Consider the following 55,000-nt stretch of genomic DNA (forward strand, 5'->3'; position numbering starts at 1 on the left):
TGAATAACAGATGGAAACGTTACAGGGCAGGAACGAGTCCATCAAACAGCTCCAACTACAGACGCTAACCTTTGAACGCTAGCCCACGTACGCTCTGTGATGGATTGGCACTAAACTGCTAACATTAGCTCTTCTTGTTTGGATGCTGACACACTAACACAGCACAAGTGCATTGTTCACTTCCTTATCCTAATTTCACCTGAATAACGTTTCTCTCACGCTGCGTTTAAACTGAGCTAATGATTTGGAAAGTCTGAAACTTGAAGTCACAACACTAGACACTCTCAACCATCAAGTGGTTGCTAGGCAACTGTACCCTATAGGCACTTCACTGTTATTTCATTTCACTGGCTGATTTACACGCACAGCTAGCGCGTACCGTATGCGCTAATACACATGACAAAAAGGTGCAGTGATGGGAAAAACCTGACAGAACGATCGAGAACATCAACATTTACCTCAGATATGTTAGATTACTGAAGAAAAAAAACCCCCCTTATAACTAAAATGACAACGTTAAGACACTTAGCATCGGGCACAAACCAAAGTTCTGAGGATTCGGCCATATTGAGACAAGTCATTGAGTAGAGTCTGAACTTGAAGCTGTTGGAAAATTTGGACGGTGAATAGAATAAGAGTGGGCCATTCATGTAAATCCTTATTTTATTTTATTTTATTTTATTTTATTTTATTTTATTTTATTCATGTGCATGTTTGAACGTTGTGCCACAATCTTGGGAGATAAATTGGGAAATCGTATCGAGATGAATTGTAACATGAAGTTTAATGCTTGATCATTAAATGGAGTGCCCGTCTAATGTAATGATGAAAAAGAAAATTAAAAGATAAATAATTAAATAAACAACACAGAAATAAACACAAACTGGGTTTTAATCTTCAGTGTTTTCATTCCTTATTAATGCACAAAACATTCCAGAGTCTCTTTCTGTTCTTCAACTTCAAATGTATGAGTGATGTATTTTCTGTAGTGTGTGTGTATGTGTGTGTGTGTGTGTGTGTGTGTGTGTGTGTGTGTGTGTGTTCACAGTAGCAGCAAAATATGTGTGTGAGATTTTTTCCGTCTCTCTAGGCAGTGGATTTTTTTCTCCCACAGTACCGCAGCCTCTGGTTTGGCTATGTTCCTGCACGGACTTCCTCTAACATAGGAACACTATGTACAGCCAAGCAGGGGTGTGTGTGTGTGTGTGTATGTGGTGTCCCTTGAACACAGATCTGAATTTAGCAGACAACCTTTCGCTGACGGTTCTGCTAATGAGCCATCGAGTTACAGTCTGGCCGTGTGTGTGTGTGTGTGTGTGTGTGTGTGTGTGTGTGTGTGTCTCTCTCTGTCTCTTTCACAAACACACACATGCACACAGATGAGCGTACACCAGATCATTGAGATCACAGCAAAGTTCCCTTAATCTTACTCTCAGCCTGTCTCACTCTCAGCCTGTTTCACTCTCAGCCTGTCTCACTCTCAGCCTGTCTCACTCTGTCTCCCTCCAGTTGCTGAATAATACAAAGCGAACACTGACCTACTTTTGCACGCAGGGAACAAGCTAGACAGAAAATCTGGAATGGAGCGAGGGAGAGGAGCATGGTGGGGGGGGGGGGGGGGATGACAGAGAGAGAGCATAAACAATAAAAAGAACAAAAAGGACAGATCGAGTGAGAAAGTACAAATGACAGAGGACAGATATCGAGCTTTTTCACGGGTCCCTTTATTTTAACCCTTTATGAGCTGCTGTGCCCCTTCCCCATCTCGTAACTGCTACCTGTGAAAGTAGGAGGAGTCTGTTTGAAAGGTGTGAGGTGGACTGGAGACCAGAAATAAAATACTACTACTGCTGCCTCAGTAACTTTGTCATGTCTGTATCACGTGTGTGCCAATACTTTAATCTGAGTGAAAGTGGAGACACTATTGAAGAAACACTCATACAGGTAAATACACAGACTATACCCCACGTGTTGAAGAACCACAGTCAGCATGAAGCAGACGAAGAGGGCGGAGTTTCTCCTGGGTAAATAAATCAAAACATTCAACTGTACAATAAAACGCTGATGTTTCTGATCAAAACTGTCTGAAGAGAATGCTTGGAAAGTGAGAGTAGCTTCATCAGACATTCACTACACTACTGAACATCAGCATGATCCTACAACCAATCTGTGAGCAGCACTATTTCTAACTCCACCCACACGTCCCTGTTCTGATCACATGACATCCGGTGAGAACTCAGCACCTGCAAAGAATTAGAGAGAGACAGAGAGAGAAAGAGAGAAAGAGAAGCGCACAGCGTGCAATGAGGTAAGATCTCTGATATCATGGTCAGTATGCAAATTATTTCGGCATGAGGTTAGAAAGAAAGGGAGGAAGACAATTCAGATTCCTGTGGTGTTCCTGCTGGTTTTACTCCTCTGTAACCCTGTGTACAGGGTTGTGGGCGTGTACCAACTGCTACTCTTGTCTCTTGTGGGTGTGGCCTGTCCAGGAAATTTATTTGTTTATCATCCAGACGAGAAACAGTAGTGGCTATATATAGCATCTAAAGCCAACACCGATTACACAGCGCACAAATCCGAGTGAAAATCGGTCACAAGATTCACGTGGTACACGCTTAGCTTTGTTCTCGTATTAGCTTAGCAATGTATGCTAGCTGCTTTATTTGTCTTTGCAATGTCTCCATACACATTTTATGAGAGGTCTTAGAGGACAGGATGAGAAGAATCCACAGTTACGAGTTGTCCTTCTAAAACAGTAAACTGGAAATAGCTGAGGAAGCAGCGTATCCAATTCCATTGAGTTTTCCATCTCTCCATCTTTTCTTTCTCTCTACAGTGTGATTAAATCCTTAACCACCAGAGACAGGAGGTCCTCTCCACTCCTCTCCTCTCCTCTCCTCTCCTCTCCTCTCCATCTCTCTTTGAGGAATGCACAGTCACAATACATTATCCACCTCTTCTCTTCCTCATTCTCGTCCACTCCCTCTATCTGTCCGTCCATCCCTGACTGATTGACGATTATTAGTCTCGCTACCCGTCTGCAGTCATAAACTGTCAGCCTTATCACTTCCATGATCTGCTAGTATTACAACATCTGATATCAAAATTACCCATACTTCCCAGTGCTGGTGCTCAGAGAAGGCTTCTACAGCGCTATGATGACATCATTGAGTCCTCCTGGATGCTGATATTGAATAATTGCCTCACGTTTTTTTTTTTTTGGATCCTATTTCTCGGTACGTAAGTGCTAAACTGAATAGGGGCGGAGCTACATATGAGCTCTGTTTGTGATGTCACAAAAAAAGATCCACAGCTTTCAACCAATCTCAGACCATATCGCAGATGGCAGGGTGAAGAGCCACAGACTCTGAATGCAGAACAGTCTAATCTGATAATCTGACTAATGTTAGAAATGAACAAAATCACGGTTGCTATGGTAGCGTCATATTCTCACGGCTTTAATAGATCAGCGAGGAAACAATATAACGATGTAAATCCTATATGAGATCCCTCTCAAGCTGTTAGCAAGCAAACTAGAAATTAAAGATGGCAGGAGGATGGAAAACAAAAAATTGTTATACGCAACAGAAATTAAGCGCTGATATTTAGGTGGAGACTGAAGGTTGAGTTTCTATAAACACACCTGAACACCAAACCCTGCACTACAGTGCCACACGCTAATGGATTACATGAACTCAGCCATGCAGATGAGAGATTAGCGCACGGCTAACGGATTTGTCAGGGTCAGAATGCCAGACTTTGGACCGTGTGTGTGTTAGACCATGGCTCTAGAGGAACAGTACTGTGTCTCAGAGTATGTGTGTATATACTGTAGATGAAATGCCTGTAATACCCAACATACTGTAGTTAAACCTCATCATGTTTACTAGCAAATAAATAATTGTGTTAATGATCCAAAAACATTAGACTCGGTTACATTCCTGAAGGATTTCATTAGAATTTCATCACTCCGCTAGAACTAGGGTCTGTTTTTCCCCTATGGTAAACGGCTAGCATGAAAATAATATTAAATAAGCGATCAGAAACCATTAGGAACAAGCTCTCCCATTACAGACCATTAGACACACATCAAATCCCATTAGAAAGCACCAGAAGGGTTCTGGTGAAAAATCAGATGTTTTACAGTAGAAAGAAAGAAAGAAGCCGATAAAACTCATATACGCTTACTTTCTGCAGATTCTGCCAGCTAGCTAAGATTAGCTAACCTGAATGAATCTCTGAGGTGATTATGTTTATGTTACTCATCTTTTCCTGCTAACGCTAACTAGATAAGTTTAGCTAAGCTGACAGGATTTCTACGGTGATTGTGTTTACCTGTATTTATTTATTTATTTATTTATTTATTAACACTAACTAGCTAGCTAACAATAGCTAAACCGAAAGGATTTCTGCAGTGCTCGTGTTTGTCACAATTCGCGGTTGAGCCAGAAGCAGGTGCAGATAATGACATTTATTAGAAGCAACGTACCGAGAAACAAAGACACTAAGAAAACTTGACTAAACACACTGTGGCAAGAAACAAACACCGAGACGAATGTGAACATGTAAACCATGTGAGTCAAACATGGAACACAGGGTCTAAGACAACGAAAGACAAGCACATAGTGCAGACCAGGACTATATATACACACGTGAGTGCTCATTAACCAAAACGTGAATCAGGTGCAGGTGATCATGTGACAACTAGAGCAGTGCAGTGGCTGATGGGAAGTGGAGTCCAGAGTTTCTTGATACGTGACAGTGTTATAAATCTGAGCTAGCTAACCTGCTAATGCTAGCCAGATCCCAAACACAAACAAATCTGACAGGATTTCTGAAAGGATTATGTTTATGTCAATAATCTTGACTGCTAATGCTAGCTAGCGCGAGCTAACCTGACTGGATTTCTTTTGATTTTGATTGATTTTGCTATTAAAGCTCTGAAGTGTGAATTTTCATGATTATCAGCACTCTTCTCTACGTGCCCATGAATATTATCCATCAGCAGAACTTTTTTCTTTTTTCCAAAAAATTTATTCGTTTCTGATAAACGGTTTTGCTGAATGAAAAGAGCAAATGGTCCCAAGCTTCACTGTGACTTGTTTTTATAATGAGCTCTGTGTGACTCAACATGAAACAACCTTCAATCATTTATTAAGCCTTCGCGCCTGAATAAAAAAAAAAAAAAAGAAAAGAAAGGAAACCTGAAGAGGAGGGAATGAGAGTAATCATTGCCTCTGACTAGCGTTGGCGTGCGTCAGCAACTGGACCTCACCTCACCAAGGACAAAAAATACCAATCATCGTCCTCGGCAGGGATCCGGGACGAAGTGGAGACGTCCGCATACAGGTGATCACACAGAATATATCAAATACATCTCCAATAAATCCAAACACGCACGTCCTGTGTGGATTAATAACATTAAACAGAGATGAAAGACATGAGATTAAAGGTCTGCCACTGTATGAGGCAATATTTAAAGATATTAGATAAAGCATCTGGAAAAAATACAATAAAATAAATGATTATATTTTAAACTGACAGAAATGCTGTATTTAACAGGGGAGGGGAAAGTAAGGGAACATAAAATCAAATTAGTGGGAAAGTAATTTTTTTAACAATTACAGTAATACTGTATGTAAGAAGGAGGAGGAACGAATGGAAGCATGTGGTAAAAAAAATAAATAAATATGAATAAAAATGGGAAGTTGAAAATTGTAAAGGTTTTTGGTCAAATTGAACTAAATGAAACTAAAATAAACGAAGACCACAGTGTAGAATGTCAGTGTGTGATTTGAGCTGCAGGTAAAGGGTTACAAAGACAGCATGTAAGAAGATAAAGAAGAAGAAAAGAAGAGGATCAAAGGAGAGAGGGAAATCTGATTATTCACACATGAAGGACAAAGACGAGAGATCTTTTCAGAACAGCCACTCACTGTAATTAATTAATCAGACAGGCTGTGCAAGAAAAAGACAGACAAATGGAGGGAGAGAGAGAGAGAGACAGACAGGCAGACACACAGAGAAAGAAAGACAGACAGATGGACACAGAGAGAGGCAGAGAGAAAGAGAGAGAGAAAGAAAGACAGATCGATGTACACAGAGAGAGTGACCGACAGAGAAAGAAAGAAAGATGGATACAGAGAGAGACAGACAGATGGGCACAGAGAGGGAGAGAGAGAGAGAGAGAGAGACAGACAGACAGATGGACAGAGAGAGAGAAAGAAAGACATATGGAGAGAGAGAGAGAGAGAGAGAGAGAGAGAGAGAGAGAGAGACAGATATATGGACACCCAAAGAGAGACAGAGAAAGAAAGTCAGACAGATGGACACAAAGAGAGAGAAAGACAGACAGATGGACAGAGAGAGAGAGAGAGAGAAAGACAGACAGATGGACAGAGAGAGATAGAGAGAGAGAGAGAGAGAGACAGATGGACAGAGAGAGAGACAGAGAAAGACAGACAGATGGACAGAGAGAGATAGAGAGAGAGAGAGAGAGAGAGAGAGACAGATGGACAGAGAGAGAGACAGAGAAAGAAGCCAGACAGATGGACAGAAAGAGAGAAAGAAAGACAAACAGATGGACAGAGAGAGAGAGAGAGAGAGAAAATGGCTTAAAAATAATAATTCTGAAAATGATTATGCAGTGGAAATGATATAAATCATGACTGCAACAGTTTGATAAATTCCCAGTATTTGATCGACCCGAGTGTCAGGATCTTACGCTTTTAACACCATGAAACATCTCAGCAGCAGGCAGCTGGTTTTTGGGTAAAGAAGAAACACTTACTATGAAGCCCATACTCATAAATCATCATAACTGTCCTTATAATCCTTTGTAAGCTGGCAGGGATTCACTGCTAAAAATAAATCCTCAAGCAATTATTATCATGTTGTAATGAAAGTGTGACTGTTCAATTATAATGTCTATTTTCATTCAAATCCCATAAAAACATAAACAACACAATCTGAGGACAATATCCACCTGTCCTGTCTGTAGCACTGATTTCATTTCTGCTTGAAGACCAACATGAACGTGACTAACTGGACTGGACTGGACTGTGTCTCCTGGCTTTTAGGGGCGGTGGTTAGGATCTATCATCTCAAAATAGGATGATCTGATTGGCTGGTGAGTTGGTGAGAAAGTCCCACAGATATCATTCACATGAAATTCCAGTGCAGATCACATACAGAACTTTTTACTGTTTGCCCATAGCAGATCTTTAACTAAACTTTTAATTCTAGTGAGCACAAATACCAGACATGCAAATTTGACAAAGGATATGCCGTATATATATATATTTTTTTGATGGCACAGTAAAATGTTTGGTTTCTGGTGGTAGCTCTGCTACATAGCAATGCGAGTCTCCTCCTCAGATGATTGGTAGTCCATTGCACACTTTTCTGGCCACGAGATTCAGAATCTGGAAGGTTGCAGTGCGATTCATTCTCTGCGCGTCTGTGTACCGGGTTTTCAACAGGAAAATAAATTTCCGACACTGTGACATACTGAGATCATTGAAGCAAGAATCAGGTGTAAATGTAATTAGTTTTGTGTGAAGCAGTTAGTGATGAGCAAACAACAGAAAGCTAAGACAAGGGCTGTGATTAGTCATCTCACATGTCAGTCAAATGCCTTTTGGGGCACGTCTGGAGGCCCGTTCGGAGGCACGTTTGGGGCAGTGGTGGCTTGGTGGTTAAGGCTCAGGGTTACTGATCAGAAGGTCGGGGGTTCAAGCCACCAAGCTGTCATTGTTGGGCCCTTGATCAAGGCCCTTAACCCTCTCTGCTCCAGGGGTGCTGTACCCTGTGCTCTGACCCCAACTTCCTGACATGCTGGGATATGCGAAGAAAAGAATTTCACTGTGCTGTAATGTATACGTGATTAATAAAGACTCAAGATCATTATTATTTATTGACAAAATGTAGCAGACGTTCCATTGAATGCTGTAAGTCCAGCTTGCATGACTAATGGCCTGTTAAATACTACCTAAATACTAACTAAAAATTAGATTTAAAATAAATGTCATGAAATTATGAACAGCAATGTTCCAGTGTTTCTAAGTTGTAACTATTTTTTACGCAATCTTCACACCGTTTCCCTTGTTGCGTATCCCATGCTGTAGATAAGTGTGAAACCCATGGAACTGTGTTACTGGTTTTTCAGGAAAAGTGAGGAACTACACTGACTCTAGGTGCAGTTACATGGAACGTGAAGCCTAACAGGAATATCAGATCTCTTTTTAAAGAAAAATGTTTTACTGCAGTTACATTTTCTGTAAACGAGTACTGTAATAGATTTTTACGTAGTCAGTTTAAAATCACAATGGGATTAAAATTAGAGCACACTCCTGTCCTGTGTAGATTTATTCGTGCTACCAGAGTCGAATTCTTCCAATCCAAACAAACCCTTTACTATGCTGAGAAGAGAAAACACGAAAATACCCATATTGCAAGATTAGTGCTGGAAAAGACTGCTAAACGTATATACACAAAGTTATTTAAAGAAGCCGACTAATTTATTTAAAAATCCACGTTTAAACCTGCTGCTAACTTTAGTTCATCAGCTGATGTCATTACTGACTTGATAACAGGGCAGAAATAGCAAGGCTAATGCTATTAGCGCAGTGTGTATGTACAGACATCTGCCAGGCAAACAGGCTTAGCACACTGAGTATAAATAACTCGCGCAACATCACCATTCAAGTCAAGTCAAGTCAACTAACATTTATTTAAAAATCACATTTAAAACACCACAAGGGCTACCAAAGTGTTGTACAATAGAATCAATAACTCAACAAATAACTATACAGGGACAAAACCCAATAAAATGAACTAATGCAATGAGACAGGATAAAAACGCTAATAAACCCACAAAACAAGAGAACGGGCTAATCAAATAAGATTAAATGAGAAAAGAACACAGAACTAAAACTAAAATGATAAATAAAGTCAAATAAAATAAGAGATCTAAAATGTATACTCACCAGCACTATACACTGGACCTACAGCACCTCTATCACACTGGACCTACAACACCGCTGGACCTACAGCACCTCAGTCACACTGGACCTACAGCACCTCTATCACACTGACCCTACCGCACCGCTGGACCTACAGCACCTCAGTCACACTAGACCTACAGCACCGAAAACCAATCAGCCTATAACGCATGTATTTGGACTGGGGAGGAGACCGGAGTACCCTGAGGAAACAATGGATACATGGGGAGAATGTGTAGTCAGCACACACAGGGTGGAGGTGGGAATCAAACTCCCAACCCTGGTGGGTTTTACATGCTCGCAAAGTAAAACTTATAAGCTAGTCAGCTAGCTAGCTTACTTGTCTATAGTATAAACCAAGTAAAACTCTGTTTGGGTCGAACGGGTCAGCCAAGGAAAACAACAACAGATGATGACAGAAACATTGTGAGAGCTGTGAAGAAAACCACAAAAAACAACAGGCGGTGACATCACAAGAACCTCCACAGGGCAGAATCAGAAAGCCAGACTGGAATTCGCAAAGAAATACAGAGATGAGCCACCAGATTAACTTTTACCAAAGTGATGGAAAGGCCAAAGTATGAAGAAAGAAAGGATCTGCTCATTATCCAAAACATACATGCTCATCTGTGAAACATGGTGGAGGTAGTGTCATGGATTGGGCTTGTACGGCTGCTTCTGGAACATTCTCACTAACCTTTATTCATGATGGAACTCATGATGGTAGCAGCAGAATGAATTCAGAAGTTTACAGGAACATTCTGTCTGACAATTTACAGAGAAATGCATCCCAATTAATCAGGAGGAAATATATCGGCAAAAAAGCTTTGAAAATGCTCACAAGTCCTCCGATCCAGTAGGTGGCAATAGTACACCATAAACTGTTATATCGAACGCTTCAAGGATAACACTGCGGGAAAACACCAAAACGAGCTGGAAGGTCTAAAATGAAAAACTGCATAGACGACGATGTGTGAATCAGAGCATGTGAGCGAACCGGAGAGGTGTGACACTATGTGAATGCGCTCGGCTCAATCGCTCACACGCTCTGGTGTGGACTGACAATGAAATGGAACTACTGCTTAAGGTGATGCTCGAATACAAAGTGTTTGTCTGGGTCTTATCACAGAGAAATAACTTTTTGGAAAATATCCGTGTATGCCAGGGAGGGGCCTCAAAAGGCAACTGAACGGCGGAGCTCATGTCTAAAGGATTGCCTTTACAACACTCCTGTATTTTACTGATGAACATTGCACACAGGAGCAGAACAGGAAGTGGGGTTTGTCATGCCAACATGTCACCACACCCTTCATGAACCTGTTAGTCCTAGTTCTTGTTTTGGTCATAAGTGTGACACCTGTGCAGCATGTGAGGGAAAAATTCACCTGCCGCTGATCTGCAAACACACTCGCTGTCCAGACCCAGCTAAGGAAACGTCTCCATGGAGCTGAAACTCACTCGCAGAACAGGAAATGTTTTCCTACACGGAAAAAAATAGCTGGAGTTCCAGTCGTGGACTTTCGTCTCCTAGGAACTGGTGCAGATGATGGAATGTGCGTTCGGAGATGGCCACATGAGACGATGTGAAACAAAACAAACAGATGCAGTCTCACAGCATGACATCGAGACTATTATCATACCAGGAATTTACCATTCCGGGAATTAATCATACCAGGAATTCTTCATACCATTCCACCCCAGCGCGCACGCACACACATAGCTCATTATTCTCACCGTGGGTTCACTAAAGAGAAAAGACAAAGGGAGTAAAAGCTAAACACACACTCCTCATGCTGGTTGTCAGGATGCATCACACAGTGAAGGAGATGTTAGCGTTTCCTTGGGAACTGCACACAGCTACATAATTCCCCAAGCTCTCTCTGTGTGTGTGTGTGTGTAAAATGTCCAGCTTTCAACGCCAGTGAACAGTGACCCTGCAGGATTAGCTTTAGAAAGGAGATGCTCACGCCGACATGTAGCACAGAATTAAATTAGATGTGAGTTTTGCTAAATACTATACAGCACACTCAATTTTATTTACTATGCAATACAGTATACTCCACACTATGCTAAAAACAACCATGTTATATATACCGGTGGTTCCCAACCTGGGGCCCACCCCCCATGGGGCGTCAATGACCCACGCTCAATCAGTTTCAGTTAGCAGCTCATTTTTCCTGTAGTCCGAGCATCACTATTTTATTCAGCGAACATGTCTAAGAAACGTAAAAGTGCTGATAACTCATGGCTATATCTCGAGATGCACTGTGCCTCTGAGTGTACTTGGCACGCTTATGAACATGCTTCAGGAGGAAATTAAATCCCGTCTTTCCGATGTTGACGTATACTTATCAAAGGTATCGTGGGTGATGGACCCTTACATTTCCAGTCTCAAGGACGTGGAATACCTCGGCTGTGGAGATGAGCTCGCTGACTTCCAAGCCGATTCTGTGTCAAAGAAATTTTTCCACGAGAACGGGTATAAAACGTTTCCGATTGTCAAAGGACTGGCCAAACACGCAGCTACAAGGGTGATTCTACCATTCAGCACTAAGTACTTGTCTGAGACAGCTCTTGTAACAATAAAAACAAAAGCCTATAATGGGCTCGATATCCACCAGGACTTTAGGCTGGCTGTCACCTGTGCAGCCGTGCAAAGCCCGAATCAGAAAGCCAGATTGGAATTCGCAAAGAAATACAGAGATGAGCCACAAAAGTTCTGGAAACAAGATGAACCTCTACCAAAGTGATGGAAAGGCCAAAGTGTGGAGAAAGAAAGGATCTGCTCACGATCCAGAACATACACGCTCATCTGTGAAACATGGTGGAGGTAGTGTCATGGCTTGGGCTCGCATGGCTGCTTCTGGAACATTCTCATTAATCTTTATTGATGATGAACTCATGATGGTAGCAGCAGAATGAATTCAGAAGTTTACAGGAATGAATCAGGAGGAACTTCATCATGCAGCAAGAAAACAATCCAAAACACACTTCCACCTCAACACAGGACTTCATCAGGGGGAAAGTGGAAGGTTTTAGACTGGACAAGTCACTCACCAGACCCTAACCCAACTGAGCAGCATTTCACCTCCTGAAGAGGAGACTGAAGGAAGAAACCCCCAAAACAAACAACAACTGAAATAGACTGCAGTAAAAACCTGGAGAAGCATCACAAAAAAAGAAGCTAACAGTTTGGTGATGTCTGTGAATCGCAGGCTTGATGAAGTTATTGCAAGATCTCAAACATTTTTGTGTATGGCACAAATAAATGAATTGGCCTTGCCAGTCCAATAGTTTCAGAGGGGACTGTATGATATACCATGCTTCATTGGGTGCCTATTGGTTTCATATTACTATTGAAACTGAAGTGTGTGTTCTTTTCTTACACTGTTGTACTATTTCCACCATGTGAGTTGTATCACAACATTAGTATACTGAAATAGTGCAAAGAATATTTAAAGAGTGATGAAAATAATCTAAAATGTATCTCTTCATCTTTTATACACACACATTCTCCAGTTGGCAGATGGAATAGGAGGAAGTCCTCACATTTCCCCGTAAGCCTGAATGATTCTGGAGAAATTCAATCAGAGACATCCAGATCACAAATAGGTCAGAACATTTGGAATGCTGAAGCCTTTGGTGATTCTCGTAATCGAGGGCTACCATACCATTATCAGTGTCCCAAAGCAGATCCATTACCATTTCACACAAGCCACATTGTACCACGCCCTCACACGATCTGCCCTCCTAATAATGTTGATAATCGTGCATTACCATAAAGAGCAATCCAACTGCTGAAATATAATTACATCATGTAAATTTGTTTTTACGCCATGAGTGACCCAGCTCCTGAGTTTCACGAAGCAAGTTTTACCAACTCAGAGTTGCAAAGTAAGTTTTGAGTTGACAAAACCAAACTAATCGAACCTGGGTTAATTAAGGTTGACAGGTTTCAGTAAGCCATGGTTTTAACCCTGGATCGAGGTTTACTCAGCGTGCACATGCACATGAAAGCCAGACACATCTGATTGGTCCAAGTTGGGTTTGAGTTTTATTACCCATAATAAAGCCTGCTCCAGAGAAGGTTAGCTGTGTAGTGTACCATGGCAACGAAACCGGCTAAAAAACAATGCACCTTGTTGAGACCGAAAAACCAGAATTTGCTCAAACTAAACTCGAACTTACCTGGGTAGCCACTTAAAGCAGGTTCGTGAAACAGGCCTCTAGGTCATTTGTTTGTTTATTTGGTTTGGCTCCAATTGAAGGCTATTTTTGCATCAAACCAGTTATTGTAATTAGCAAACCTATCATGGAACAGATTCATGGCTAAGCAGAAGAACAAAGGAGAAATGGCCTTCAGCATGAAAAGGTAAAGTGTTTTCACTGTGTGTGCTTCATAATCACTGTACAGAAGAATGAAATTGAGTCCAGAGGATGTTACTGCTTATGACCTAATCACACAATCATGTTACTATAGAATTATATAATCACATATTACATTTACATCATCACAGGTTAACCAAAACAAATTTGTGTTGTTTACATTAGCCCCATAGACTAACTCATACACTGGCTGGCTTCTCAGACGGCTGTAACATCACCTCTCTGTTTATTTAATATGCAGCCCCGAGGGAACTTGTGAAAGGGTTCCCGAGGTCATGGGGACGCCGAAGGTCAACTCTTAAAATACTGGCAGCTTGTGAACACCACACAGGTATATTAAAAACATGGCATCTGTGTTTCACTACATCATGTAATGTAAGCAGGCTGAAACATAATCATTTTGATTTAATACACTTTAATTAGTTAGACACACATACACACACATTGTTTATTATTTGCATATAAACACCTAGCTTGAAATGAACAAATTGGATTAAAAGAAGAAAAAAGCAAAAAAAGAAAAATATGGGGAAGAAGGTGACATTCAGAGAAAATTAAAACATAAATGATTAACTGATAACAGAGAGATGAAGAGAGGAAAAGAAATTGTGCTTCCTACTTCTCAGACAGGCAAAGAGAGACAGGCAGAGAGAGAGACAGACAAGCAGAAAGAGACAAACAGGCAGAGACAGACAAATAGAGGGAGACAGACAGACAAAGAGAGAGACAGACAGGTAGAGAGAGATGGGCAGAGAGAGAGAGACAGTGAGAGAGACAGACAGACAGAGAGAGACAGTGAGAGAGAGACAGATAGAGAGAGAGACAGTGAGCAAGATGGACACACAAACTGAGAGAGACTGACAGAGAGACAGTGAGAGAGACGGACAGGCAGAGAGAGCCAGAGAGAGAGACAGTGAGACAAATGGACAGACAGAGAGAGAGAGTGAGAGAGACGGACAGAGAGAGAGAGACAGACAGACAGACAGACAGACAGTAAGAGAAAGATGTATAATCTGTAAGTAACTCAGCAATCAGTTCTCATTAGTTGCAGTACACACTCCTCAGAAAGACAGAGCCAGAGAGAGACGGGTAGTGACAGAATGAGAGAGACAGATGGAATGATATTGAGACAGACAGACAGACAGACAGATGGAATTAGAGAGCGATTCATGTAGAGGTCTGTAAGGCACTCAGCAGTCAGATCTCATTAGTTACACTATACACTCCTGAGAGACCGGTTTCTCAGCTACACAGCGCCTCACGGTGGACACACACACACACACACACACACACACACACACACACACACACACACACACACACACACACACACACACACACACACACACCATTTATCTATTAGGGCATGTTGCTAAACCACAGTCCATGGTTAGCATAGCACCGCTAGCCAAAATGAGGAGTGGTTTATGTGATTAAGCTGAGCCTGAGCAGTTTGCAGCAGTTAAGGTGTATACACACAGACACTCTCTCTCTCTCCCTCTCGGTGTCACAGCAGCACGTCCTCATCTCTGTGTGTTTATGATGTACAAGCTGACTCCTGAGTAAGGAATAATAAAAATGCCATTCTTTTCTAGGACCGGAGTGTGTGTGTGTGTGTGTGTGTGTGTGTGTGTGTGTGTGTGTGAGTGATTAATACAAGTGAATGACTATCACTACTGAATGAGTAATGACTGTATTGTCAGTAGAGCCACTGATCCAAGGTTTAAATATCAAGAGTAACTTGATATTCACGATTGGTATTCATATATTATTGTTAATTACATTCACAGCACAACATGCTGTGTCGTTTCATTTAGTCTTTTATATGGACAACATAAAGACACAGTGACAGTGGAAGTGAGTTGAAACTATCAAGAATATCAACATTTATCTGAGTTGTGTTGGTTACATCAGTAACAAACGACTCTTTAACACCAAAATAATGGAATACTGATACACAAAACTCAATGAATTGTTGATGAAGACGCTAATTACGTTTAGCATTGACTGCTCACCGGATCCATTTTTTATATTGAGATACATCAACATTCTGTCACGTACGTCATAACTAACATGTTGATTGTACTCAATTCCCTTTCATGTAGTGTGTATATAGTGCTGTTTGTGAATGTAAAAACGTCTGCAAAGTTTCAAAAATCAAAAGCGCACGACAAAACGGAGTTCTCGCAAAAGAAGGAACTGGTTCTGAACAGCTGAAACGAGTCGTCTGTAATTCCAGACTCACTTCCTGTACTAACCTATGTAGTGTACTTCGACTCGCCCTCAAACACTACAGCTGAGGTTACGTCCTGAAAGAGTTAGGTTTGTGTCTGGAAGACATTGTTTTGTGCGCTATGAAAGCAAAACCACTTTGCACAGACTCCCAAAGGACGAGGATATAAAGCGTCAGTGTTTAGAATTCATTTTAAAAATGACACCACAGCAGTTCAAATCCAAGCTTCGTTCGTGTTCCTGCACTGACGACTGCTTCTCAAATCTAGCTGAAGTCAACACGGGATTTGCAAAACAATTATTCGTTATAGACAGCGCCGTACCCACTTTATTTTGACCGAATGAATCACAACCTGCAAGTATGATTCATTATTTATGTATATATTTTCTACCAAGTGCTACAAATGCGTGGTTTTGTGTTGTAGGGGCAGGTGTAGTGGTGGCTCAGTGGGGCAGTGATGGCACAGTGGGGTTGTGGTGGTTCAGTGGGCAGTGGTGGGGCAGTGGTGGGGCAGTAGTGGGTCAGTGGGGCAGTGGTGGGTGAGTGGTGGCACAGTGGGGCAGTGCTGGGGCAGTGGTTAAAACCTCTGTGTTACTGATCAGAAAGTCAGGAGTTCAAGCCCCAGCACTGCCAAGCTACCACTGTTGGGCCCTTGAGCAAGGCCCTTAACTCTCAACTGCTCAGTTGTATAAATGAGATAAATGCAAGTTGCTCTGGATAAGTGCGTCTGCCAAATGCCATAAATGTAAATGTACAGCTGTTAGCTGCTAAGCAGCTAACTCACGTTATTGTCAAACTACACATAAACTTACCGCTGAGAAACATCCTGTTCTCGTCACAATGGTGGTTCGATTGATCTTCCGATGGATCATTGTTAAAAGGTAAAATAGACATTTTTTTCAGAGAGAGCTGAAACTCGGGTACTGTAGTGGGCTTCCTGACACGCACTGTAAGCAGTAGACCAATCACAACAGACTCAGACATCTGACCAATCAGAGCAGAGTATGCTCTCTGAAAGGAGGAGTTTAGAAAGAATCCTTTAGAACAGATCATTGAACGAGTTGTTTGTGACACTGGGGGGAGGGAAGTAATGCTGCAATTTAAATTATGAGCACGTTAAAGTGTTTTTTGACCGCAGATGCATGTAAATTGCCTGAGATGCATGTGTAATTGCCTGAGAGCTTTAAAACAAAAGTAGGCACGTTTCAAAACCATAATGGGTGCACTTTAACTTAGTGTAGACTGTACTTAAATAAATATCTTTATCATTTACTGACTGGGAATCGAACTCAGGTGAGAGCGCCACGTGCTAGCTGCTAGTCCACCAGTGAATCAGTGTGTTTAAATACAGGCTGTCACCAAAAGTCTCTATACGTAGGGGAAATTAACACATTTTAGCAAAACGGCAAAACGTCCTCTACATGATTGCCATTTCTTTGTAAACACACAGGCTTCTCCAAAACAACATGGCATCTCATGGTGTAGAATATCATCCTGGTTAAAGGCGTGGGTGAAGGTGGAGGTGAGAAATCCTCCCCAGCTGAACAAAAGCCCTCGTTAACTTCTTCACTGTTTAGCTAGCTCGCTAAGCTACTTCTAGGTTTGTTTAGATTCGGCGGGGTTTGTGGCGCATCTTGAATGCTATTGGCTGTTCTAGCACTTCGACTTCGATTTTAACGGAACACCTTTATGATTAGCAGCTCAGACTGGGCTTGAATTCAGTTAACTACCCCAATCATAAAATTTCCTAAAGATATAAAGGCATACTCAAGAGGCAACCATTAAACCCTTGGGTTAGAACCATTTGTTTTGCATGAGCCTGCAGCTTTAACGTTATGATAGGTCACAATCAAAGCCAGTTGCAACAAGTTGAGATGGCAGTTTGGCAACGTTAGTGCATTTTAATGATACCGAGCTTGATTTCCAGTTAAAACTCTCATTGGCAAGGAATTCGAAGAATTTGTTTTGATGCCTTGCTCCCATTTAATTAAAGACGTGCTGCAGCAGGGTATGATTTATATACTTCTTCCTTCATGCAGACAATCGGATTTTCTGCTCGAATCATATTGGAGGGCTACGTCTTCCCCCCTTCATGTCAATCCTTGCTGAGATAAGCACGGTTTTATGTCATGTTTTGTGCTTTCAATTCAATTTGAACCTATTGGCCTACAGCTTTACCTCATTTAACCTTTACCTTATCCTTTCACTGAGGTAACCTCAGATGCCTGTCTTAGTAAACAGACTAAAACAGACAGACAGACAAACAAACATTACAGACACATCTCACCATGGTGTCAACTCACAATACAGACCTAGATAAATCTATACACATATACTAAACATGATCATGATTCTGTGACTGAAGTAAATTATACAGTCATGATTGACCTCATTTAACCTTTCCTCTAGGTCTTATTTCAGTGTTTCAGCAATTCTTGAAACAGGAGCAGCTTTTAGTAGTCTTCAGTAACCAGGATTCATAAAACCCCTTTATCAGTTTACATAATTAAATACCTCTGGAAAAAAAAAACACACAAATGACGAACATCATCCGCCCTGCTTTTCTGAGATACTTAACACCTCGACTAATTTTTCCCCTGGATGTCATAAAGGGGGAATATCATTTTCAGCTCGGTCTGATGTGTTATCAGCAGTCCTTTTTTTTTTCTTTCTTTCCTCCACCAAGATGAATTAATTTTAGTCGAAAGAATTAAGATCTGATACGGAACCAAAGATTTGCTTCTTGTACTAATGTCTTGGACTATGCCATGAACAGCCTTACTATCCATTAACCATCTACCCACTTAGACCTAGTTTTGCAATCTATTCCTGGGATTTATTTATTTTTGGTCTGTGCAACAGGTCACTGGGGGAGCTCCAGGGAAAGGGTGCTTGGACCCCGCCAATTGCTGCTTGAGGGGATGTTTTGTAAATGCAATTGTTGATCAATGGATGCAGAAAGAACGAAAGAAAGAAAGAAAGAAAGAAAGAAAGGTTTGTTGAAACAAATCTGCTGATTGGTCAGCTGCTGTGACATCACTAATGACATCAGTTGCAATTCTATTTCTCCAACATTGTCATTGTGTTTCATTTCACACTTTAATTTGAAATGGTCTAAAATGTATAAAGTTTAAAAATAAAAATAAAAATCCATACTGCAGCTCTCACTGACTGAAAAAAAACTAAGTGTGTGGATTCTGAACCACAAACACTTCTGACTGCACTGAGCAAAGAAGAGCAGGGAACAATGGGAAGAAGAGGAAGAAGAATGAGAACTAACAGCACTCCGTTTCCTGTGTGTATACACACACACACACACACACACACACACATACAGTGTGAGGTGTGAAGATCCATTCGCTTTATTTTCCAGAGTTTTACTCGGTTCTCTCAGTCTCCAGGGCAACGCCTCCCACGCCTGTGAGCTACAGAGATGTGTTCATGAACACACACACACACACACACACACACACACACACACACACACACACACACACACACACACACACACACACACACACACACACACACACACACACACACACACACACACACACTTTACATTCTATGGCCATGAGGGACAAATACAAAACCAGACAGAGACACAGGGAATGTCAAGTGTTTGAAATTCCTAAATTTATCTTTATAAAGCTGTAAGTGGAAACTCTGATCATGTCCCAATTTATTGCACTGCTTACCAGTTTGCTCCAGCTTTTATTTCCTGATTGCTAAAATAATTTGTCACAATAAGGGTTTGATTAACTGAGGCTTGGTTTGGTAAACAACAACAATAACATCTAAATAATATGTAAAATAATAGTAGACATTTCAAAATTTCATTTTGAAATGTCTACTAACAGACAGACAGGCAGTGAAAGCCAAGCAGACAATGAGAGAACAGACATACATGCCACAATGGACAAAGACAGACAGACAGACAGACAGACAGACAGACAGAGGCAGCCAGTCACATACAAAGACTAAGACACACCTCACCATGGTAATAATCACAGAGCTACATCACATCAGTACCTTCCTGAACATCAACAGTCATAGGGACTGAGGTAATTTATCGAGTTGTCACACTGCAGTTTCTTGCCGAATAACTCACCCAGACTCACCTGCATCTAGCACACAAACGAAGCGTTAAACATTGTCCACTAGTGGGCAGCACAGAGCTGAAACATCTCTCACGTGTACTGGGATTACCTTCTCTGACCACTCCCTCTGGGTTTGCACTACAAGATATCCAGTGAAGATGAACATGCTGACCTTTTTTTCTTCTTCTGTGCAGCTTATAAAACTCTTGGGTTTCTGTAACACATGCTGAGCAGGTTCATATAATTCATTCGTTACGAAATAACCTGGTTTATTAACATGGGGAAGAAAAAACACTTTTTTGGGTTTGAAAAACCAACACACAGCTGCACACTACTGGAGATCCATCAGGAGACATTTATGGGTATTGTGCCCTACAATGGATTGGCACCCTGTCCAGGGTGTACCCCGCCTTGAGCCCGATGCTCCCTGGGATAGGCTCCAGGTTCCCCGTGACCCTGAAAAGGAGTAAGCGGTATAGAAGATGGATGGATGGACATTTATGGGTTTCTACTATTCCCTTGTGGTCATGAGAAGAACTGCCATGAGCAGAGGTAACAGGGACCTGTTATTGCATCATAAAAGCTATGAGCCAATCATGTGCCAATATGCAAATATTGGGCATCCAACACAAGTGTAACAGATTATACACAGAACTGTCTTCAAAACTAGTTCTACATTACTCTAAAACAGACTGCTGTTTTCTCCATCCCTTCCCAATATTACTCCTTCCACTTCTCCATCCCTTCCCAATATTACTCCTTCCACTTCTCCATCCCTTCCCAATATTACTCCTTCCACTTCTCTATCCCTTCCCGATACTACTGCTTCCACTTCTCCATCCCTTCCCGATACTACTCCTTCCACTTCTCAATCCTGTCCCGATATTACTCCTTCCACTTCTCCATCCCTTCCCGATACTACTGCTTCCACTTCTCCATCCCTTCCCGATACTACTCCTTCCACTTCTCCATCCCTTCCCAATACTACTCCTTCCACTTCTCAATCCTGTCCCGATGTTACTCCTTCCACTTCTCCATCCCTTCCCGATACTACTGCTTCCACTTCTCCATCCCTTCCCGATACTACTCCTTCCACTTCTCCATCCCTTCCCAATACTACTCCTTCCACTTCTCAATCCTGTCCCGATGTTACTCCTTCCACTTCTCCATCCCTTTTCCTTTCTCTCCATCCGTTTAACTTTTCCTTCTACCTCTCTAGCCCACTCTCAATAATTCACCCTTCAAAGTCTACATCCCCTTCCCATCACTTTCCCTTCTCATCTCACTTTCCATTCCCCATCATATTCCCATTTTCGATCCCTCCCCAATCATGTTCTTCCCATTCTCTTTCAGTTTGCCATGTCTCTCATCCCATCGTTTCCCCCTCCTTCTCCTTCCCTGACACCATGACGAGCGTGTTCCTTTTCTTTCTCTTCAGAACTCCAAACAGTTTGTTTAAGATGCATCCCGCTCCACAGCCCCGACCATGCAACTCCATGATGAAAAAGTGCGAAAGAAACACAAGGAGGCAAAATTGTTAAAGGGTTTAAATTAATTTATAATAAAAAAAAGAGGAAAAAAATAAGCATTTTCCCAGTCAAGCAGAACAAACACCTATCTTTTTTTTCTTCTTTTTCCATACTTGCATCCTCGGGCACACATTCAATCAATCAGTGCATAGACCGGAGCAGGCTGACTGAGGCAACTAAAGCCACATCCATCCAGGGATGGAAACCCTGCAGGCTGCTGGGCGGAGCTTAAATCCTGAATATCAATCCCTTATACGGACTCAAATCCAAGCATGGTGTCTCAGAGCCTGCTACAGACAAGCCTCATGACCAAGGAGGAATGATGACGACGAGATGCAGACGTAGAGTTTTTTTGCTAGCTGCTATCTTCAGTTGCCGGCTCAGGTGTGTTTATTGTTATTAGCACATTAGCTGCAGCATAGACTTCTGTAAAATCACAATCTCGCATCTTTTACATATGAAAGTATGAAAAGTCGGGTGCAAGAAGAGAGGCTAGGACTCGACAGGAGGAAAACGAACACTTATTCGATATTTATATATTCATATATATATTTCCTTGAAGAAAAAAAAAGAAAAAAACTTGTTTGAAAGAAACAAAGTGGAAAGTTTCTTAAATGAATATGAAGACGAGCGAGTCCGATATCCTCCGCGGCTGGTCTGTGTGACGTACAATTCCATGGAAATTCATTTGTCACTGTAAACGTCCACAAAATACAAACAAAAAAAGCAAAAAAGTGTGCTCCACATGAGAAAATACTGCATATCTCACTGTGTGTGTGTTTGAGGGCTTAGCTGCCAGTAGATGTTGATCCCTTTAGTTGATGAATAAAACTAGACTACGCGAAACACACACACACACACACACCCCTCTCTTTCGTCAGGTTGTCGATCGTGTCTCGTGAGTTGTATTACAGATCAGCTGCCGGGGTGTGGAATGTGGAGGAGATGCTGCTCTCCCACACTCACATGCACGCACGCACACACACGCACGCTCGCACACTCACACACACTCAACACAGAGACAGAGGCACACACGAGTAAGTACAGACAAGTGAGCTCAGATCACAGATATAGTCTTTGTGTGTGTGTGTGTGTGTGTGTGTGTGTGTGTGTGTATATAAATATATAAATATGCACTGCAGTCTTCTGGGAGATGATGAAATGTGGGTTTGGTGTAAAAGGAAATAAGGAAGCCGGAGAGGCTGGTGGGCGGAGTCTGTAAATGGGCATGGTTTTGCGTTTTTTTTTGCTTTGTATTGAACAGTCAGTCATTAACGGACATGATATGAGAGAGAGAAAGAGAGAGATGGGGTCGGGGGAGAAGACAGACAGCAAGAGGTGGAGTTGATTTGAAATGGGGCGGGGCTGGTATTAATGCCTAGTCATGATTGACAGCAGCGGGCGTGTCCATAGCGGCCGTTCCATTTGGGTCAGAGGTGGCGCTGTGCTGCTTTTCCTCCGTTTTCTGTCGTTTACACTCAGGCTGCTCGATGTCTCCGTTCTGTCGTTTAGTGGGCAGAGAAGCAGAGATGGATGCGTGGGCTGCCAACAGGTGGAGGGGACTGGACACTGTATATATATATACACACACACACACACACACACACACACACACACACACACAGGTGAATAAGTAATTGAAACAGGCTTAACAGCATTAACCAAGAATCACGTGTCTGTGTGTGTACCTGTGCTGGCCGTGGCAATGGGCACCATGCGTGTGCCGTTCTGTGTGATGGTTTTGATTGGCAGCTGGTGCTGACCCAATGGGGCTTGCTGCACTATGGTAACCGTCTGGAGGGGCGTGGCCGCGGTGCTCTGGATGATTCGACTGGCCGAGCCTATGGAGGTGTGGGTGATGGTGGGCACAGCTTCTACTTTCACTGCAGACACATAGACACACAGTGAACACACACACACACACACACCTCTGTACAGCTTGTACAACAGGGCATGACCTCTGACCTTTGCCCTCTGAGTGCAGCGCTCCATTCTCCTGAGAAGTGTGTGGAGGTTTAACAGCGCTGATGGGGATCTGATGGAGAACATGGAGAGTCTGCATCAGAGTCTGAGGAGCAGCTGAGGAGGAGGAGGAAGAGGAGAACACCACGGGCCTCTGAACCGCTATCAACACCGGAGCACTGCTGACCGGAGAACCTACACACACACACACACACACACACACACACACACACACACACACACACACAGACACACGTTTGTTTGTTTGTTTATTTATTTATGATATGTCCAGCATGACATGTATTATGTGCTAGCTGAGGTTAACGTGTAGCGGGAGGCATGTACCGGGCGTGGCCTGTGCCAAGTGAGCCTCCTGGATCACGGCCAGTTTCGGCTGTATGGCAGCAGCGGTGACAGGGGGTGGGGCAGGGGTGGAGTCTGTTTCCAAGGGAACAGGTGAGCCCTCTCGTGACAGGCTGTCAGGGGTCTGGACGCCGCTGGAGTGGGCGGAGAGAACGCCAGAATGACTGGGTGATGCTGGGGCGCTCCTGTAACAAGGTCAAAGGTCAAAGAACTGAAAAAATTAAGGATAAACATCTAATCTAAACGTGTGTTAGTGAAAATATAAACGATGATTACGGTCTGTTTTAAGGCTATTTTGGTATAAACTGGAGTCTACAATCTTCTCTTTTCAACTGACAGTTTTTTATAAGAAAGGGAAAAAAATTTAAAAAAAGAATTAAAGAGTAAAACTACTGTACGAATAAAAAAAAATGACAAAGAACTGAAAATAGAAAACTGACGCAAAAAAGAAACATGGAAAGAAGGGAAAATTTAAAAAAAAAACATGAATACAAAAGGAATTTTGTAAAAAAAAAAAAAAAAAAAAAACAATAAAAACAATAACATCAACAAAAAATGTTGCAAGAAAGAGTAATAAAAAAGAACAAAACTAAAATTAAAAAGAAAAAGCAAAAGGGAGCAATAACCTGGTGTGGGGATAAAAGAAAAACAAACCACAAAAAAAAAAAAATGAAAAAACTGATTTAATAAAAATGAAACAAATCATGAGAAAACAGCCAGCAGGTGGAGCCACAGCACCTCAGCAGTGTTTCATCCGGGCATTTTTACGAGAATTTTGAGACATGTGTGAACCGTGATGGAAACATGTTTAGGGATGAAACGTCACCAGTTTCACGATAAACCGCCATAAAATTCCCCCACGGTTAGTATTACAGTGTCGCATTTAATCATCATTAAAACAGTGTGTGATTATCGTGATGTGTAAAACTCGCGGTATAATGGTGTCCACACACACACAGCACAAATGTGACCCAGGCGCAGGATGCAACATTGTTTTTTGAGCGTGAAAACGGATGCTACAATTAAAAACTGAACGCGTCTGCTCAATTCAGCATGAGCCAAACACCACAGATCAGCAGGAGTCAGAGTTCATTTAGTTCATTTAGAATAATAATGAACCCACCATCTTCTATTAAGTTTCCCTCAGCATTTTAATAAAATCTAAAACCACAAAGGCTGGGAATTCTCCCGAGCGCAGTCACCGCCTCCCGCCGTGTTCTAACTGAAATGAACTAAATGATCGCAGCGAGCCTAATGACAACCGTCCATCACGTTATAATCAAATATAAACTCGAATAAACCGAATAAATTCCTCGATCCGCAAAAAAATTAATTTAAAAAGTCATGTGACCTTGCCTCAACAAATAGTCGGCTCAGAAATGTATTGACTCTTTGCGCCGGTTTCCCCGGAAGTGAGGATTTTGCTCTGTCGAACACGCGGGATGGAAACGCTGCTTTATTCGCAGAAGTGTTAAGCAGCATTCCGATTTTTGAAAAATTTAGACCTGCGACTTGGTTGGATTTGTCTGTAAGCTCCGCCCACCTGGAGGAGAGGGGTCCAAGCGGGGTCCTGAAGCAGGGAACTCCTCGGGGTCTGCGCTTCCTGAAGGCCTGCTCGACGAGTTTCCCCTCCGAGGACGGGTCTATCCTCCAGAACGAACCCTTCCCCGGCTCCTCCTGAGAGCGCGGAACCTTGATGAAGTACCGGTTCAGAGACAAGTTGTGCCTGATCGAGTTCTGCAACACGCACAGACGCACATTCTAATAAAATAATCAACACCTTCTGACCAATGAGAATGCAGAATTCACCAGCACTGTGGTGTGAGCTGGTGTTTAATGTGTGAGGCTGACCTGCCAGCCCTTATCTGCACTCCTGTAGTAGGGGTAGTTCTTGGTGATGTGTGTGTAGATGCCGTTGAGTGTGAGCTGTTTGTCCGGAGCGAGTGTGACGGCCTGCACGATCAGCTGAGCGTACGAGTACGGAGGTTTAGAGTCGTCCTGCAGAGAGACGGACAGGACACGGTTACAGATCACATGACTTAACCATCGCATCAGTCTCCACAATGAAGGGAAGCGTGCGGGAGCTCTTACTTTGGGACTGTCTCCTCCAGACGCCTCTTTATCGTTCTCCGACTGGGAGTTATCGTTGAGCAGGTCTGAGGACACGAAGCGGCCCAGTTTATAACCCGAAGTACCAGCACCACGGGGACTCGAGGGACACGAGTTCGCCGCACTGAGAGAGAGAGAGAGAGAGAGAGAGAGAGAGAGAGAAAGAGAGAGAGATAGAGGAAGGGATGATTCTGAGTACCGTCATGTACACAGATTTAATTTATTACAGAGAGCACACTGGTCACGTGATCACATTCCTTCTTGAAGAGCCTGAGCCCTCAACACAGTGGAAATCATCTGCACTCGTGAAGCTCCGACCTTCTGTGATCTACAGCGCTCAAGAAGGAGGCAGCGGAACGGACTTTGGAGCTCTATTTCAGGCTAATACGACACTCTGGCGCTGATCGTTTTCACGCTCCACAGATCGGAACGTTTGTTTGTTCGTCTCTGCCAGAACCAGACCGCGGGACCCTGACTGGTATGGCCGACCTCGAATCTCTGCTGAGCTTGCAGTCTCACCTCACCTCTCAGCAGCAGTGCTGGTATGAAGCTGTTATAACGTACACAGTGACAGAATTTTAAAAATAATAATAATAATAATAATAATAATAATAATAATAATAATTATAAAATGTTTATAAGTTTTCTCCACAGCATCTTACACTCCCAGCCGTCTGTTCTACATGTACTCGCACAGGTTTCCTGTTTTAGACGCCGCGATATCACAGACTGTACAAGAGACAATCGTGCTCTCTTTATTTTAACTCTAGGTATACACATCACAGAGTGTAGAAGTATTGGCACCCTTTACCCCGATCCACTCGCTCCCAGTACATGCTGTAAGAATGGATGATTTGCCAAAATATATCGCCTCATAGAACACTTTAAGACGCGATTTACTTATTTTTACCCGTAGATGTAGACTCGCTATGAATTCAGAGATTTTTGTCCAGTATTTATAAAATAAAAAATTGCTTGCAGAACAATCAAAGACTTTTATACTCTGACATTTACAACCTCATCACATTGATGGTGTTATTTATTACTTGCCTCATTTAGTACATGCATTTCTATATATTTCACCTCTTTACCAAATTATATCTATGTTGAAAGATCATTCCAAAATATCCTTATACACGTTTAAATAACCTTCCTTAAATAAATCCGTAACAGGATTGTGTGTCTGTACCTGATGGTCCCAGTGGGCGAGGGTAGAGGGCTCATTAGGTGAGCGATATTATCAGGGATGTTGATTGACAGTGGCGAGATCTGAGGCTGCACCGCCTTCACCGGAGACTCTGCCTCCTTCGGCTCCTTCTTCACCTGCCCCAACGCTGTGAAGGTGATCTTTATGCTCGTACTGGGGAAACGGAACGTGCACCTAAACACACACACGGGAAACAGAGTAGAGAAATAAAAACACATGATGATGATGATGATGAATAATGTTTCATCATATTACACACTCTCAGTGTAGTGGTGTGTCTCGTAACGAGGCCCTGGAGGCTGTGTGTGTGCGTGCATGTGTGTTTGTCTCAAGACTGTGCTAAATTAAGTGTTCTCTTGATAAACTACGGTTGTAAACACTCCGAGTGGCAGATGTAAACAGCCGAGCACGGAGATGCAGAAACACAGAACCAAAACTCAAAGAATTCAATAAAATAAGTGAATAAATCTAACGTTAGAAAATAAATAAAAAGGCGTAAGTAATGTATAACGGCCACGATCCTGCATGTTCATGGTTTTAAACCCTGTGTGTTTACCTGTTGTTGCGTTTTAGACGAACAGGAAACTTCCATAAAAAAAAAAGAACAGAATGACACAAAAATAGCCACAATCAGCGATCTGCGGGGTCCAAGCACCTTTCAGAAAGGACACGCACACCGACCGGCTCCGGCCAAATTCCGCAGAACACGCGAGACAGACGGAAAATGAACACCATGTCGAAGTTTGGAGATATTCGCTCAATTCTAACCTTGCGTTTAGTGTTTAGTTGCTTGAGTGATGTCACAGGTGGCATCTTAGATATACGGGTCATTAGAATATTAAGCCAAGCCCACTACGATAGCTTCTGGTCCGTGCCATCGGCTGCTGTTTGAGCTTATTACATTTTAATTTTTTTTTTTTGACAAAACATATTTAAACACTTTACAGTGAAATCGCAGCGACTTGAGTTGAACTGCAGCTGAACGGCGACACTCCGACTGGTGTCACCCCAAACTCCTGTCCCAGCCGTGAGTGTGTGTGTGTGTGTGCATATAAACATTAGTGCAAGGAAAAGAAAAACAAGTCCTGACAGGGAAGCTGCTGTTAAGCATTTTAACACCACAACATGACACACCCATAAACACACACACACACGCACAACCAAGTCATGGGAAACCTTTCAAATGTTGCTTTTCAGAGCATGAACATACATGCACGCGCACACACACAGAGCCATGCACACACTGCATGTCTGCACACATACACAGAGCCATACACACACTACATGTGCGCACACACACACACACACACACACACACACACACACACAGAGCCATGCACACACTGCATGCACAAATACACTAACCCATAAAGAATACACACACACAAACAAGGCTTGTCTTCATCCACTGTTAAGGAGGTGTGTGTGCGTGTATATATAGAGTGAGACACTTGTTAGCAAAGGAATACTTGGCTTTCTAAACACTGCATATTTTCCAGAAGGTGGCGCGCGTGTGTGTGTGTACTCACATCCCCTTCAGCTCAGCTACGCATGAAGGTCACATCCACACACCACCTCACCCAGCCCCCAAATCTCTGGAATCCCTGACACTGTGTGTGTGTGTGTGTGTAATAATGTATTAGAATAAGAGCATTCATATAAACTTGCACTAATGTCAGACTTGCTATTACTAATCTAATCTAAACTAATCAACACCTTCTGACCAATCAGAGAGCAGAACTCAACACTGTGCTATAAATCAGTGTCTGGATCAACACTGATGCAGGAGGAGGATTGTAACAGCACTAAACACCACTTCCTGTTCCTGTGTACGAGGGGGAGTGTGAGATATTACACACACTGCACATCTGGACTTCCTCTCTGACCACTCACACACACACACACACACACACCTTCCCCTGGGAAATGGACTCTCTCTGCCGCACAAACTTAACAGCAGGTGTGTGCTAATTCTAATTGGTGAAATTTCTGTTTAACCGAACCAATAAGAGCTCAAACACTACACCAGTGTGTGACCTGAGATTGACCTTCCTGCACCATTATACTCTCTCTCGCTCTCTCTCTCACACACACACTACAGACAACACTTCATTTATCTATCCTGTGCCGTTATTGGCCCAATACAGAAATAGCTCCTTCTCTTTTCTGATTTTTATAAAACTCTGATTCATTTTACAAATTTATCAGAGTTCATTCATGTGTTAATGTCCGAAACAATCCTTTATCACACGCTTTCCTAACTTTCTCCTTTCCTTCACGAGACATTTGCAGGATTTAAAGCAGACACTTTGGCAGTTTTGACCTCTGTCCTGCATCTGTGAAACTCTGGTTCCTCCAATTAGCATCTCTCTCTCTCTCTCTCTCTCTCTCTCTCTCTCACACACACACACACACACACACACACACACCTGCTGTTAAAGACAAACAAGGAAGTGGGTGTGGTTTACACACAAACACACAGCTTCTGGTTATGACAGTAAAGTGTTTTGTCTCACTGTGTGAGCTGAAACGCTGGTGGTGCAGAGAAACAGAAAACACTGTTCGGAATAAATGGTACAAAGTGTGTGTGTGTGTGTGTGTGTGTGTGTGTGTGTGTATCAGACATTAACATCAGCCTTGAAACTGTGCCCAGAAATCAGACTGTTTATTTACTCTACTGCACTAACCTATCATTTACACAAATCAACCACACACACACACACACACACACACACACAGCAATAACAAAACTAGTAATAAATAAGTCGTGTGTGATTTTAAGCGACGGTTCACGAATAAAACGGGGCTTCGAGGGAATTTTATGGAAATAAAAAGTAAGTGAATCGAAAACATTTACGTTTCTAGTGTTTATTTATGAATGGATGACGTCAATGCTAATGCTAGGCAGTTATCTGTGGAGAAAGAGAGTGAACTGAAATTAAACTCAAACCTAACACAGCTGAGAGTGTAGTTTAGTGTAATATATATTTTAAAAAATTTTAACGTGATGAAAGAAAAACCTCAGTAAAAAAAAACAACGCACGCGCTCTAAACACGGTTAGTTTGTTTATTTATTTATTTATTAAACTGTCTTGTAATCGTGAAACACTCCATGGGGATGCAGGAGACGCACGTGCGCCACGCCACGTAAGAGTCAAAACAACAACAATAACGGTAAACAGTACGCGCGAGCGCCGATTTCTGCATTTTAATAACACGCTGTAGTAAAATGTTGTGTGTTTTCGTGCCTACATAAAAAAAGTGATCTTGCAGTTTTAAATAATGATGATTGTTTATGTTAGGGATGGAGCTCACGCGCTAGCAGGCAGATGAGTTTAGGTCACGGTCGCGCGCGTGTAACTAACACTAATGGCAGATAGACAGAGAGAGAGGCACATGGCCGATAGTGAAAGTGTGTGTTTGGTGGACGCACTCACATTCGGGGCAGCTGTAACGGAGGAGCTCCTCTGCGCAGAAACACGCCGTCCACGAACACGCCGTTCTTCCCGAGGCAGCGCAGGTAGAAGTCCCCCCCTGCCCCGTCCTCCTCTCCGGCCGTGAATAGCTCCAGGTGCCTGCGGGAGATGAAGCTGGAGTGGCCCATGCTCACATCCACGGAGCCCTGAGAGGAGTTCCGGCCCACCGTTACCGAGCGCTTCTTCATCAGGTACTCGAACTCGCGGCCCTCCAGCCGGGCCACCGCCGGTCCGGACAACCCGCTCACCCCCACCGACACCGCCGCCATGTTACCCCACACAACGGCGTATAATCCTCACCTACTGCCCAAAACAAACGCGATGCTTTCTCCTGACGCCTCCTTATAGCCGGCGTCGCTATAAAACTAGTATTTGTTCACAGGCACGTCCAGAAATTCCAGCTGAAATCAAATAAAACCGAAGCAGGGTCTGGACAGGAGAAGCGTAAACGTGCCAGACCGCGGAGCAGCGGCTCAGAGAAAGATGCACGGGGGAGAAAGGAAGAGAACCAATCACAAGCCGCGCTTGCGTTATTGACACACACGCGGTCCAATCAGACCTAAAAACGGAGCTGCTGTAATTCGAATGTGAGCCAATAGGAGAGAGGAACACGGGCGGTTTCTGGAGTGAAGGTCGGTTGCGCCGTACATCAACACGGCCGAGTGTAAACAAAACACGGAACCGGAGCCTTTCACTTTTTTTTTTTTTTTTTTTAACTTAAACTTTTTAAACCTTAAACACCGACACGAAATGTTTCAGATCATTTTATTCTATTAGAAAAGAACGTTATTCAAATGATAGTGAACTGAGTTGGTACAGAAACTTTTAAATACTTTTAAACTGACAGAGTGAAGTGTAAACAACAATAAAGCAACAAGAAGTAGACAAAATATCACACTAGGCAAATAGGCAGATAATAATGATGATGATGATGATGATGATGATGATGAAATCAATACAGACATGACGGAAAGAAGGAAATGATAGTAATATAGACTGAAACTATATTTCATTTTTAAAACGTGTGTAAAAATAAATAACAGTGCCGTAATTAGGCATGTAAAAGTAACATGGCAGTGAAGACAAGCAGATAATAAAAGCTAGAGTAGAAAAATATGTTTGATTTGTTTGTTTGTTTTTCTTGATGAATGTTTAAAGTTTATTCCAGGTCTTTGGCACACAAAAAGCCAATCAAGCACTCATTTTAAGTTTAATCTTTTTTTTTTTAAACTGTAAATAATTACATGTAAATATTCTCGATAAATATTATTCTGCTTAATTTTTTCCCCTACTAAGAGCTAAAATACCTTACAACTTTTAAAATAAATAAATATTTTAAAATAAAATTCATACAGAGATTAATAAATGATGATCAATCTGAATGGGATGTTGATTTATCATGGCGGATGACGTCACCACATTAAAGATGTCCGTTTAAAGCCTCATTATAGTGATGAATGAATGAATTCCTCCTCAGCAGGATCTGGGCCTGTTCCTGAAGATCCGCTCCGGGTTTTACCTCCAACTTCCTCTGCAGCAGATGGAGCAGGACCTCACACCTCGCTACCCACAATTCATAGCGCGGTCAGGCTGGTGCGTGGATATAAATATTAGGGGTGTAGCAATATAGACTCCGGTCACGATTCCATGCTTGGAATATTGTGAATAAAATTATGACTGAAAGACTCATTTTTTTGTTTGTGAATCACAAACAGTGCAAAACAATATACATTTCTGTCTGCATGAAACAAAATAAGTAAATATCAAAACTGCTATAAACAGAGGTTTAATATTGTAAACAAAATGCACACCATATCTTAAAAAATAAATAAATATATTTATTCATTTATGTCGTGTTATCACAAACCCCTCTGTCATGAAGATGCCAGAAACCTTAAAGTTACGGCTTTACCTCTAACTATTACAAAGCACTGACACTGGAGACTCCTTACAGAAAACGTGTTAATATAAACCTTCGCTATTGTCAGTGCTGTAACTAATCAACACCTTCTGACCAATCACAGCCCAGAACTCAACAGCACTGTGGCATAGTACATTTGAATATTTTGATATATCATTGTTTATGAATCAGATCGTTTTTTAATACACTTCTATAGCAGGAGTGTTTGTGTAGAGGGAATGTAGGTGAAATTAGCTATCTTATACACAAAAGTAATTATATATAGAGAGAGAGAGAGTAAAGGCTTACAACAAGCAGGGAAATCAGGTCAGAGCTCACATTGAACGTGTGGCTTTGATGTGAATCCTGAGCTTTTCTGCTCCACAAGTCGAGCTACACATGCTACTCCTGACACACCAGTGATCCCGACTCCTTCTACTCTTTGGACCTGCCTGATCCATCATGGTGCCCTACTTTTGGTTGGAGTTCTCATCATGCTGAGGATGGCTCCACATGGTGTAGCCTAAAGATAATTGAAATCACTGAGGATGTAACCACTTAAACTACATAAAGATGCTTTGGACCTCAGTTCAGTTGGACCTCAGAACAGTTATGCTATGATAGCTTTAGCACTACAATTACCACAAACAGTTTTATACTCAAGTATCCATCAGTGAACAAGTTCAACAAAACAGACTTCATGTAGAAACTGTAATGAATTTCCTGGTTTTACAACTGCACTATTTCAGCATGTAGTATTAGCACATTTATAGAAGGGGTGTATTTATTTATAATCGCACTATCTGGTGTCACCCTGATAAGGACGGGTTCCCTTCTGAGTCTGGTTCCTCTCAAGGTTTCTTCCTCATATCGTCTCAGGGAGTTTTTCCTCACCACCGTCACCTCTGGCTGCTCATTAGGGATAAATTCCATCCATCCATCCATCCATCTTCAACCGCTTACTCCTTTCCAGGGTTGCGGGGAAACCTGGAGCCTATCCCAGGGAGCATCAGGCACAAGGCAGGGTACACCCTGGACAGGGTGCCAGTCCATCGCAGGGCACACAATCACACACCCATTCATACACCCATATATATGATATCCTGAATTTATATATTTCTGTTGAGCTGCTTTGAGACAATGTCCACTGTTAAAAGCTCTATACAAATAAAACTGAATTGAACTGAACTGAACAAGTTAGCAAGTGTTCAATTAGAGACGATTGGCTCAAAATAAAAGTCCTCACTGAGACTTCAATTGCCTGTAATTACCTCACACCAGCAGTAGATGACACTGTGCTCTCTGTTTGTAAAGCTCCAAAGCTTCTGCTGAATTACATTTACAGTCATGAAGAAACCCCAGAAGCTTCACCAGGGTTCCTCGCTACAAATTCCCTTCAGAAAGTTGTTCCTGTAGAAGGTGATCTGGCCGTCTAACCGGGAAAACAGCAGCTCGTGTTCTTTTGATTTTACAGCGGACTTGCACACCGCCCCCTGCTGGAGGATTCTGTAATCATCACTCAGATAACGAGGACAAACTGAAACTAAACCTTACACATGCGGTGCTGTATTATTAAGTACAATTAGTCAAATGATAAGATATATATTTTTCCTTTTCAGGTGGAGGGATCAGTCAGTAGTCAGTCAGTCTCCTTAGTGTATTACTTACAGTGGGGTCAGTACAGCCAGTTTTTTTTTTTTTTTTTTTAACAAAAATGATCAATTATAAAATGATTATCGACAGGTGCTCGTTATTTTACCTAAACAAACCTTCTGTATGCTTGAAGGGACTTTATCAGTTTGATCAACATGTGTGTTTATAATATATATCTTAAAATCTTGAGAACATTGCAGTGTTATTACATTATGTGGCCGCTAGATGGCAGTCAAAGACCACAAAGATCTGCATTAACGCACTACTTTTAGATATCGCTGCAATTTTTTAAACATGAGAAGAGAGAGAGAGAGAGAGAGAGAGAGAGAGAGAGATGATATTTGTGATGTGCAGATGTTGGAACATCTTGTGGTTAGGTCTGAACAGATGGCTAAGACTAACAGGCAAACAAAAGTTATGGTCTGACTCTGTATCAGCTATTTTTATATTCAGGTTTAGGATAAATTTATGTTCTGATCCCCCCTTTATATCTATCAGATGGCCCATTATGGGTGTTCATGTATAAGAGAAACCTTGGATGGACATTATCTATCTATCTATCTATCTATCTATCTATCTATCTATCTATCTATCTATCTATCTATCTATCTATCTACCTGTCTATCTCTCTGTCTGTCTATCTATCAAGAACAGTAAGTTAATAGTTGAGCAAAACTCTACAACCACACTGCAGCATGTAACGTTACAGTCTGAACATTTCACCGGCCAATCATTTCTTATGAATACACACACACACACACACACACACACACACACACACACACACACACACACACACACACAGAGTTTATTATACTTTAGTGCTCATTTTAAAGATTGAAACAAAACATTAGTTATTCCACCTAACACTAGCGCTGTTGAGTTCTGGATTCTGATTGGTCAGGACTAGTTGATTAGTTTTCTATAACAGTATTGCAGCTGCACATCACAGCTTTATATTAATGCGCTCGTTCTAATACATTATCGTTTCTATAGCAAAAGCCCGTTCACAGGGTCTGTTACAGCGGACGCTCCATGTAAACGGATTAAAAATCACTGACACGGTGAAGCTTTCTTTAAGGAGATGTGTATTTAACATCTGGGGAAGGAGTCTCCAGTGTCAGCGCTTTGCTTTTTTCACGTTCTCTGTAAGACGACAAGCTGCATTTCTGTTTTGTTAACTAGAAGAGAGAATAAAGAGAGGCTGGCTGCTTTAACATAAGCGAGGACATTCCACAACATTAAATGCACATCATATCATTCTTTAATAAATAAATATGATATTTGTTGGCATATTGCTGTGGTATAAGAGGAATGTGCTGTTACAGGAGAATATTCAGCTTCAGGGAGTGGTAGTGTACCTCAGCGTCATTGTTCATTATTATCCTATAAGAGAAGTTATTTGGGAATGTTCTATTCTTTATATCAGTTCGGATTATCACAGAATCAGTAAGTGTTTTTAAAATGTAAGTAAGATTATATATCCTGGATAGAGTCGTGGTGTATTTCTGTGGTGTAGATTAAGACACATCTGGGGCAGATTTTGGTGAGTTTTGTTTATTAAAAGCAGAGATTAAGGGCAGAGGTCGATGTCTAACACTCCACATTACACAGCCTGTAATTATATCAGGAAGCTTTTACTGGCTTCTCCCTGAAAGCCTGGGTGAAGCTCAGGGCGTGCGCTAAACCGCAATATGATCACTCCATAGGGACCCTATACGGCTCTCTGCACCAGCCTTAATCAAGTCCTGCAGTATCACGTTTAACAGCGTGTTCAGGAGAAACACTTCTCTGCTTCCCGCATCTGATGTTTCTCCAGTGAGAGGTGTTCCAGGGTCGGCTAAGTTCAGTGGAGTTGATCAGCCAATCATAACCCTGATCAGTAGTTTATCTAGTGTCAGCTAACTCAATACTTAACTCCAGCACGGCTTTTAATTATGCGGCAGCCCTGTTTCTCGACCACTCGCTACCCTGCTACAAAACCTGACTCTTTTCTGTTAGCTAGCTACCGCTCGAGAGCTGTTGAGTAAACAACAGCTAAGCTACGCTAGTTCACTTTAATCTTATCAGACTGCTGTGTTCAGGTAGCTGGATAATGATGCTAAATCCGTTTGATTTATTTTATTTTATTTTATGCTAATCAAGACATTGAGTTAGAATTGAATGGAAAATTAACCGACGCTTTCTGACCAATCACAATCCAGAACTCGACATCATACAAGGAGGTAACATTGACTGTTTTGAGTTTAGGAGGTGTGTCTTTTATTCTAAAGCAACCTTTGGTCTACAAAATATAGCAATCGAGGCAGAGAGAGAGAGAGAGAGAGAGAGAGAGAGAGAGAGAGAGAGAGAGAGAAAGAGAGAGAACCAGAGAGAGAGACAGAGAGCGAGAGAGATAGAGAGTGAGAGCAAGAGAGAGAGCAAGAGAGAGAGAAGGGAGGGAGCGAAAGAGAGAGTGAAAGCAAGAGAGAGAACAAGAGAGAGAGAAAGACAGAGAGAGAGAGAGAACGAGAGAGAGAGCGAGAGAGAGAGAGCGAGAGTGTGAGAGAGAGAGAAGCACAGATGAAGATCTTATTTCACAACAGTGACATCATCATCACACACCAAATAGATCCGAAGTTCTGGTTTCTGTTCTTGTAACTTGTAATTTCAGTATAAGAGGTTTCCTGAGTGCTGAAACATGCAAGGTGTGTGCCAGTGGGTGTGCACACACACACACACACACACACACACACACACACACACACACACACACACACACACACACACTGGCTCATCCAGTTGGACAGCTTTGGCCTGGAATCTGAACGTCATTATAATGTTTACAGTGAATTCTTTGTACAGTATAACTCTGACCCACTTCAACTCACCTTCATGCCTTCAAATCACATTTATTTCTCATATTTAAATACAGAGCAGTACCAGCGCCATCACTGACTCGGCTTCGTTCCAATTTCAGAACAAGCAGCCTTAAACAAAGTGCACAGAGTGCAGATTGAGTCCTGGGGAGTTCATCACACTCTTTTGCAAGGTGTATTGTTCATGCAGGGTTTTGACACGTCATGATGACAGCAGATCCCTAAACGGAGAAGAAGAAAGTGTTAACAAATATGGAGAGTTCAATTCTGGTGATTTTATATATATATATATATATATACCCTCAGAATTATTTCTTAAAACCTCAGGTGACACATCAAGGCCTTAAAAGAGGCAGGGACGAGTTAAAAGTCATCATTTGATACACTTTGGATTTTATTTAGAACCTCTCAGGACAAATTTGCTCAAATCCTTCTTATTATTGTCATTATTATAATTTCCACATTCTCAGAATGAAACTTGCCACTCCACTTGGGACAGGGCCGAGATATAAACATTTTCATATCTGAAAGCAGTAATGTATTCATCTGGAACTTACCTCTGTGCTAAACCATAGCGTACACTTCACAGGTCCCCCAAAGTACTTGATTTCTCCCCTTTGCTCGTAAACTCGAGAGTCCCCAATCCCTCTTTCCCCTCCGCTCCACTCCTCCATTCCTTTCCTTCAGGATAGGAGCTGCTGGTAGGGCACGTTGATGTTCCCCAAGTACCAGAAGATCCAAAAGAGCAGGCTGAGGAAGATGATGATGGGGCCCGAGAGCACGAAGAAATCCCAGAAGCTGAGCTGGGCGAAGATGCCGAGCAGGAACAGGACGAGGCCGGCCACATCCAGCACGATGGCCAGGACGAAGAAGCCAAAGCAGCGTCCCACACGCTTGGTGAAGTCCATCGCTCTGGAGCTGAGATCTCAGCGTGTGCTGGAAAGCAGACAGCAGCTGAGATATGCAGCATTCCTGCGCTTGCTTAACGAGTCCGACTGGAGCAAGGTGTCCTCGCCCTGCCTGTGTGACGACACTGATGCCACGTTAACATACACACACACACACACACACGGAAGGGATTTATAAAAATGTCTCTGACTGATAATCCTGAAGATTTACAATCCTGAATCCTGAGCTCAAACACACTAGCACACCCATACACCTGCCATGAGGGTAGTATGGGTGTGTGTGTGTTAGAGCAGACACTATTGTGTAATAGAGGGAGAACCCTCTATAGAAAATCCAGTGTAACACAATCTCTAACACACCTTTACAACAAAAGCAGCTGAAAGAATCCAGAACATGAACATTATTGACTTGATCTCGCTCAGTAAACGGAGAAGGAACTGGTAGTTGAAGAAACCGACCCAAGTGTATGAGTTGATATTTCAAGTTGAGGGGTGTTTTCTGTGTTTTTTACTGGCTGCAGGTGGAGAATTATAAGTGTGTGTGTGTGTGTGTGTGTGTGTGTGTGTGTGTGTGTGTGTGTGTGTGTGTGTGTGTGTGTGTATGTGTGTGTGTGTGTGTGTGTGAGACGAGATTTTCACAAATTTATCGTCTGAAGGTTGCAGGTGTGAAAAATACAAATCACAAACGTTCTGGCTTTATGTGCGAGAAAGAGGCCACACACACACACACACACACACACACACACACACACACACACACACACACACACACACACACACACACACACACACAGACACACACTTTTCCAGACCCAATAAATGAGGAAAGATTCAAAATAAATTGTCTAGAGAAAGGAGAGAAAAGATTGTAACAGTAGAAGTAAAATAAACTTTTCATACCTACAGTACAGGCGGTCAGGGGTCTCCGCTGGAATCAGGTGGGTGGATGAGTTGATGGCTCTCTTAATGATTAAACCACTTGCCTTTTGGTGAATTTTGCCGATTTGAACATCATTTACGGCAGCGGTTCTCAACCTGTGGCCTGCACGCTGAAAATCTAAATGAATAAAATGGTAGCTGTGCAGCAGCGTCGCTTTCCAGTAGAGAAAAAAATCGAGTTTTTATAGAAAGACGTTAGAACAATGGCGCAAGTCCCAGAGCTGCTGCAGGAAATGTACTGTACGAAGCTGAAGAGAACTTCATTAAACTCTTTTAAGACGCCCAGAGTTTCATGTCCGTTGCTTGTGCTGTTTAATGTGCTTTCTTCATGTACCTATTAAACTTTCCTGCTGTTACAAACCCTTAATACAGTCTAGTCTAGGAACTTTCAATAAAATGAACACGACACCAGTCGAATCAGCGCATCAAGGCATTCCGCACTGAGGTACGGACACTACAGCAGGTTTAGTCTCGTACCCGGGTAGTGTACTGATCCTGTTTGTACGTTCAGAAGAGGAACTGACCTGAAAAATCATTTGATGAGGCAGCATGAGACATCACAGGATTGATCAGAACCACTGACTATTCAGGTACTCGGTGAAGTGTGTAGTATTTCAGAACCGTGCGTTCTGACTGTAACCGAGGAGCAGCGTGGAGACGTGTCCACAGAACACGTGTGTTCAGTCCAGAACACATCAGGTTACACAGTAGAAGTGCATGGATTACTTTGATGCGGCCTTTTATCTGCTGTTTGGGCACAAAGTCCTGGCGCCCATTCGTTTGCATTTATGTTTGTGTTCCGATTGAAGACAGACAGATGTAAACATCCTGGATGACCTGGGGGTGTAAATAATCATCACATTTTCATTTTCAGGTGAGATAACACTGTAAACTAGGCTTTATAGCTGACCATAACCACACGTTCTTTTCATAGCAGTGATATCGCTTTATTGTGCGCTTCATCAGTGTTGTGTGTGTGTTTGTGGAGCACAGGTCTAAGAAAAGTAAACGGTAATGTGTTGCAGGTAGTTTGTTGAATTATTGATTACAATTGTTGAAGAAAAGACAATACAGCATGTTTTTTTGTAACAATATAATTTGTTCTTGTTTGTTTGTTGTTGACAAGTGAGGCAGAAATTTTAACATCGAAATACATTTGAACCGCGTTTTATTTTCCGTTTGTGTACAAGGCTTTGTACTGTAAGTGTTTGTGTTTGCAGGGAATAAACGTACTGGGCCTTTGAGGTGCGATAACGCTGCGTTTCTGTTCGTTTTATACTTTTATTCTCATTTTGGATTATGGTTGAATTTATTTAATATTTAATGTGCTATGAATATATAATAGGTCTAACTTAAATGCTAGTTGAATAAAGAGGTTGAGACGACTAAACTTAAGTTTTCCTAACTACATCTTATAAGTTAAGATTACTTTTTTATTGGTGAAGTAAACTTTTCTATTGAAAAAAAACTAAACATGTAAAAGGCTACTTATTATTTTAAGTTAAGTCGACTAAAATGTTTTACCATGCAGTCCAGCGCTGCTCCTCCTACTGGTGGTAATCAGGTAACAGTGTCTCCTCCAGCTGGTCTCGAACATGATCAACATATTTCTGGATTTCTGAGATGCGTTCGCGATTCCTTTCAACCTTGTCATCATGTATTGTCTTCATTAGTGTGCTGTTGATCCATGCCAAGAGCTCATCCTCTCTGTTGTCAAACTTCTGCAGGTGTGTGTCATGTGACTCACTGGCCACGTCGATCACCATGTCTTCGTCCACAAAGAGCAAGCGCACATCATCAGGCAAATCCTCCTCCAGCTCTCAGCAGTTGCCACAGCAGTCTCGAGCACTTTCTCATGTTGGTGGTTCTCCAGACCTCGACACTGAGCAAATATGCCTCGCGCATAACTCTCCACCCATGCCTGTGATGTTTCTCCCAAAGTCTTGAATGATGTCCTCTAACTGAGCCACTAGTTGCAGCTCCAGAGTCAGGAGAGTGTCCCGAAGCTGCACAATCTCATTTCTGACTCTGACCTTCAACAAGCTGTGGTCTGCTGCATCTCAGCCATCACCCGTCTCCTGGACCTCTCAAAGTCAGCAACTATTTGAGCTCGTTTCTGCTGATTGTCAGCCATGACCTTCTGTAAACAGGTGAAGAAGCATTCCATTTCATTCTACCTTTGCATTTGCTGTGCACCTGCTTCAAAAGCCTGCATGAATAATGCCTCCAACTGTATCCAAACAGATGAGGCCCGTTCAAATATTCCACAAACTCTTCCTTAGGCAGCTGAAGATCTTGTTCCATCTTTTTCGGAGCCTCTGCTGCCTTCTGCTCCTGCAGTTCGTTGTGTTTTATCTTCTCAATTGTGCTCCCATACTGGTACTGTGCCTTTTGTCCAGTTTCGTCATCTAGTAGCCTGTAGTCGAGGTGAACCAGGTCTGACAGGTAAGACAGGTACGCAGTCACAGAAGCTTTGAAGTTTTCATCTTTGCAGACTGGATTTCCAGAAAGCTCAATTGTGCACAGGTTCTTACATTTTCTTAGGTATATTACTGTCAAGCTGCAAGATCAAATTGTTACCAAGTGAGAGGATATGCAGGTTCTGCAGTGCATCTATTAAATACAGAAATGTTGAACAAACTCAGGTCTTGAAATTTCAGGAGTGTATTCAACCCTTCAAGTGAGCTTCTCTAATCTCGGAATCTTCTCGATGTTATTATTGTCGAGGTGAAGCTCGGTTATTATAGTCGATGTGAACTGCCATAAATGGTCTATCTTTAAGATGTTTATTTGTGGTGCACATACAATATGTAAAACATTATTATTATTATTATTATTATTATTATTATTATTATTATTATTATTATTATTATTGTTGTTGTTGTTGTTGTTGTTGCTGTTGTTATTGTTGTTGAACATCATAAGGTCATGATATCATGATATAAAATCAAAGAATATAAACATTTTTTATGAGTAAAACAAAGATTTATGCCCCCCCCCCCCCCCCCCCCCCCCCCGCACCCCCTTCCATTATTCTGAGTGATTCTTTGTAGAAGTTTAGACTTTCTTAAAATTATATTTATAAAAACTCTCCCAGAAGCAATAAATTGTAAATAAGAACTTGGACCTTTTTGTCCTCCATTAACATACCAGATACAGTTGACTTTCTTTATTCAGTGTGATTGCGAGACAACACACAGAGCTGCTCTCCGATTATTGTTCATCTGTAAAACTCTCTGTGGTCTGCTACAGCTTTAAAATTCATATGGAAGAGGACTTTTGTAAAAACAAAAACAAAAAACAAATAAACAACAGCAAAAAACAAATGCCCCTGAGATCAGGGGAGTAAACCAGCCTGGGCATTAGGCGCTGCAGCCCAGAAGATTTGCTCTTTATCCCAGAATACTCCTCCACTTGGAGCGGTTTGTCTCTACATAACTGAACATCAGTAAAAGAAGACAGCAGTGATGTATTTTAGCAGGCTCTATCAGGCTCACAATGACATGCACCTCACCTGAATGTGGTTTTTGTTTTTTCACATTCCAGAAGTTGTACTAAGTCCCCAGTGGCCAAACTGATGTACTACAGGTGAGATTTTGCTAATACCTCCCTTTAAACAAATACAGTACTCAATTATTTGAACAGGTCAGACATCTCGCTATAATTCTCCTACAGCTTTCAGAATGTAAACACGTGTTTTTAAATGACTTCTGTATGTTAAAACTTATGTAATTGTTAATAAATGTGTTGATGTTTTAACTCAGTGGGTGGAATTGCCTGACGGTCCCTTAGGCACCTTGTGCAGTGATACCGGTTCAGAGCATTCTGAGGTGTGAAACATTCTGTAACTCTAATACACGCTGGCGTTTTTGAGTCAATGTTTTATGTCCGTATAAAATAATTGAATATTATTAAAACTACTGGTGTTGATATCTGTGTAAGACTGTTGCCTCTATAGAACAAGGACAGGGGAAAGTGAATATCCAGCGAATATCAAACCTAAAACTGGCTTTATCACACTGTAAGATTTCCATGTATCTCAGGAATCTCAGATTATGCCTTTCAGATCTTCCATCATGCCTTTCGGCCTGTTCTACAATTACTTCTATTAACTTTTAGTTCTGTGCTTAGAAAGTGTGGTTCTCCTCAGAGCGTTTCAGATCGATCTGGGGAGCCTAAATGAACACACACGGACACAGGCATGCTCAAATAGACATCCGAGTTTATTCATGCAGACCAAGAGTATTTATATACATTGATAACAGCAGTTCGTGGACAGTTTCTACTGGTGCAGGGGCCAGACAGATAGACAAAACAAAACACACAGAACATGAAAAGTCTTTTCAAGAGACAGAAAATACATGTGCCAGCTATAATAAAGGATGGCAGTTAATTAGCTTATTTAAAGAGGTAATTAAATGTATACATTCATCATAGGTATTTGATAGCAGTTCATAATATAAGAGAGTACATAATATAAGAGAATTTCCTTTCACACACACACACACACACACACACACACACACACACACACAGACACAAAACAACCGAATTGGAAATCTTTATACACATTTATTAATTATTTTAGATGTAAACAATGAGATATTTCTTTATTTATACAAATCATATTATTGCACATTAAATGAACTGGTCAAGGTGCATGTTGTGTGTATGTTGATACACACACTGTTAATGATGAGATAAAGTGACAGTGACTCAAAGCTGAGAATAAAGAAAGAAAGAAAGAAAGAAAGAAAGGTCAGTGAAACTGAGTGATGAAGTGATGAAGGCGAGACTTTCTGGACGTTGGTGATTTTCCAGCACGCAGTGAAACCAAACACGAGCTTTTCATTAAAACCTGTCTGACCACTCTCACTTCCTGTCTCTCTCTCTCTCCCTCTCTCTCTAAAGCTCTGGTATTATGATTATTATAAAAGCTCCTGGTGAGAGAGTATATAGGTTGAGCTCATGTAAACATACGGTTGCATCCAGACTCGGCCGGTTTGACTGCGAAATCCTCTCGCTGGAGCAAAATTCACAGAGCAAACACACGGGGTCAGTCGCTACAGCTCCGAATAAACACGTGTAAACAACAACGACACTTTAGAGGAGAAACAAACAAACATTTCCCCTGGATCACTATCACACACACACACACACACAGAAAGTGTGCCTGATACACTACATGTGTAAGTGTATGTGTGCACAGAAATCTGTACAGGGGTGTTTTTTTTGGCAGAAACACATTGAAATAAAGTGACGAGTTCTGTTTTCCAGAGATTATCAAATCCTCCACGTACAACCTGAAAACACAAAGAGGAGTGGTTAAAATGCGATCTAAACACACACACACACACACACACACACACACACACACAAAATCCATCCAGGCTAAATCATGTAGAATGAGAAGATCTAAATGAAATGTCTGTGACTTTCATCTATCAGAAATAAAATAAAACACGAGAAGGTAATAAATAAAACTGTGTGTAAAGCTGAAGTGGACACATGCACTGTGTGTGGTGTGTTTCCGCTCACTGCAAACGTGTTGGGTTCGACAGTAACACTACGTGATCGGACTTTATTCAGACGGGATTAGTTGCCCATGTGGAGGAGTGTAACATGATTATTCTCAGAGTATCTCAGGGGTTTTAGCCCCAATGTTTCAGTCATTTCTTTACAGACAGAACTCCACTTTACACCTGGTAGCTTGGTGGTAAAGGCTTTGGGTTACTGATCAGAAGGTTGGGGGTTTGAGCCCCAGCACCACCAAGCTGCCACTGTTGGACCCTTGAGCAAGGCCCTTAACCCTCTCTGCTCCAGGGGTGCTGTATCATGGCTGCCCCTGCACTCTGACCACAACTTCCTAAGATGCTGGGGTATGCGAAGAGAACAATTTCACTGTGCTCTAATGTATATGTGATAAAGACTTCTTCTTCTTCTTCTATCCCGTCTGAATGATGTGCGAGAGCTAAAAGAAATAAGTTCCTATAGATGTGTAACGTGATGAAATGCTCGGGGGCGATTTCCACTCACGTACGTTGTATTTTTTTGTTTCAACAGTCACTTGTTCTAAACATTCACTGATGTAACAGCTGCACTTACAGACCAGCATTAGCAAATTCAGAGTAAAGAGGATTTCTGAGATATGTTGTGTTGCGTGTATTATGTGTCGGTCTGTGTAGAATCAGCGACGTCTGACTTTATGCTCCTGACTGCTGTCTCCATGCATTTACATACAGCCACTTTAAATACATCTTTACATTTCACTCTACAGGCTGGTTACAGTGTGTGCGTGCGTGCGTGTGTGTGTGTGTGTGTGTGTGTGTGTGTGTGTGTTCTCCTGAACACCAGCCTCACTCTCTAAATGTAAATAGTGTGTAAAACACCTCCATCTTTCTGACACATTAATGATCCCTGTATTGGAGGAGGTGGAAACGTTAAATGAAATCTAATCTGAGACTGTTCACACCGACATCACATGACCACATATCAGACTGATATCAATAATTCAGCACCACAAATTAAGTGTAGAAACCATCACACACACACACACACACACACACACACACACACACACACAACAGATCTGAGGGGAATGAAAATCACACTTTTACACTCTAGGTTTATTTTCAGAAATAATACTTTAAACTCATACTGCTAAAATGAAGACTAATATGTATATTAATAAGTACATTAATAAGTAAATTACACTATATAGTAACAGCAGAGCAGTAATACAGAAGCAGTAGTTGATGACACTGTAGTTTATTACTATTATTAGAACATAAATTGGATTTTTAGGTGTTTTGTTGGTTTATTATTATTTCTGCAAACTTTAGACTCATCATCAGAGGCTTTATCGATATTATTATTAGTAACAATACTAGCAGGAGCATGTAACTGTAGATAATATTTATTTAACCACCTTATATTTGTCATTGTTAATATTAATAAGCATAATAGCAGTTTAGTAATTTTATCACACTATCATGTACACTAAGTATTGCATTATATAATATCATAATAGTAGTATATTATACCAGAGTGAGTCAAAGGAATTAGTTTTTTTTTTTGTTTTTTTTTTTGACATTTCGACTTCTTTACTGTAAACAAGTTATTTATGTCTTTATTGTAAACAGGTGTCACAAAAGTGTATAGTTTTTCTACATAACTTCCATTTTCCACAAAATATTCTTTTGTATTATTATTAATACAATTAACATTATTTCTATTATCTTTAGACTCTTAATATTTCTATTATCTTTAGACTTTAGATGAGTAAGAGCATGTAGCCGCCTGTTCGGTGTATTTCACCATCATATATATTATTATTGTTATTATTATCATTATTATTATTATATTTATTTTTATAAAATTATTATTGTATTGCGTAATGGTACAGTATAGTGGTGTTATGTTTTTTTTATTCTGGCCTACTCTAGATGTTATGTTTTTTTTATTCAGCATGTTCTATGATTAGGATATGAAATATACACGCTGAGAAACAGGTCTAAAATTTGTCACTCTAAGAGAACTGTTAAAGGTTCTAGGTAGAACCCTAAAACAGAGAGTTTCCCTGTCCGACATGTTTACAAGAACATTTGGAAGAACCCCTGAAGAATCCCTTTTAACACTAAATGATTTATTAACTTATTATTATTATTATTAGTAGTAGTAGTAGTGGTAGTAATATTGTTGTTGTTGTTATTATTGTTATTGTTATTATTATTATTATTATTAGTAGTAGTAGTAGTAGTATTGTTGTTGTTGTTATTATTGTTATTGTTATTATTATTATTATTATTATTAGTAGTAGTAGTAGTAGTAGTAGTGGTAGTAATATTGTTGTTGTTGTTATTATTGTTATTGTTATTATTATTATTATTAGTAGTAGTAGTAGTAGTAGTATTGTTGTTATTATTATGATTATGATGATGATTATGATGATGATGATGATGATGATGATGATGAGGCTGAACTCGCCTGCTCTCAGGGTGTCTCGTTGTCCGCAGGTTCGTACGCTTCGTTGGTGTAAGCAGCATTTTTCTCGCTCTTTCCTCCATCATCTTGCTCTTCCTCCTCCATTTCCTGCTCCATTTCCTCCTCCTCGGTTTTCCCGCTGTCTCCTCTCCCCCGCATGGAGCTCAGGCGCGTGGTCAGTCTCCTGGCGATCCGCCCGAAGCCGCTGCGCTTCCCGTCTGCGTCGAGGTTCCCCGCGTACCACATCACCCACATTCCCACGCCAAAGAACATGAGGACGGCGCCGGTGAGCGCCAGGAAATCCCCGTAACAGCGGCCTCCGATCTGCAGGGACCCGCACAGGCCCACCAGCAGCACGATGAAGCCCACCAGGTCAAAGGTCACCGCCAGGAAGAAGAGCGGTGCGCACTGGCCTATAATCCGCTTCAGCTCCATGACTCAGGATGCTGAGGAGTCCGAGAGCGCGCGCCTGCACCTTAAACCGCCTTACCCAGCAGGTAACCGCCCTGCGTGACGTCATCTGCACCTCCTACAGCGCGCGCCAGGTGCGGTCTCCTGTTTATGGATAGCCATCAAGTCCAGAAAAGACTCCCCAAACTCCCCAACACGCGATTTTTATCTCTGCGTCATGACGTGTGATGAGGCGGAGTTAGGCTACTGTTACCACCCTGAAACTAATCCCCAACGCCTCCCCCCCACCAACACACCCCTAAGTGTTTAATTCCTCTTATACCACAGCAATTTCCAACTATTATACTTTTTTACGCATTGCAAAACAACACATCATACATATTATTCCTTACAGTTACGTTTAATGTTACAATACATTTAATGCTGAGGCACATCAGCAAAAATGTAGTTCCTGTTCCTCCTTACAGAACATAATAGCAGCTATAACTTTCATAATAACTGCTGTTACTTTCCGTGAAGTAATTAGTTCATTAATCGATCGATTAATGAACCAATCAATCGATCAGTTAATGAATGTGTGTATTGTCATACAGTTATGGTACAGTTCTCATGAATGACCTCATCCTGACATGTTTTCAGCACTTCCTGGCGCATGAGGCAGATTCTCTCGCACGTTGTCAGTATTTCACCCCACATGGACATTTACCAGGCAAATGCACCTGCATGCAAAATGTCTGCGCTAAGCAAATGTGTTAGAGGTCACGTCCAGTTCTGTGTGCTGTGAGTAAAACGTAACGTGTGCCGAAGCCGAGGCACTGAAAAAGATGGGTCTGACTAAACAGTGTAACGTGGACTGGCTTCAGCTGTTCTACACTTTCTTTACTACAGTCTTTACAACACTGCGGGTCAATCCCGCACTCATTCATCACACAATCAGTAGTCAGTAGTCTGTTTCTACAAATTACAGTTAGTCGCCATGTGTAATTTAGAGCAATATAAATGACATATTACAGGGTTATGTATACAGTCTACAGTATATGTTTCTCATAAAGTAATCTAGAGTAATTACTGCAGTTTATGGTACTCCTATATAAATGCTCATACTTCTCATTACTCATATTTCATATTTGTCAGGTGTAATACACAATACATTACAATCTGTGACTAATATGAGTGGACTAATATGTAGTTGAAGCAATAATGAGTGCCACTCTGCTTGTAAGCTAATTTACAAGCTAAATCACATCAATATTAAATATAATGTCTTTAATGTTTCATATAAAGTATGTCTATATATATATATATCATCATAAACATAATATTTACAGTCAGTCTGTATTTTTTAAACTCTCTCCAACCCTGAGAGCGATGAGGTGCATTATGGGTAGGGTGAATGACGAATGTGATACAGTCATGTTGTTCAAACCCGACACCGGTCGTATTCGCTGAGTGTTTAAAGTCGTTCTGTTTGCAGGAACTCTAAGAATAGAATGAGAAGAGGTATTTTTATGCTATATAAAACTTTTATTTATTTTTTTTAAACAATAGGTGATGCAATACATATACAGTACATGGGTCTGACAGATGCATCCGGTTTAGTGTGAGCTCCGAGTAAAGTTCCTATAGCTGAAGCACTTAGAACGCCAAAATCAGTTTCTGTGAATGGCCGAGTATTGATTTCGACATGCAGAGCACTGATCATTTATTTGATTGTGCTTAAATTTCTCTTTCCGTTCTTGTGAATAGCTATTAGTGTGGCACTCTCAGCACTTTACTGCACTACAATGAAAACGTGGTCCTCCTACACGCAGAACGAACACGATATTGTGATTATTTCCAGTGCAGTTGTTCGGTCAGGTAGGACGAACTTCTAGCAGTGTATCTCTGTGTCTGCGGTAATAATAAAGTCTGTCCTCTGAGCTCATGCCAGAACATTTAGTCACAATGGGCCGTATTCATAGTTAAGTGTGTGCAGTGAGGATTTAATAGAGGATTTAATATCTAGCCCTGATATTTTTTGTAACCTAACTTTGAATACAAGGAACGCAGTGTGAATATCAGTGTAATTTTTAGACTTAAGTCAGCAATTCTGAATAAGGTCAAATCTGAACATCCTTTCAGCACATGCAGTACCGTTTGTCTTTACTCTTCTACACCTGCGGAAGGTAATGATTTATAATCCCAATGTCTGGTGTCAACCAGAAGAGGTGTTCTGGTTGCTCTCACAGTTTCTTCCTCACCACTGTCTCCTCTGGTTTGTTCATTAGGAGTGTTATTCTACATCCAGATTTCCGTAAAGCTGCTTCGTGAATTGAACTGAATTGAATATGCTGTACAGTTTCCCGTGAACATCCTATATTCTTGTCCTACACAGAGTATTGACTTCCATACCAGCTGCACATTCTCTTAAATGCGTTTTGCCTCATTTCCTGAGTAATGGGCACCAGAACTATGCCAATGACAAGCACCATGAGTCCGAACGAGAGCATGACAGGGCCCAGGATGGCGGCGTATGTTTTATATATTCCAGCAAAGTAGAGACCAGTGAAGACGAGGCCACCGATCAGCACACTGCCCCCAGTGGTGATCAGCACAATGGCGTTGCGGTAGAGCTCGCAGGTACTACGCGCTGTTCCAGCGTGCCACGAAAGGCTGAGCACCGTGCCATCGGTGTACGGACTGAGCGGCTCAGGAGTGAGGGAGAAAGAGAGAGAACGAGCAATAGAGAGAGAGTGCTCGGCCAGAGCGATGAGCTCCAGAGGAGACGATGATGACGGCATGGCCGGTAAACTGTGAAGTGATAGAAAGATGACATAAGCTTGCTAGCTTAACACACCAAAAATGTCCACTACTAATAACTAAAAAAGTAAAATCTTGCATTGAAAAGTTGCACCCTGACAAAGCTGCCATGTTTGTTCATAAACTCTCAAGAAAAATTATACTTGGAAAAACTATACCTGGCTGGAAGCCTCAAGGATTTAGTCAAGTAAGCCACATGTTTAGTCTTAAAACCTGCTTCTGATCTCTGATCTACACTCCTTTCCATGAGTCAGTCTCAGTTCCAACATCTCTATTTGTAATGTAGGTTAACGTCTGATGTATTTCTAGTCCCAGTCTCAGCTAGTTCCAGTCCTGTATCCCCAGATCCAATCTCACCCACAGATCCAATTCCAGTCCTGTTCATGTCTCAGATTTGTTTTGTCTCCGATGCACAGAGCAACTCCAATTCCAATTCCCAGTTCCAGTTCCTGTCTTTGCCTCAGATCTTTTTTGGCCTTTGATAACGTTCCATTGCCTTTGTACTCGTCTCAGCCCCTAATCATATTGTAGTCCTTTTCATTGCCTTAGATCTGTTTTGTCCTCTGATGCAGTTCCAGTCCCTTTCTTAGCCAGCTGCAGTACCATGCCTGTCTCAGCCCCTGCTCCATTTCCAGTGTTTGCTTTTCACTTGGCAACATCACTTTGAACAGGGGAGTCCAATCATATCCTCAAGCGGCCAGTGTGGGTGCAGGTTTTCATTCTAATCAAGGAGGAGCCTGATTCCACCTGTTTAATCAGTTGAGCTTGGCTTCCGGTAGAAACAGGTGTGGCTTCTGGTTGATTGGAATGAAAGCCTGCATCAACACCGGACTTTTCCGCATAAGATTGGACAAACCTGACTTTGACCCTTGAAGCCATACATTCTCATCTCCTGATCTAGTTCCAGTCCATGTTTTTGCTATAGACCCATATTGGCCCTTGCTACAGTTTCAGTCCCACTCCTGGCCAGCTCTTTCTTGGTCCTGTACTGGTCACAGCCCCTGATCCAGTTCAAGTTCATCCTCATGCAATATAGTAACATTATTGGCCAATTCTAACTGTCACCCTTTCCCTTCTCTCAGCACATGGCACAGTTCCCATGTCATTTATATTGATTTCACATAATCTGTGTTTGTTTTGTTTTGACATGTGTCTTTGTTTTGGTTCTAGCATTGTCTCTGCCCCATTCTTTCTTTAGTGTATTTCTCAATTGTGTCCATCTGATCCCTCGTTTGATCGTAATTAGTTTGTCTATTTATAGCCTGTTGTGTCTTTGTCTAGTGGTGAAGTCATCATTGTAAGTCTGCGCTCTTTGGTTTTCTGGTTCATGCCTATTTTTGTGTTCTGATTTTGGATCACTGGTTTGTTGCTGTCTGCCTGTGTCCTGCCCCCCTAACGGACTTTGATGATGATCATTGGATTCACTCTAATAAAACACACTCTGTGTATACACACTTGTGTCCTGCTTACACCACATTGCAATAGTCCTGTACCTACCTCAGGTTCCTGATCTGGTTCTAGTCTTTGTCTTGGCCTCAGATCTATTTGGACAGCAATGCAGTTCCAATTCATTTCTCATTCCATCCCTTGTCTCAGGTCCTGATCCAGGTCCAGTTTTTGTATGTACCCCTAATCCAGTTTGGCTTCCAATGTTCCACTTCAGGCTCTAACCTCTCTCTGTTCTCACAGCTCCCCCATGTGTTGCCAAAGTTGCACTACCTTGCTCTGTTGCCCCATTGTTCAGTATCCTTCATGTTTATTCATTTATTCATGTTTCTGGAGATGTATAATACAACCTGGGCTCTGTCACAGTCCCTTCCTACTGTATTTGCTACACCCTTTAATTATAATTATTACATTATTAGCCTCACCAACGTCATGTGTGTCTCCAGTTCAGTGTGTCTCCAGTCCAGTGTGTTGGTAAAAACAACTTTTTTTTTTACTTGCTTACATTATAAAGATGGCATTGTGTGTAAAATGTAGAATTTAATATAATTATCTTTTCATAAGAAGTGAAAGGAAAACAGTTCATTGTAGCGGACTCAGACTTTATGGATCAATAAATATCTAAATTAAACTTAGGAAACGTAATAACTTAATAAAAAACTATACAAATGAAATAAATAAAGCAAGCGGCGCTTAGCAATGACAAACAGAGAATAATTACATTTAGTATGAGTTCCATGGAGATAACCACTACTAGAGTACTAAATAACATACCTGAGTCATAGGTGGTTTTTAAATTCTTAAACATGTATTACATGACTGGTGATGTACAAAGGAAAATTTGAGACATAAAAGAAAAACTTTCATTTTTAACAGTAAACTGCAGCAAATGCAAAGAAGACATCAAATATTTACTAGACCACACCCTCATAAAAATACAGTAAAATAAAATTATTATTATTATTATTATTATTATTATTATTATTATTATTATTATTATTATTCTAAAATGAAGAGAACACACACTTACGTATGTTGTTTAGAAATGACAAAATCCCCAAATATATTATGATGGGAAATCTGTTGGTTTTATATTAATTCAAAATGGTCAGTACAAGATAAAATAGAATAAAATAAAATAAAAAATCCAACTGCTAATCTGCGAAATATTTAAAAATAAAATAATTAGAGTCTTACCTGAAACGCTGCACTGAATGATATCAGAGCTTCAAATCGAGACGAAAGGATCACATCACACACTCTTTACAGTCTGTCCACAAGGCAAGTGTGTGTGTCTGTGTGTGTGTGTGTGTGTGTGTGTGTGTGTGTGTGTGTGTGTGTGTGTGTGTGTGTGAGAGAGAGAGAGAGAGAGAGAGAGAGAGAGAGATTTCTCTCTCAAGAAACGTTCTAACTCACTCCTCTCATCTAATTTAGTGAGTCTTTCCTTCTGTCTTTCTTCCCACTCAGTCATTCACCCTTTCATCCTGATGATGATGATGATGATGATGATGATGAACAGATGATTAATGGAATGATAATGAAGATGATGATGACAATGAATCGTTGGTGAATAATGAATGGTTAAAGAATGATTGACGAATGGATGACTAATGGATTGATGAACGATGGTGGATGTTGATGGATTGATGAATCCTGGTGGATGGATGACAATCACTACATAAATAAACCCTTAATATAATCATGCCATTAGCATGGATGTTAGTTGACAACATTTTGTACATTTGCTAATACTACAGTAAAAAGAACTGAGAAGCTAAGCAGGAAACTGGCATCCTGATTAGCTTTGATGACATATTTTACAATCCAAGGTCAAGCCAAGTGTTTACACACAGCACAGACACATCATTTTATTGTTTTTCACTCTTTTCAATTAGTATTAGCAATGTAGCTCTCAATAAATTTGTTGTAATTCTCAGTTAAATTTTTGTGTCTTCCTCATATGGTAATCTTGTGATCTTCTTTAGTTTTTGATTTGTTGCCATGGAGACAAACTAACACTAACTGTCATAGCTTCTTATTTCTGTACTTCCATCTCTCTCTCTCTCTCTCTCTCTCTCTCTCTCTCTCTCACTCTCTCTCTCTCACTCTCCCTGTTTGTGGTTAATTAGCACTAATGAGCCATTTAGATGTTAATGAAGGCAGAAACTCCATGACCTCTTTTCTCTCCTCAGCTCTTATTTCATTCTCTCCTTCTCTATCTGTTCTTCATTCTCTTTATTCAGTCAGAAACACACAGATCCGACCAAAAGCAGGGAGATGTTTAATGACACCCTTTAACACCACTTCCACACAGATACCACGAATGACACTTGACAGCTGGGGAGTAACAGGAGAGAACAGGTGCATTGTGGATAAGTGTACTGATAATAACAATAATACTACTGATGTTAATAATACTACCATTATTATTATTATTATTATTATTATTATTATTATTATTATTATTATTATTATTATTATTAGCAGTAGTAGTTTCACATAGTAGTTTCATAAGTACAAAACATATTTTTAACTTGGTATTTAATTGATAGTACCTTTCGTTAACTTTCAATTTATATTTTCATTTTATGCTTAATTATTTTTAATTTGTTGAATGATTCTTTTTTAAAATTTATTTTACTTTATTATTAATTCTATAGGTGTGTGTACTTCTTACACAATGAAAAGTATTCTATTAAGACAGACAGACAGACAGACAGACAAACAGACAGACAGACAGAGAGGAATAATGTAATACAGCTGATGTGACACTAGAGGGCAATGCAGTTCTGTCTCTCTCAATCTGTCTTTTTTTTCCCTTTTCTTTCTTTCTGTCTCTTTTTCGCTTTCTCTCTCTCTGCTTCTATCTCACTCTTTCTTTCTGTCTCACTCTTTCCTTATCTTTCTCTCCTACGTGTTTCTGAGGAGAGGAAGAGACGAGGAGCGGCTCAATAACTCAAACACTGACACTCTCAGAAATCACAACAGGAGCTGCAGGCAGGAGTATGGGCGGAGGGGGGGAGGGGGGCGGAGGGGGGCGGGGGGGGGGGGCAGAGGGGGGTGATGAGAGGCAAGAGGGGGAACGAGGCTGTTAATCAATAGAAGTAAATATATATATAATGCTATATGGCAGAATATTAAGTGCAGTCAGAGGGTTTTCTCATTTCTGCTTGCAGTGTAAACACAGATACCAGAGCTGGAATAAAATGAATTATTATTTACTTCAGAGTTCTTCTTCTTCTTCTTCTTCTTCTTCTTCTTCTTCTTCTTCTTCTTCCTCTTCTTCTTCCTCATATTTTTGCATCCAGAATTTCAAAGTGATTTAGATTTATTAAAGAAAGATTAAAAATACTAAATAAATAAACATACATGTAAATAAAAAATAAATACACAATCATAAACATTATGTATAAGCATAAAATAAAAAAAATAAATAAAATAATAAAACAAACAAACAAATAGCTGCAGAAATACAGCATGTTGAAGGTATGTGGAGGAAATAAAGCAAAAGGGAAGCAAATAAACATTAACACTGTTCACTAAAGTGACTGATGTTATACACGGATTATGTAATTATTTACTCAGCAGCAGATCTGTGTACCTGATCTGTGTGATTCGGATATTTGTTGTCACTGTGTCACTGTTCAAAGCAATGAAGAGTATTAAGTGTATGTACAGTATTTAGACCCGCCCTCTTTTCAGCCACGCCCACTTTAGCAATAAAACTAAACGA

The 55,000-nt window shown here is 41.2% G+C and overlaps 3 protein-coding genes and 1 pseudogene across 3 annotated transcripts; all 4 read right to left on the reverse strand.

Annotated features, from left to right (window-relative positions):
* Positions 1–21,258: 21,258 nt before the first annotated feature.
* On the reverse strand, positions 21,259–30,864 carry LOC108272985 (forkhead box protein K2). Its single transcript, XM_017481901.3, has 9 exons — positions 30,332–30,864; positions 26,877–27,068; positions 25,670–25,811; positions 25,430–25,576; positions 25,122–25,315; positions 23,561–23,763; positions 23,219–23,410; positions 22,942–23,136; positions 21,259–22,822 (listed from the first exon to the last, which is right to left on the reverse strand). The coding sequence occupies exons 1-9, from the start codon at positions 30,637–30,639 to the stop codon at positions 22,632–22,634; spliced, it is 1,764 nt and encodes a 587-aa protein (XP_017337390.1). The 5' UTR covers positions 30,640–30,864; the 3' UTR covers positions 21,259–22,631.
* Positions 30,865–38,595: 7,731 nt separating this feature from the next.
* Positions 38,596–41,409, reverse strand: LOC128634054 (dynein regulatory complex subunit 3-like; annotated as a pseudogene).
* A 1,421-nt stretch (positions 41,410–42,830) lies between these two features.
* Positions 42,831–47,131, reverse strand: LOC108273028 (transmembrane protein 238). Its single transcript, XM_017481999.3, has 2 exons — positions 46,615–47,131; positions 42,831–43,931 (listed from the first exon to the last, which is right to left on the reverse strand). Exon 1 carries the CDS (start codon positions 47,044–47,046, stop codon positions 46,621–46,623), a length of 426 nt encoding a protein of 141 aa, XP_017337488.1. The 5' UTR covers positions 47,047–47,131; the 3' UTR covers positions 42,831–43,931; positions 46,615–46,620.
* Positions 47,132–48,497: 1,366 nt separating this feature from the next.
* LOC108273025 (uncharacterized) lies at positions 48,498–50,496 on the reverse strand. Its single transcript, XM_017481994.3, has 2 exons — positions 49,980–50,496; positions 48,498–49,812 (listed from the first exon to the last, which is right to left on the reverse strand). The coding sequence occupies exons 1-2, from the start codon at positions 50,066–50,068 to the stop codon at positions 49,389–49,391; spliced, it is 513 nt and encodes a 170-aa protein (XP_017337483.1). The 5' UTR covers positions 50,069–50,496; the 3' UTR covers positions 48,498–49,388.
* Positions 50,497–55,000: the final 4,504 nt, after the last annotated feature.

Source organism: Ictalurus punctatus, chromosome 12, assembly GCF_001660625.3.
Source record: "Ictalurus punctatus breed USDA103 chromosome 12, Coco_2.0, whole genome shotgun sequence".
In the NCBI taxonomy this organism is placed as follows: domain Eukaryota; kingdom Metazoa; phylum Chordata; class Actinopteri; order Siluriformes; family Ictaluridae; genus Ictalurus; species Ictalurus punctatus.

What these genes read in the sequence shown, in the direction of transcription:
- LOC108272985 (XM_017481901.3), bottom strand. Translation starts at nt 30,639, where the DNA reads ATGGCGGCGGTGTCGGTGGGGGTGAGCGGGTTGTCCGGACCGGCGGTG. An exon ending in GTGCAGATAAGGGCTGGCAG is followed by an intron (nt 25,316 to 25,429) that starts GTCAGCCTCACA and finishes TGCGTGTTGCAG; the next exon opens with AACTCGATCAGGCACAACTT. An exon ending in GCTGCACTCAGAGGGCAAAG is followed by an intron (nt 23,137 to 23,218) that starts GTCAGAGGTCAT and finishes ATGTGTCTGCAG; the next exon opens with TGAAAGTAGAAGCTGTGCCC.
- LOC108273025 (XM_017481994.3), bottom strand. Translation starts at nt 50,068, where the DNA reads ATGGAAAGGAGTGTAGATCAGAGATCAGAAGCAGGTTTTAAGACTAAA. An exon ending in TCCTTGAGGCTTCCAGCCAG is followed by an intron (nt 49,813 to 49,979) that starts GTATAGTTTTTC and finishes ATCACTTCACAG; the next exon opens with TTTACCGGCCATGCCGTCAT.
- LOC108273028 (XM_017481999.3), bottom strand. Translation starts at nt 47,046, where the DNA reads ATGGAGCTGAAGCGGATTATAGGCCAGTGCGCACCGCTCTTCTTCCTG.